Source organism: Panicum hallii, chromosome 5 (genome assembly GCF_002211085.1).
Source record: "Panicum hallii strain FIL2 chromosome 5, PHallii_v3.1, whole genome shotgun sequence".
In the NCBI taxonomy this organism is placed as follows: domain Eukaryota; kingdom Viridiplantae; phylum Streptophyta; class Magnoliopsida; order Poales; family Poaceae; genus Panicum; species Panicum hallii.
Window position 1 is genome coordinate 49,478,569 of NC_038046.1, and position 68,541 is coordinate 49,547,109.

The window sequence follows — 68,541 nt, forward strand, 5'->3', positions numbered from 1 at the left end:
CCGCATGAAGCAGATTTATGTGGATTGGGAATCCAATTATGAAACATATGATGTGAGGCTGACAAATATGATGATTCGTGGGCATATGAAGTTTGACATGACGGAAGAAGCAGAGGCACTGTGGGAGAAGGCCAAGGAAAAAGGCGCAGAGTTCGACTCCAAAACATGCGAGTTATTTCTTGATCACTACATGGGTAAGGGGGGCATGACCTTGGCACTGAACTGGGTGGAGAATATGATCAAACTCCCCAACAAAGCAGGGAAGCTCGATCAGGATAAGATCCACGAGTTCCAGAAGTATTTCGAAGAGCACAAGGATGCAGACGGTGCCGAGAGGTTCTGCAACTGCCTGAGAACGCTAGGGTGCATTGACGGGAAAGCGTACGAGTCCCTCCTGCGCACTTACTTGGCTGCTGGTAAGAAAAGCCGTTCTCTCCGTCAACAGATCAAAGATGATAAGATCGAGATCTGCTACGACATCGGGAAGTTACTGAAGAGGATGGACGACAAGGGACGATGAGATACATATTTTTCTTGACCTCTAATTTACTGTAGTTATTGAATCATAAATGACCTCTTCCGTGAGCATCATAAAGCAAATGTGATAGATCCAACAGTTTGGGTGTCCTTTGGATGTTCATGTAAAGGTGTAGCTCATGGCTGGTCTGGTGGTGTTCCAGCTTTTGCTGCCCTTGCAAGAAGCACTAGGGAGCAATGAGATTCTTCCAAGTGCAACGTGAGGTCTTGTCTAGCTAGGCTTTTTTGCGATACCTTTTTCTTACTTTTTTTTCTGAATTGAAATTGCTGTTACAGACTCGATGTACTGGAGCGAGAATCCTACTACAGAGCCGTTTCCCTTTCCATGTCTTGTGGTCAGTGTGCCATCAGGTTGATGTCCTGACAGTGATATGGGCATGCTCGCGAGAAGTGTGGTGTGGATAGGTCTCTGTGAACAGGGCAGCCATTCGTGCTGGAAATAATTGCCTGCAGGACTGTAGTCCAAGGCTGTCAAGTGTCAACAGGTGATGCGTTGCCTCGACTGTCTTGTCATACCGTGTAAAATGGTGAACTTGATTCGAAGACAATTTATTCGCAAAGGAGTAGAGACAATTTAATCACATTGCCTCATCGAACACTTTCTCCATTTCACGGTACAAAATGATGATCGGATATTGACCAACTCCAAACGCAAATGTTCAAACTTTTTGCCTGTGCATAAGCCAAAATAATTTTTTGAAGGGGATAAGCCAAAATAACACATATCATAGGGTTTAAATGTGGTGTTTAAATCCTATTGATCAAGTACTTTCAACAGTTTACCTTTTGTTTGTAGGGGTATGATAGAAGGCGCTCTTGCCAGTGCTACTTTTTCATGCCCTGGAAACATTGCAAATGTTCAAACATGAGCATGCAGATCTTTGAACTGTTTACCTGTGCATAAGGCAAAAAGTAGCACTTGCTCAACGAACCAATGTATTTTGGTGGAAAAAATGATCCCATGTAATAGGGTTTTAACCTGGTGTTTAAATCAGTGATCATAATTTACATACACAGAATATTTCCAACAATTATATATTATTTATTTCCAGGTGTATGATAGAAGAGGCCCTCACAGGTCTTACGGGCATTGCATCATCTTATAACCGAAAAGAAAATGAAAACTACTGTGGACGTTGGCACATTAAGTCATGTAAACTGTACCCGTGACAGCAGCAGTATTTATGCTACTTTGAGTAGACAAAAATGGTTACATGATTAAGTCCAGGGAAGCTCACAACACCAATTGCTCAAAGCAAAACTAGATGCATTAAGCTAACACTATATTCATATGTAAAAATCACAGATCAAAGAACCCTAAAATCACCCGGGAAAGATTACATAAAGCTGTTAGTCTTATTCTTCTCAACCAGAGTGTCTAATTTACAAAGAAAGCCAAGAGACAAACATCACGCCTGGATTTTCAGCCGTTCGGGGCTACTTTCAGGGAGGGGGCTCACTTTCCCCCTCCAGGCCCTCCCAGCGTGAGCACAACGTCGTGCAGGTCGCTGCTGCCCCGCTCTGGCTCGGACTTGACGGCCTTCGCTGGGAACCCTTGCCGCGCGTGGTGGGCGCAATCCGGCAGCACGAAGCCCGTCGCCCGTGGCACCGGCCGGGCGTGGACCGGGATGGCGTGTGCCAGCAGTGGCCGCTGCTGGGGAGGCACGGCCGAGCTCGACAGGATCTGGTGGTGCACTGCCGGTCTCGGAGCCGTCACTCCAGGTCCCTGAGATGGGAAACGTCAAAAACATGCAAAGCATGTGCGGAGTAGTTAGTTTCCAGGAAGGATTTACTTACAGGAGCAAAGAGGACGCCTCTAAAGAGTTGACCATTCACCACAGCGGTCATGAGGTACCCTGAGTCGAATGCTCCGTCAATCGTCCCATGAACCTCTGCGCCAATCTGCAGATTAAGCAAGCATGACAGTAGCCATTAAGAAACATGAACGATACGGGCAAACATTTCCCTGTTTAGAAAGTGATGTGATAAGAGTGGCATACAGGGGGTGGGCCGGGAGGCCGGGGCTGCGGTTTGTGATCTGATGAAAGGAACTGCACTTCCTGCTGATGTTGTGGTGCCATGGTGCGGAGAAACTGGTCAGTCTTCAGAGACCTCGACGAAACACCTCCAGGTCCAGGAGCCCTCAGTGTGCCATTGGCACCTCCAGGAGCCCTCAGCGTGCCATTGGCATTGAGGCGGACGAATGGTTGCAGGGCTGAAACTGACGTGTTGGGAGAGGCTGAAAGCTTGTGAGCTCCATTCTGCTCCTGATCAGACTGTGACGGTGAAGAATGTTGGGAAAGAGACAGTGAGTGCTCCTCTTGCTCTGACTCAGGTTCACTTGGGCGAGCTTCACCTGTTTTTCTTCGTTTCACATGGCCATTCTCTGAAGATGCCATTGGTGTATACAACAAATACATGTAAGCATCACAAATAACTGAGAGAATTTGTTTTGTTTTTATTTTTCCACTTACCAAGGCCACGCAGGAACGGGTTTCTTTGCTCGATTTCTGCTTCTCGAGCTTTCTGAACCATTTCTCCATTGCTTACACTCGCATCTTTCTGCTGCATTGTCTTATGCGTCAAAATTGGTGCTTATAGAACAAATTAAAATCAAAACTACTCATGGCAAATTAATACTCACAGTTTCTGATCTCAGAAATTTTCTCTTCTCCTGGCTCCAGTGGTTGCTAAGAACCTTGCACATTGAAATGTTGTAGCGGCCATTTGGATGCTCAGAGCCCAATTGCAGAATGAGAAGTTCATTCAGGGGACGTTCATCTTCACCACATCTGTATTTTCCAAGGTATATCAAATTGTTAGCAAACTGTAATGCACTATTTTTTTTTCATTCCTGAATCTACCACAAATGAATCTGGTCCTGCAAACTTACCCTCCATAGATTGCAATGTCAGTATTCATGGCTACTGCCGTATGAGAAAACCGTCCCTGTGGTTGCTGCCCACATACCTCAAGCTGGCTCCACGAACGGTTTGCGACATCAAGAACCCAGACATCACTGTAATATTGTTTATCACCAACTCCTCCAATAATATAGACCTACACAGATGTGCTTTGTTCAGGATACAGTAAAAGAGATCTCTTGCAAAATTTGTTAATGCTGTTTCAGTAACTGATGCTAACCTTAGAACCAACGCTGATAGCTGCATGACCTGCCCTGACACCAGGTGATGCTCCCTTCACTGGAAACTGCAAATCAATGAAATTAAGTTAGCAACCTGATTATGCTGAGATGAGCTGCACATTGCACTGAGAAATTCATGTCTGAGCAGAATCTTAGATAGAGTAATTCTTTTTTTGAAGGGTGATAGAGTAATTCTCAAGCTGAAAGAAGCAAAAGTTCTGCAGTTGAACATGCATTGTGAAAGTCAGCATCAAAGATAAATATACTCCTGGGTATTTTGCAAGAAATCTAATCCAGCAAGTCACCATCATATTTTTGAAAGCGAAAGATAATGGCAATCAGTCTACACCGGAAACATGTGCATCTGGCAGCGCTGTCACATTTGAGCCAAGCCACCATACATGACAAGGACTTGTCGCTTACCCTTGACCACGCCATGGTGTCGACGTCGAGCACGTCCACCTCGCCATGGTACCGGTCGCCACAGTCCCCGCCGTAGACGAAGAGCCTGCCGCCAACGGCTACGGCGCCGTGGCTGTCCCTGGGCGCCGGCGCGTAGTCGCCCTTGACCTCCGGCGTGGACCACGTCATGGTGGGCACGTCCAGCACGTGCACGTCGCTGAGGTAGTTGCCCTCCCCCTCGCCGCTCCCGCCGAACACGACGAGGCGGTCGCCCCCGACGACGGTGACGGTGTGGCTCTCCCGCGGCGACGGCGGCGCCCCCTTGCACTGCGGGCGGGTCCACTCCCCGGTGCGCAGGTCCAGCACGTGGAGGTCGTTCACCTTCTTGCCGCCGTTGGTGCCCCCGAAGACGAGCATCCGGTGGCCCACCAGGGCGGCGCCGTGGCTGTCCCGCGTGCCCGGGCGCTGCCCCGTCGTGGCCATGGAGCTCCACGCCATGGTCTCCACGTTCAGCGTGAGCACGTCGCTGAAGTGCAGGCCGCCGCAGCATCCCTGAAGGTCATGGCATCGAACAATCTCCGGTCACAACAACGAATAACCCCATTACTACTTACTACTGCAGAGAAGTGACCATGGCCATCGACCACGAGAACAATCAGATCGCGATTGCAGATTCGATTGACTGATCCGTGATTTGTACTGGTAAATTGGGTCGATCGCTGAGCAGAGGAGCAGCGCCTCGGTCGGTGCAGTAAGTACCAGCGATCGACGACGTGAGGTGGTGCTCCTGTCAGCGTTGCTCGCATTTAACATTTTCTCTGTGCGTGACCACACCGCCATCACAGCATACCAATCAAGAGGAAGCTTAAACGCGGGGGTGGGGTGGTCCAAGCGGGCGGGGGAAAGAGAAAGAAGAGCGAAAAGCCCTGTTCTTCCCTTTTCCGCTCGTACTCCTGCTGCAGTGCATTTGCCGCTAACTTCAGCAGCTCAGCTGAATGACTGAAACTTTTTTGTTTTTGTTTTTGTGAAAGACGAATGACTTACTGAATCTTGGTTCGACTAACAAAATTTTTGAGAGGCCTCAAGAATCTAATAGCCTACAGAAATTGATCGTGGGCGGTGAGAAACTGGCAGTAACTCAGTTCAACGAAAGGCGAACCTACTTTTTTTGCTTTACCACCACTGCCACTTTTCTCATTATTACGGAGGAATATTACAGCAAGGACCAAGGAGCCCCTCACTTTAGGTGAAAGCTGCGGAAACATTTTGCTTGTTCGCTCCGCTTGCTACATCGGCGGGGAGGTGCAAGAGGACAAAACGCGGCTCCAGAGGATGAACACCAGAAAAGATACAACTTTTTCTCCAAAAGAATCCCCCCCGTCACCCAAAAGAAATTAGAAAAAAAAAAGTCAGAGCTCGCACAGCAATACAGCGTGCATGTTGCTGATGAACTGAAAGATGCGAGACTCCGGCGGCCCAGGCAGGCTCCGAAAGTCCGAATTGGTTCGTGCCGAGAGCTTCGGCTTCCACGGCTCGAGAGGCCAGTTATTAGAATGCGTATTCGTGAAAGAATTGGAGGGGCAGAGAGATCGGGAGCATGGCAGCAGAAGAAGACGGCAGGGAATCGCCGGGAGGTTGACGGGCGGATACGTACCCCGAAGACGTAGACGACCCCCTCGAAGAAGCAGGCGGAGTGCCCCCACCTCTCCGGCGGGTTGAAGCCGACCACCTTGGGGTACAGCCACATTGCCTTCCGCCGCCGCTCCATCCCGCCGCCGCCGCTTCTCCCTCTGGTTCTGGTTCTGGTTCCTGTTCCTCTCTGGAGAGGAGGAGACGAGAGGAAGCGGGGTGGTGTGAGAGAGGGAGAGGACAGCGCCACCAAAGATATGGAGTGAGGAAGGAGAGGGAGAGAGAAACCAGGAGAGGGTTTTCACAGGGCGTCACACCAGGCGTCGCTGTTGGTGATGCGATTTGCCACAAAGCAGCAGCCCTCGGCTAGTGAGGCATCACACGTCAATCAGTCGGGGGAGGTGAGGTGGACATGAAACGATAGGGCCTCTCAACTCATGTCCCAGGTTCTTTCTCTCTTCTCCCACCAGCTCGGCGGCCAGCCAGTACGCACGCGCAGGCCACTGTGGGGGGTGGCGACTGCACGATCCGACCGGCCGGCGCACAGCACAGCACAGCGCCGGTGGCTGGCTGCCGCGCGATGGAGGGGGCGGCGGCGAGGCGAGGGGACACGAGTGACCACGCGATGCAAAGGCGCAGGCGCCCCCTGCTCCGCCACTGCTGCGCTATCTCTGTAGTCTCTAGTGTGGTGCGGTGTGGTGTGACCGTGTATGCGTGCACAGGCACAGGCAGCAGCATCTGCTGGGCTGAGCTGAAGCCCGAAGGATTGAAAGAAGAGCAAGGGGGTGCGCGCGCGTGGGGAAGCGTGCGCGTGGGAATGTGTGAGGGGGAGTATCTAATTGCGCACCTACTGTACATGGACGGACGGAGCATGGCGAGGGCCGAGGGGTTTTGATTTGTTTGTCCAGCTGAAAATGATGGGGAGGCCGGGGCAGCATTGGGGCGTGTGGACGTGATGTGACCGGGGGGAGCTGCGGCTGACCGTGTCGCTCGCACGTCTCGGCGAGGGTGTGGTTGTTCGGTGGGGGTGCGGATTCTCGAGGTCCGCGGCGGATGGCGTTGCGGCCTAGCGGGAGGTGCGCCACCGCGGCGCGGCATTCCGATTTGAGGTTGGATCGAACCGGCCAGCTTTGTTCTATTATGGCTTGCCCGATACTTACTAACGTCTTATTTAGTTTGCAGTTGATTTAAATTTAAGCATAATAAGTCCCTAAAGTTTCAAACAGGATGATTTATTGGAACTTAAGATTCATAAGTGCATAAGTCCTAAAATTATTGCTTTATAAGAGCTTTTGACAGGGGTTCCTTTCATTTACTGTCCTTCTCGCTCCCGCACCCACCCCTCCAACCCTACCCACCCCATGTTGCCCTTTCTCTGTTTTCCTATTCCCCATCTCCCAGCGCCGTAGCCGGCGCCACCGCCCCCACGCCTCCGCCGCCGCGCCCGCTCCTATCGAAGCTGGATCTACCATGGACGGCCGCAGACACCCTACTGGGACTATTTTAGGACATGCGGATCTTTCTCGTCGACTCCCGCCTTCCCTGCATCCACCGCGATCCCGGACAACGACGGCCTGGACCTTATGTCCCAGGTGCCGTCACATTCACCGGCGGTGGCTCCCGGCCTCTCAAGTGGAAGAGCTCTAATACAGAACCTGGACCTCAACTCCTAGGGTGAGGGCTTCCCCTTCCTCGATGACTACTCCGAGTACCTGCAACCAGGAGGACGAGGCTTACCTCCTCTTGGCAGATCCGCTGCGTTACAGGCTCCTTGCCCAAGCGAAGGCCGGTGCAGTTCCGGCCGTGGAAGAACTCAAGCTGCGCGGGCAGGTGGTCGCCGCTCGAGATCCCTCAGCATTGGGGCCGGATCTAGCCAACAACAAGCAGAATCAGGTGCCCATGCACTTGAAGCTAGAGGTCGCGGGAGATCGATGGCTAACCACCATGGGCGTGGAACCTTGGCCTTTCTGCGACGGTGATGAGGACGAGGATGAGACTGTCTACCCCTCGGTAAGATGAAGATCTCTTGTCTGTGATGCTAGATGACTGGCTTATCTTTGTTTTGCTAGTTCACTTGATGTTTAGGTTATCTTTGTTTTGATGATTGCCTGAGTTCTACTAATTTAGTTTTGGTAATTAGAGACAATTTGACAAGGCCAATTGGAACGAACAAACACATATTCTGTGAGTTTTTTTTCAAGAAATGCATGCCGGGAATTGCCCATTTGGGACTATAAAAACCATAGGTTACAAGAACCTAGCGCAGAAATACTACCAAAGGACTAAACTGAAACACGAAGTCAAAAAATTTAGAAATAGGCATTCAACATGAAAGACGATATGAACTTTTTATGATCAGGCCATGAAAGATTCTAATTAGGGAAAAGAGCAGGTGGTACATGGGTTGCATCTGCAAAATGGTGGAAAGATAACAAAGCGGTACAGTTACTTCCTCTAAGTTTGTTTTGTCCTCTGTTTTTCTTTTGATTTTGGTTTATCTGATACAATCTGTTTCTTATGGTTCAGGGGAAGCCAGAGTGCAAAAGTTTATGCATGGCATACCTGACTACATTGACTATCTAACTGAGATGTATCGAGGTACCGCAGTTGATGGACAGAGTTCATGCATACCTGGACATGAAATTGAGGATGAAGACAATGAACTACCTGATGATGACCAAGTGCCACCTGTACAGAAGGACCTAGGTTATGATGAACATTTGGTAGGTGACACCAATAACAGTCCCATGAGTACAGGGAGCAGAAAGAGGGGCAGCAGCACCACATACATAGCTACTAGTCCAAACAAGAAGGGCGAGAGCCCAATGATCTTAGTCTTCGAGGGGCTCATACACACCTTGCAAGCTGGCAAAAAAAAGGAAACCAAAACACTTGATCAAATTTATAATAAAGAGGATTGAACGAAAGGCACGACGACGGGAACAAGAGAAAGAAGAAAATAAGAAGGAACAAGAACAAGAAACTCAGGAGATAGAAGACTGTTTGAGAATGGCAGTTGAGCGTGGAGCATCAGAAGCCAACAATGAGTACTACATGGCTACCAAGTTTTTTTATGACAAGTATAACCGAATAATATTTAGCAAGTTTAAGACAAATGAAGGAAAGTTGGGTTGGTTGACCAGGTGCTACATGGACAGGAGTGTTTGATTGCATCTGTTTTGTATCTGTTTGTGAATTGGATGATTGTTTGAGTGAACTATTTGTATCTGTTTGTGAACTCTTTCACTGTTGGGTGAACTATTTGTATGGATTTGTGAACTATTTAATAGTTTATGTGAATGTGCCTGTGTCAATGAGGAGGATGAATCTGAGGTTTCTCTTATTGATACACTATGCTGATGAAGCTTCTTTTGTTGGTATAGAATGAAACTAATGTGGAGGAATCTGATGATGAGGATGAATAGATAGAACATTATGTGCTGAAGTGTTAAAGGAAGAGGAGACAAATTGCTGCAGTTGGTGCAATGCTTGGTGCGTACTACTTTGAGACCTACATGAACAAAGCCCCTTATAGGGTATCCACAGAGTCTGGTTATAATTGGATCATGAAAATATTAAGCCGTAGGATATCTTGCTACAACATGTTTAGGATGAATAGGGATGTACTTGATAATCTTCACAATATGTTTGTCGAGTCATATGGATTGAAGTCCACAGGGAGGATGTCATCAGTAGAGGCTTTAGATTTGTTTTTATGGATTGTTGGTGCTCCTCGGGGTATGAGAAAAGCTGAGGATCGTTTTATTAGGTCTACCGAGACATGTAGTAGGAAGTTTGAGAAGGTACTTCGTAGTGTTAGCAAGCTAGGAGCTGCAATCATTAGACCATTAGACCCTGCATTTAGCACTGTCCACTAGAGGTTACAATCCCCACGGTTCTCACCATACTTTGACAATTGCATTGGAGCAATAGATGGGACACATATAAAGGTTGTAGTGCCAATAAACAAGGTTGTACAGCATATGGGAAGGAAGAGGTACACCTCTCAGAATGTGATGGCAGTATGTAACTTTGATATGAGATTTACTCTTTGTCATTGCGGGATGGCTTGGCTCGGTTCATGATATGGGGGTGTTCAAGAATGCAATGACCAAGTACAGAGACAAGTTCCCACATCCTCCTCAAGGTATTGGTCTGTCTCTTCTTGCACAAGGTTGCCATCCTTTGTATGTAACTAATAAAGAAAATGTGTGTAGGGATGTTTTATCTCGTGGACTTGGGGTACCCAAACCGACTAGATTATTTGCACCTTACAAGGGAATCAAGTATCATCTTCCAGAGTTTCAACAAGGACCAATGCCAAAAGGTAAAAGGGAGCTGTTCAATTATGCACATTCTTCGTTTTGAAATATCATCGAACAGTCCTTTGGAGTTTTGAAGATGAAATGGCGGATTTTGCTTAACTTGCCGAGTTATCCAATGGCAAAGCAAAGCCAAATAATTATGGCATGCATAGCACTTCATAATTTCATTAGACAGAATGCTATGACGGATAGGACTTTGATATGTGCGACCGTGATGAAATCTATGTTCCAATGTCTGAGCCATCATCCTCTCATGCAAATCCAGCTACTACACGACACGAGCATGAAGATCAAAATATGAATGCCTTTTGGGATTGGATAGCCAATGGTTTGTTTTGTAGATAGTAGAATTAGTACATTTCCTATGTGTAATAATGAGATTTATGAATTCGATGAACATTATTTTTAATAATAAATAATTTATTTCTTGCTACAACCTGCCAGCAACGCGGCAAGGAAAAACCAGATGAGCAGCACGGCAAGGCAGAGAGAGCGGGGGCAGCGGCTGGGCAAGGCGGGAGGGGGCACAAGGGTCTTTCTATAATTTTATTAAATGACTTAAGTCCCTACAACCAAACAGGATGGGATAGCTTAAATTTAGTGGCTAGAGGAACCAAACATGGCCTAATACAATATATGTCACGAATTAGAGATACGAGTAGATGATGCTACTAAGGATATTCTATTAATTAATAAAATATATTTTAAAAAAACATACGTAGGTTAGAGAAATACTAGTACTTCTCCTTAAAAGAAGAGAAATACTAGTACTTCAGTGATAATTGAACACATGGTAGTCGAAGGTGGCCTTTAGAGGCACTAATTCCTATAAAGTTTGATTTTTTCTCTTTGCTGATCATTCACAAATTGAGTCTCTCACATCGTAGCAAATAGACATGTATTTCTCTTAGTTTATTCCGGAACTCAACAATTCTTTTTTATGCATTATAACAACCTTAAACACTCATCCAACATTTGTTTTATCCAATAAAAAAACAAGCAGAAAATGATCTAATAAAAATTTAGAGGAGAGTCGGTAAACCTAACTTCCTCGTGATATAGGAGATTCAAAATTGTCACCCTTCATTTAGACTGCTTGTAACTACTCCATCAACTTGATCTTGTTCGAACTATGTACCTGTTCCTTCCCAGGTTCCATCTCAAACCTAGACAGCGGTGCCTAGGTCTATCAAGACTTCTCCCTCGTGTTGTTAAACATGTATGCATGCATTTTAACTAGTATACTCCCATGTTCTCCTACTATTACGATTGCTATAGAAAAGGAACAACTCTGCATTAACAAAATAGTAATGAGATGTTTCGAAACATTTTTATGTTTGTATTTAGATAACATTGATTTTGTCCTTGTGACACCAATTTTCTTGGATGAGAACACTACCATGATGTATATGGCTTTATTTTCCATGAATAGCTTGAAACATTACACAGGAAAATAGATATATTTCTTTTAAAAATGTGACGAATAATAGCAACTGTTTAGCTTATAAATTAGACATACTTTACAATGTGACTAAGGTCACAACGAAGTACTATGTGATAATATGAAAATTAACTTTTTCATAACGAATCTAGGTAGCACACGCACGCGCCACCTTTATTTGGCGCTGTTCTTCAATCCGACCAACTGCATCCAAAACGACTCGCAGGCTCTCTGTCCGGAGACTACTACGACCTCGCTTCCGGTTCCGGCTAAAGCCACTCCCTCGGTACACGGCGCAACCACGAACCGATCCAGCGACTCCAATTCCTCATCTCATCTGCACAGATAAAACACCCGTCCTGACGGCGACAGCGGCGAGTAAAGGCCCCCGGGCGTCGCTGGATTTACCCCGCTCAGTGCCTTAGAATAGAGCAGAGTGTTGTTTCTCTCGCCGGGGTCAATGCTTTGTCGCCGTGAGGTGAGGGTGAGAGAACAGAACAGAGCATGGCTGGCTGGATGGAAAAGGGTTCGTGACACGTTCGCATCACGTCAGGGACAGGAGCCCCCAACCCCCCCCCCCCCCTCTCTCCCGCGTGTGCAGTCACCTGTGTGTGGGTGAGGTTGAGTGGGCTCGAGTGGAAAGGTCTAATCCTGCGACGAGAAATGCCCGGAGGTAACCCCTCACGATGGAAAAGAAAACTATCGGATGTTTTGAAGTGAAAGAAAATCCTACTCATATCCTTAGGATTCAGCGACGGTAATAAAAGATCAGCTATTCAGCTCCAACATAATTCTCGGTTACATTTTTTTATAATTTAATTTTCTCCATTACATCTTTGAAAATTGTTTCTTCAAAAAAGAAACATCTTTGAAAGTTTGCATACCCGGATACTCCATCCACTGACAAGTAAGTGCAATCTTTTAACTACTAATTTTATCGCATTTGTAGTTCATTGAAGAATTGTAGTGTGAAGAAAGAATTATACAATTTTTTGGTGGACATGCTTCAACATGTTTTTAATTAAGAGGAAAGCAACACACCTAGAACAAACTAACCCATCCTCACTTGCACTTATGGGGAGAACAAGAACTAAAAGTGAGTTAGAATTATACGATTTTGCAATAAATTTTCATACATAGTAATCATATCGAGTTTTAAAGATTCAAACTCATTTGGTCGAATAATATCTTTTTTTAATAAACAAGCTGCTGTTAAACAAGGCGGCCAATTTTTTAAAGAAAAAATGTTTCCGCTCATGTACCACAATCGTTTGTGTTCTTAAAGGAATAATATCAAAAATACGCTTTGTTAGCCATTGGCACCAGGGTAGAAGTAAACATGGTAGGATAGGACGTCCTACCTTACCTTGGCGTTGAAGACACCGCCTCGCTCCCGTCCTTTTCCTCGCTCGCTCTGAAAGGGAAACGGCGAGGGAAGGGTACCTTTCACGAAAGGGGCCAACACGCTCACTACTGGCGCCTTGTTTAGTCGTCTATAGTTGGTCATTTTGTGCAGGTACACTGTTTGTGTTTGGTCGTCCCATTAGAGGTCACGTCCCTGTTGGTAGAGAGACAGATTTGATAGAAAAGGTGATGGCAGTGACTATGTATCATTTGATGGTAGAGCCGTATAGCAGTGTGACGAAACAGGAACCTCCAGGAAATTGTTAGGACTGCGTCATCAACGCTTAAAGAAAAGGATTGAGGAGACACAGGGAAGAGATGTTTGGATAAGAAGCAAATCTACCGCATTATTATGATGCATTTAAGTAGAGACAGGATGCGCAGTACCACCATCAACATTAAACTTCAATAATTGAAAGCATAATTTTTCCTCCCCATGTATTTTCCATTGTCCCGATACTTTCTCCATTCTCTTTTGCTAATTCTATTATATCTTAGTACAATAATAAAAAAAATAAGTACGTGACTCTAATGACTCTTCAGTTTCAATATTATCATATACATACATCAATCCTTTTTTTTCTAGAGAAGTTAGCTTACATAGGAACCGAACGACGGTCCATACTATTCCTAATATGTCAATCCAAACAGGACTATTAAAATAGAATAATTTAATTTTAAAAATATAATTATAAAAAAAGAATGGAGGGAGTAACACCCGGAGCTACTGAAATTCATCTTATTTTTCGATCACTAGGATATCTAGAGGATTAATTTTAAGAAACCACTACCTTTTACGTTAAGCTCCGAAGCTATCTGTTTCCAGCTTTTGGCTTCGTTCTGATCCTAGAATACGTTCAGAATTTACTCGTGACATCATAAACACAAAATATGACGGCACAAGTAACTCGACGAGATGTGATAAACTGATAGTAATCAGGATTTACTCATGACGTCATAAACATGGGAGTACTATAGTGGTGCTCCCGTCCCATGTTTTGGCCCCTTGGGATTTGTGGCGTGGCGCAGGAAGTTCGCAGCTCTCGAAGTCCTCACATTCATCTAGGTGCGTGCGCAGCGCAGCGCGCGCGCCTGCCCTGGGGTTCCCGCTTCGCTTTGTTTATGCGCGTCGTCGGTTGCGGCTCCAGAGGCGGGTGATGCTCTCAAGGCAGCCTCGGAAACGCCCACGACACACGAATTCGTGCACATATTCAATGCCAGCGACCCGGCTCGCTGCAGGCAGGCCTTGTGTTCCGCTCTGGCCTCTGGACTGGATCGCTCTCGGTAGCCTACCCTAGCTTGCTCTCCGTCACTCCCTCCATGTGAGGGAACAAAGATTACAGGAGGCCGACAGCACAACGAAACACAATTTGCTTTTGCTTCGGTGCTTGCACGGCGGCAGAGGCTGTGGTTGGGGCTGGGTTGCTCCCAACCAAATCCCCGTGCACCTGCAAGGCTTATCTCGGTAGAAAGTGTTACGTTAGAATTATCGAGACCAGTGACTTGGTAACTGTGCCGGAACAGTGTTATCACCATAATACTTCTCTCTTATTTTATAAAACTCCTTCCTTCTCTTCTTATCATATTAGCAAAATTGATGATGTGGTATACAATTTAATATTATAAAAGTCTTCATGAAATCTCATTGAGATCGGTCTTAGATTGGATTATTATCGGTCCGAATGATTGAATCAGATCCGATTGACCGGAGGCCTTTGCTGCTGTGTCTGTGGCGGCGTTGTCGCGGGCAAAATCATCAGGCCGCCCTGCCTGTCAAGGCTCAAATGATTCACTTTCCGTGACAGGAAGAACAGGTTTACTGTTGCCGGACGATCTGCACTACTTTGTTCTGATGTGAAACTGACGATGATGCATCAAACATGGCTCCGTCGTCGGGCGGGCGTTGATTCGGTGGCCGTGGCTCCCGTCAACAAGCCGTGACAAGGGCAATAAAATACTACTGCCCTAGCATGCTTCGAGAGATCAGCAAGCTGCAAGCAGTAGTAGAAAAGAGGAAGAGTCAAGAGTGCTGTCTCGCTCAGTACGCTTTACGCTCGGTGGTGGGTGCCGTTGGTAGTGCTGTCCGTCTAGCGAGTCTGGGAGTGCACGCACGAGTCCACACGCCTTGATCGGCGCGGAGCTAGGCTCCGTAGCCTCGTTGGGCGCACGGAATGGGACGGAAGTACGTGGTGACTACGGCGAAGTGCTCCACTACTGGTACCAGATCCAGACGGGTAGCGCGGATACCGATCGGCCGGGGTCTCGGGCCTCGCCGCGTAGACTGCGGGCGGGGCACGCCAAACTCGCGCTCCCGGCGGCCGAGATGCCATGCGGACGCGGTGCCGGTGCGGCATCTTCTTGAGGCCGCCGCCCGCCCGGCCGCGGCCTCGCGCGGCGCTCCTACGCAGGCGCGGAGGCGACACGGCCCCGGACGGCGTACGCGCTCGGGCTCCTCCTGGGGCCGCGGCCAGCCGCGCGCGCGGTTGCCGATGCCGGCCGAGTGGTTGGTTTGCGGTGCCGAGCCGTTCCCCGCGCGCCACGTCGCGTCGCGTCGCGTGCAGCCTGCTGGAGCTGGTGGTGTGGCAAGGGAACGTAGGAGCCAGCCGAGGAGGGAGGAGCCGAGCGAAGGCCGCCCGTTCGGCCCACGGCCGTTGAGCGAGCGAGCGATGTCTGTGTGACGGGCGCGTGACACACACCACACACACACACACAGTGTACGCGTCGCCGTGATGGGCGACGCGCGCGGCGGTGGTCAGGCTCGGACAGTCAGGCGGGCACTCCCGTCGCCCGTCGCGTCCGTGGTCAGTAGTCCATCACGCGTCGCCGGGGACACAGGCGGAGGGCACTGCCGCTGCGAGCGACGTTACTGCCCTCCAACGCGCCGCCGTCACATCCCTGCGCCCGCTGGGCCTCGGACGGAGGAAGTATGGGTGGGTGCGCGCTGATGCATCATGGGCTGACGGGCAAAAAAAAGCAGGCACGCAGGTGCCGGTGGTGGGCTCTCCGTGTCTTCTCGGGAGAGCAGAGAGAGCTTCAAGTCCCGCTAATCTGCACGCCTTCAGCGCCTGGCCTCCAAAATGGTTGGTACATGCGCGTTGCTACGAGCTGAAAAATATAGTGTATTATAAATAGCATCAAATGAATCCAATCCCAATACTAACAGTCCAGAATGCTTGATTTAAACATACAATTTTTAAATTAAATCAAATCTAGGTAGTGTTTCATTGCACAACATAGTTTATTTACTAATCGATGAGCATTAATTATTTTGATGTTAATATGTCCATGCCAACGTTAGGGCGCGTTTGGCCAGGCTCTCGGTGGCTCCGGCTCCTCCTGACAGCACCGCTGTACTCGGCTCCTCCTGATAGCACCGGAGCCGGAGGAAATTTGTGGCTCCTCCGCCGGATGTGAGGGGGAGGGAGAAGAGAGAGAGAGAGAGGAAAGAAGCTCTGTGCTATGGTATTATGTCACATGGAGCCGGAGCCGCATGAAGCTGCGTCAAACAGACTCTTAGTTTGATGGCAGCACCAAAAGTTTTGTTAGGTACATAAACCGGTCAACATAACTGCAGATACGAAAATCTAGGTTTGGGTACGGTCCTGGTGAAGCAGCCGACACATACTCCGGACCCAGGACTGTAGAGTGAAGAAATAGAGATCACTTACTTAGCGATTAAGCGCAGTGTGCTATAGCCTATGAAAAAATGAATTCTGACAGTGTGCTACAATACAAAGTAACCAGCTCTGTCTCGGCAAGAGCGGATGCATTAGTCAAATAGCAGAATATATTTCAGAGACAACAAACTAAACAATTTCAGATACTTTCATCAAACTGCTAAAATAACTAATTCCTGACTGCACCAACAGCATAACTCGACTTGATGGATCAAAAGCAAGTATAAGCAAAACAAGAAATATCAGCGCACAATAATCTCTCTGTCAAAGCATCAACAAGTGATCGATCAAGAACACCAGCAGCTCACCTCATGAGCTTTATCAAGCAGAGAATGACAACGTAAATCTTGCAAATATTAATCATGAACCATGAGGCAATTTTCATTCACACACCTACAATGTACTCATGTGGTGTCAAAAATTTAAACGGAAACTTCTGCATAAATTACAAAGTTAGCTGTTAGATCCGAGAGCCCAATACCAATGCAAATTAGATGTGCTCTACAAAGGCACTATGGATGTACACAAATTCCAGCTGATTAGATGTGCTCCATAAAGGCGTTATGGATGTACACAAATTCCACGGCACGAAAAGTTTATACTTTCTACACTGACCTGATGCAAAGCTCGCCTGGACACAGCTGATTGTAGTTTGAGTTTGCTCCATGCATGTGCCACTGATACACACGTCTTCTGATGGAGGATGCTCAACTACAGCCACTGGCGGCGTAATGAAAATGAAGGAACAATAAGTGATATTTAGAAAAACACTGTAAATCCAATGAAGTGTGCCAAAAAAAAATATATATCCACCTGTCGTGTTTTCTTTGTTGGCTGCATCCGCTTTCTTCCTCCTATAAGCCTCGCGCCTTGTCTTGTTCCGTTCATTTATCTGCTCCTCAGTCATGGATGCATTTCGAATTTTCTCCCTCTGCATTTTCAGTTCTCTATAGCCTATATTTTGAGACTCTCTGAGTCGTAACAAGCATGAAGTAAGAACGCGCAAATGTCAGATGCATCAATCTTAGTGCAACCTGAAGATTTAGGGATAAACTTAAGGCATTACTGTTTGAAACATCGCCCAAAGAAGCCCTGCATCGCTTCCTGCTCGCATGTTGCATGTTCTGTCATGTGTGAGATAAGACATATCAGTGTCAATGAAAGCGATGGCAATGTGAACGGCACAGCCACGTACCGATGAGATGGCGATGGCGGGGGATCGCGACGGCGGGAGACGATGACGAAGCAGCGATCGCTAGAGGAAAGGAAGAGAAGGATGAGGGGAACTCATGGGGGTGCTCACCAGCGGCGGAGAAGAACACGGATGGCCGGAATCCGGCCGACGGCGGCCGGTTAGGGGACTGCTCGCGGCGGCGGTGTTACGGCGGACGACAGGCAACGGGGAGCGGCGAAACGGAGTCGTCTCGTCGAAGGGATCGTCGTGGTGGTGCTAGATTAGTCCGGCGGCCAACAGCCATGATGCATCGGAGGGTGGAACTCCGGTGGCGGCGCTCCGTTCGCTACGGGTGGAAGCGCGAGGTTTACGCGGACTCGAAAAGTTAAGGATTAGTAGTTCTTTTTCGAAATCCATTTCGAAAAGAATGACGGAAGGAGGCACGATCTCTAAGCGTGGATTTGACGAACATCTGATGGCGCAAGATGATTAGCGGTTGAACGAAAAAAACACTTAGCGCGGGGTCGCACCATGGAGACACACGACGGGTGATTCCGTCCCGCTTAAGTATTTTTTTATAGCAGAGATAAACAAAACCTCGAAAGCTTAGCTAAAACTCGTGCACGTGGAAATCCTTCCTTGCCGACGTGACGCCTGTATCTAGCGCGCCGCGCCGGCCGGGGCAGGTGGTTACCTGTCCCCCGATCGCTGCAAACCTGCGAGATCCGCGAAGCGCGTGAAGCAACACCGGCCATTGGGGGAGGCGGCGACGTCGGACGCGACGGCCATCCTGTGCGCCGTGACACGGTGGTGTGAGCCGATGAGGGCGGCTGATTCGCGGGGGTGTGATTGATCGTGATAGACAAGAAAGGAAGGGACCCTTGCCCTGCCTGTGGGTGCTGTACGGCAGCGAAGTGGTGTCACATCCTGCGCCCCCCCGGACCATCCGCGCCCTTTTGTTGTCAACTCCGCGATCATGAGACTTCCCTTCCCTTCCGTCAAGTCTCAGCCTGTATAGCGCCTACTGTGAAAACAAGTGCATGTACGACTGCCGGCGGGGATTCAACTCCCATTATTGTACTTGTACAACACATCATGGCTAGGAAACAATCAAAACTCTCTGCATTTGGAATTAGGAATTTGGACCTCAATTAGATGAGTAGTAATTTTAGGATCCATTCAGGTTTGACATTAGAGATCAGTCCTCTAGAACCGTGTCCTTTCGAGATCCTACTTGGTATAAATGGATGGTCAGATTTCTGGGAAGCGCATTCTCTTGCAACTGCTCGTTGATCGCCTTCATCGTAAGTGTAGGACTACTTCGTGAAGGATGTTCGTGGGACTGCACAATGAACATCGGCACTGCGTTAACTAAGATTGCATCAAATAATTCGGACCGACACACTATCCAATCCTAGGAATCATGCACCTGGTTCCTCCGGGACCGCCTTTGGGTACTTTTTGAACCTTCTCTGGTTTATTTTATTATCTCCGTTCATGTTAGAATATGAGATAAACTAAACATTTGCAAATGCTTTTATATAGAGATATCACTAAATAAATTGATGAGTTACTTCGCATATTTTACAATTAAAATGTAGCGTAAAATATATAATTTGTTAACAATAGCTTAGCTTACATAGACCTCACAACGATGATAATAATGGAGAAAATTATTGTAATAGAAGCATCCTTAAATCAATAACGTACTACCGTTCTAGTTTTTGTTAATTTGGCTGACATTAATATTCCAGTATATACCAATTTGTTCATGGGGCACGCACCCCAAAATATCGTCAGTTGCTGATATCTATGGTCTTGTTCATTTCGGTTACCAGATGGTTTTCTCTGGTTCCTATTAGTTCTGCTCCTGTATTTTAATTGTCAGTCGACGACATTTGCTGTCTTTTTTACTCAAATTGTGAAGTGATTTCTTATCTATTTGCCATGAAGCTAATGTCGTATCCCATTGATTATGCTTTTATCACTTATACGTAACTTTTCCCCATTTATCTTTCAAAAAAAACTTTTCCTCATTTCCCCTTTTATACATAATCTCTAGAGAAGAGCAGTGAAAAAAAATGGAAGAGCCACTCTATTCTAGATTTATTATAATTAAAAAGGAGATAAATGAGCATTGAAAAATTATGACAAAAAAAATTGGTGGGAAGCAATGGGTATGGCTCTCATTTCGCGAAGCCCATTATCCCAGCCCATACCCGAAGGCCTACATCACCTAAGCCCGAGGGGAAAAAGCCCATTCTCAAACCACGGCGGTCCATCACGACCGCAAAATCCCCCGAGTCCAAGCATGTGCTAGCAAAATCTCTCAACTCCACTGACACCACGCTATTACTACCCTCGATCTCGTCGTCGTTTCCCCGGTGGCATGCTCCGCTCCCGCTAGATCCGATCTATCTATGGATCCCCGCCGTCTCCCCGTCCTCCTCGTCCTCCTGCTCGCCTTCTTCTCCGCCGCGGCCGCCTCCGACGAGATCCACGGATGTGGCGGCTTCGTCGAGGTCGGTGTGCCTCACGCTACTCGATCTCCGCGTGCTCTTCGCTCTGGTTCGCCACGTCGAGGTTGTTCACACTGGTGCGGCTTTGGGGTTTTGGGTTTTGGTTGCAGGCGAGCTCCGGCTTGGCCAAGTCGAGGAAGGCGTCGGACTCCAAGCTCGACTACTCCGACATCACGGTACGCCGGCCGCGCCCTCGTGCGCGCCACACTCTAGTTGTTGTCCCATCCCGTAAGCTTGTAGTTGCCCTCTGCTGGCTGCCATTGCTGATCGAGCTGTGGCTGGTATTTTGATGAATGATTCGGATGGTCTCAATGCACAGTTTGCTTGATGTCTTTCACTTGAACTGGACCTCGTGCCGAGCTGATGATGTCCTGGTTGTGTGATGATGTTTTCCCGAGTCACTGCCTCTAGTGGAACGAAGTGCATTAGTTTGAATCGCCTCTTGTTTAGTTGGTTACTTGGATTCTACTCCTTATCATCCGAGTTTGCAGTTTTGGGATTCGTAGAGGTTTTACATTCTATTAGGAAAAAGTCTATATTATGATCATTAAGAATCATCATTAGAGGGTTACAAACTTAAGTGTTGTGCTTCCTGGTGTTTTGAGCGCTGAGATTGTGTACATTGTGATCTAGTTAATGGTAGCTTTGGTGATTGATGGACATTGGTTACACTTGGTTGAGTTGAATGATCAGATCCAATTAGGCATAGGGCAGATGAAAATTGGGGTAGTTTCATGTATTTGGAGGTTTCTTAATGGTGAGAGTGCTGTAACTGTTGGAAATTCATTTAGGTTTTGCTGTAAATTTTATGAGGTTCACTTGTAAGCATAATAGTTGGTTTGTGTACTGCATAGCCACTTGCATTCATTTTCTGTAAAGTTGTATTAGCTGAGTACTCCATTCTCTATTCTATCAAAATTGATAGAGTCTTACCTGGCTATGATCTACTTTTCTTCTTCACTCCTAAAGGTGTATGCTACTACTATGAGCACAGAGGGATATTCTCCTATCTCCTATAGTGACATATGCAAACTGTAGTCTGTAAAAACTAATCTTACATTTAAGACATGACTATAAATGTAGGCATACTTTTTTGTTTCTGAGTATATTCTGTTAGTCATATTTGTGCTTGGTGTGCATGCTTTTATGTCTGATTTGGACTAAGCTTCAAGCTGATTCCCTATTAACTTTCTTTATCAGGTTGAGTTGTGCACTGTTGATGGTTTGGTTAAGGAAAGCACACAGTGTGCTCCGAATGGCTACTATTTCATTCCAGTCTATGACAAGGTATCCTTATGTTTGCTGTTTGCTGTTAGTTCTGGGTTGTCTTTTATAAGTGTCCTCATTTTGTTTACATATATAAATTTATTGTGAGTAGAACAAGGGTTAAAGGGAACTACTCCCTCCAGTCACGGAATGTGCGACATTTGGGTAGTGTGCAGTCAGCATTTTTAAACTTTGGCCATCAATATCCTTTATAATCATTCAATCAAACTTTTTAAAATAATCAAGCTATATTTGCCTTTGGAAAGTAGTTTCATACCGTTATATCATTGACATATTTCGTATATTTGTACTACTGATTTTGTGACTGGAGGAAGTAGTTAAGCTCCTAATGAACATTACAAAACGTAAGTTACTCTGTGACCATGTTGATGTTAAAAAAAAGTATCTATTTTTGTGACTGAAGGAAGTAGTTAAGCTCATAATTTTGATATTCTCCCCTATTTCCACTATAAATTTTTGATATTCTTCGCTGCTGCCACTAAAAAGCTTGTTGCTTCTGTCATCACAGGGTTCGTTCATGGTCAGAGTTAAGGGGCCCAAGGGATGGTCATGGAAGCCTGAAACTGTAAAATAATGCCTTGACTGAATCTGTTGTTCATTTGCATTTTGCATTTTTACCAGTACTAAGCGCATTTGTCCTTTTCTCGGGTGACATGTTCACCTAAAACTTCAGGTTCCTGTCGTTATCGATCACAATGGGTGCAATGGAAATGCAGATATAAATTTCCAATTCACTGGGTTTGTTTATTTAGACATTTAGTTTGTTTTCTGTATGAACAAGAGCCACATTGAAAGTTCAGCTGTTAATACATGTGTACACCATGCAGGTTCATGATATCGGGTAAAGTAGTGGGCGCTGTTGGTGGTAAGAGCTGCTCGAAAAGGGGAGGACCTTCTGGTGTGAAAGTTGAACTGTTGACAGACTCTGATGAGTTGGTTGCATCTGCATTAACATCATCATCAGGAGAATATTCGTTTACAAACATAATTCCAGGTTTTTCCTTCTTGCTGTGCTTTATTTTTAATAAACAATGTAACTGTACATGCAAAATTTGGTACGAGTACTGTTCATTTCCTGTATATTTGTTAGGATGTTCTAGTTCTATCTTGCAAAATATTACATACGATATGATTCCATTTCTAGCCACTAATGTGATATTTTGTTAACAAAATCATAAATACTAAGAATGAGTTATTTACTATTTGGGAATACCTTTTTTGCCACTTTGAAGTTGCACAATTTGGAACCTGCTTTGAATTTGCCTGAGTTATTAGTTTTATCACTGGAAAGAAGGGATACAGGCCTTTGCGACTGCATACCATGATTCAAATGCCCAAAATAATCTTATGCTCAGCACCTCATACCATGCGGGCTATCTGACTTATTCATGGTTCTCTCTCCCCTCCCTACATCAGCACCTTGGACCACCACGAGGTCCACAACACGTCAGCCTCTGTCACCACAAACCATTAGTTTAGTAATGTGAGAATGCTGAGTGGGTTAGAATTTATTTTGTAGAAGTTCTTTCTTGAGTTTCATATTCTGTGGCTCTGCGCCAACAGTGACGTTGAACTAATATTGTGAAAAATAGGGTGTATTTTTTTTTGTGCATAGCCCTTTTTGTTCTTTCTCATGCTTGTGCTCCTTTTACAGGGCGTTACAGATTAAGCGCTTCTCATCCTGATTATGATATCGAGTTGAGAGGCTCACCAGAGGTAAGGATCACATATGCTTTCCCTTGTATTGACTGATGTAATAATGATCTTATTGTCTTATGCACTACATGTTACTATGTGCAGGTTGACTTGCGATTTGGAAATGTTGTGGCAGATGATGTCTTCTTTGTATCTGGATACAACATTTATGGCACTGTAGTTGCACAGGTTGGGAAGAACTGAATTGTTCTGTTTATGGATAATAGTAACTAACATTGGAACCATATGATTGCACATCCCTTTTGAATTTTGATTTGCTTTGTTTAGAAAATTCTTACATTAAACATATTCCATGCATTTTCTTTGCCAGGGAAATCCGATATTGGGAGTCCACCTGTACCTATATTCAAATGATTTAACAGAGGTCCCTTGCCCACAAGATTTCAGTGATGCACCCAGGGAAGGTGCTCTTTGCCATGCAATATCTGGTGCTGATGGGAAGTTCATGTTTAGATCACTACCTTGTGGTAAGTTGATTACTTGTTCAACCAATAAAATGTCATCTCAGTGCGATGGAATCATTATGTCAAATTTCTTTGTGAAATTTGTTGGGGATTTCTTGTTGAGATGTATACTTGTGATATCTTAAGTGCATCAATACATCAACTATTGTTTTACATCCCTCTGCTGATCTAACTGAAAGTAACTTCTAAATGAGAAAATATACCACAAACACTGATTCCTTGTACTCATGGTGAACACTTTTAATTGTTTGTTTTCATTCGCTGGGGATCATGTTCTGCTCGTTCCAGGTCCTATATAATGTTACCCCTTTACTGTTTGCTATAATATGTAGGTAGCTATGAGCTGTTGCCATACTACAAGGGGGAGAACACTGTCTTTGATATTTCACCATCTTCACTTCCTGTTTCTGTTGAGCATGGTCATATGACCATTTCCCAAAAATTCCAGGTAATGCTTGACTTTGCTTCACATCCGCGTTTAATCTGTAGAAGTTTTGGTAAAAGCCGTTTGCTTCAGGATGATAGAAAATGAATATATTTGAGAACCTCATGGGTGTGTGCATGAGTGTAACCAGGGTTCTTTACCCTTTTTCTTCTTAATATAACGATACGCAGCTCTCCTGCATGTTTGAGAAAAAATAGAAAATGAATATCTACTATTAATAAAATCTAGGATTATGTTGTTTGGATTTTTCACCAGTTGGATTAGCCTTTATGCTTTCAGAATAGTGACTAGAAATGACAATGGATATACAAATAGAAAACTGTACATGATTCAAGGAGCCAAAACTCAAAACTGTTGCAATGTTGGCTGCGCACAAGTTTTAGGGATTGTGTGATGGTTGTAGACTTTTTATCTTTCAGCTCCTTAAGAATTCAATTTGATAATTTAATTCATATGCTCTGATTTTTTATTATCTTCCTCCTGAACTGTTTATATGATCACTAACTTCTTTGCAATTCCTCATATATATTTAACTAGGTTACTGGATTTTCTGTTGGAGGGCGTGTTGTTGATGGTTATGGTGCTGGTGTGGAGGGTGCCAATGTTATAGTTGATGGCCAGTTGAGAGCTGTAACAGATAGTCTTGGGTACTACAGACTTGATCAGGTACTAAACTGGTTTTATTTGATAAAAGCTAAGCACCCTATGTTGATGTTTGAATCTCTTACTCATGTTGATGTCACCTTCTCTTTGTACATTCACGCACATGACTATTTTCTTTTTCTGTTACGAACTCACAGTAGTCATCTTAGGACTTGTTTTTTCTAGCTATTTGATCAATATGGTCGTTGTGGTGCAGCCTAGCAGGTTGCAAGATGATAGTAATGTTTACACATTCATTATGAAGAGTGAAAAAGTAACATAGTCAGCTACTGATGGGAAGAGAAAATTATGAACTCAGTTTAGCGGGTCAACATATGTCTCACATAGAACCTGCAAGTCTGTATTATAAGCTGTCTTATATGAGATGCTCAAAATGGAAGTGCCTGTATTTTTTCGTGCTTATCAACAATACTAATAAGCTAAATTCTACTGCATGTTTGCAGTAATAGGCCACTATTAGTGAGGTTATATCGAATGTAATGTTTCAGTAATTACTTTTTATTCATTCAACCACAAGTATATGCAAATTAGTTCTGCAAGTTAACGGAAATAAACTAGCAATAAGGAAAAAAAACAATTGAAGAATTAAATTATACAGTAGAAAGCAGACCAAACATATGCTTGGTTAATAACTCCTAAAATAAGTGAACTACAAGATTTCAAGCACCAACAATCACCAAACCATAAATTAACTCAATAAGGTTCATTTGGAACATTCAACCAATTGATCGTACCCTTGGTTTATTTTATCATCACTTTGTTTCTTCACACCACTTTTGGCATATGTTCTTGACAAAGCTCCAAACCTGGCATAATTTCCTATCTTTCTCTACATGGCAGTGACAATAAAGCATACATCGGCTTTGGTCAGCTTGTTTGATTTTGTAATTATTTTTTTCCTGGAAACAACTTTTTTATGCATCTTAATTAATGGATGATCTTCACCGATGATCTCTTGAATTTGGGGAGAATAATAATTTAGATTCTATGTATTCAAGTGCACACTTTGCTTGCATCATCTAATCTTGAGGATTTTGCTTGCTGACACGCAAACTTGATGTATATCCTCCTATTTAAAATTGGTGTTAGTATTTCATATACATTTTACTGTTCAGCTCGTGTTATGGTATGACCCTGAATTGACACAATGGAACCTTTGAAATGGCAAGGGTTCATAATTTTGTTTTCGCAATCACTTAATAGTTACCTAACTTCATGGAAAAGAAAACAAGATACTTGACCTGCTTTGGAGTTTGTGCGCTGGCTCAACACGACAATTAAATTGAACTCGCTATTATAAGTTTTCCATCTATAATAAATTGTCTTCTGTGCTGCCCATGTGTAGGTTACATCCAAGAAGTATACTATAACAGCTGAGAAGGATCACTATAAGTTCAATCGTTTGGAGAATTTTATGGTAATGTTGAGTTTGCTTGGGACAATATTAACTTACAGCTCAAATGCTTTGGTTTTACATTTTAACTGAATACATTCTTTCTGTTAGATTTTACCAAATTTGGCCAGCATTGATGATATCAGATCAGTTAGATATGATGTATGTGGTATTGTTCGGACAGTAACTCCGAATTCGAAAGCAATGGTACTATCTTGATCCATCCTTTTTGTTTCACTGAGATCACTTCAAAAACTGTTCTTACAATTTCGATGGGATGGTAGGTGACTATAACACATGGACCTGAAAACGTAAAGCCACAGCGGAAATTAGTGGGAGAAAATGGACGATTTTGCTTTGAGGTTTGTTGCCCCCCCCCCCCCCCCCCCCACTATTTTTCCCCTGCAAAACTCATATTATACATGTACCTAGTAATGGGTAGTCCTTTATGCATTGATAATAATGCACAAAGATAGGCCGTCAAGGATTATGTTAATAGGAATATATACATATAATATTCCAGTCAATATTTTTTTATATCCTTGTAAAATATGATCTTATCTTGGCAATTTATGATGTTAATAGCTTCTACACTGCTTCTTGTTTTGAACCTTAGATGACATCATTACTAATTAACTTTCTTTGACATCTTTGTTGTACTTTGCAGGTTCCTGCAGGTGAATACCAGTTATCTGCATTACCTGTAGATTCCGAACGTTCTTCTAGTCTTATGTTTTCACCAGGATCTATTAGTGTCAATGTAAATAGCCCATTGCTTGATCTGGCATTCTCTCAGGTAAACAAGAGCATCACTTTAACCTATCTTTTCCTTAGAAATACTTTGTTAGCTTCTGCCAAGTTTTATAGTTTGTTTTAGGTTTTAGGTTGAGATAATATCTCAGAGGATTAACTCTTTGTTGCAGTCACAAGTCAATGTTCATGGTAAAGTCTCGTGCAAAGAGGAATGCAACCAAAATGTTCTGGTCTCACTTGTTAGATTAGCTGGCGGTGTGGAACAGGAAAAGAAGACAACTACTTTGGAGCAAGATAATGTCAATTTTGTGTTCACAAAAGTATTTCCGGGGAAATATCGTATAGAGGTAAAACCTGGTGTCACAGTTACTGCCCCCCCCCCCCCCAAAAAAAAAAAAGAAAAAAACAAAACAAAAAACTTACTATTTTTTTTCCAAGTCTTTAACAATTTCTGATACATTTCTTCCAGGTGAAGCATTCTTCATCCGAGGGCTCAACTCAGGATGGTTGGTGCTGGGACCAAAATACCTTCAATGTAGACATTGGCACTGATGATGTGAGGGATATTGTATTCGTACAAAAAGGCTACTGGATTGAGCTAGTTTCAACTCATGATACTGAAGCATATATTCAGCTGCCAGATTCTTCTAAACTTGACTTGTCGATAAAGGTCCTATCGCACAACTAAAGGAATACATTATGTTTGCATATGGAACCTTCATTAACAACAATCCACTTTTCTTCTTGGACAGAAAGGATCTCAAAGAATTTGTGTAGAAACTTCAGGGCAACATGAGATTCATTTAACAAATCCTTGTATTTCCTTTGGGAGCTCGTCTGTTTTGTTTGATACAGCTAATCCCATGGTGAGCCTTTTTCCTCCTTGGCATATATCTATATTCCTACAAGGTTTAGTTTGACACCCTAACATTGAAAGTTTCCCTTTTAGCCTGTTCATATCAGCGCAAAGAAGTATCTTGTAAAAGGTGAAATCCATGTGGACGCGGGCTCCCTTCAGGAAAACATTGATTCCAAGGATATAGTCGTGGATGTCTTAAAGAGTGACGGCAGCTTTGTAGAAAAGATATCCACCAAACCTGCTCTTGGAAAGAGTAATCAGAATGGCTTTGCTGCCTTTGAGTACTCTATTTGGGCTGACCTCGGGGAGGACTTCATCTTTGTCCCTCATGATTCTAGGTATAGTGTTCTATTCCATTACTTTTGTTTTCTGCAACCGAGATGTTCATATTAATCGGAATGGTTTGAGTCTCTAGTTTTTTCGGGGCCTGAAGTTCTGCTTCAACCCTTGTATATCTCTTTATTACAGACTGCTTTATTGACATTTCTTTTTTTTGAAGATTGCTTTTCTTTTACCAGAAAATAATTTTGTAAATATTTTATTATACTGACATGATTTGCTGTATTTTCAGCACTGGAAGGAAAAAGGTTCTATTTTATCCAGCAAGACAACAGGTGAGTGACAGTTGATAAGTGAACTTTTTTTAAAAAAAATTGAAACCATGGTTGTAATTGCTTGTAATCTTTAAACTGCAGTATTCAGTGTCTGTGAATGGATGCCAAGACACTGTTCCTCAAATCACTGCAAAAACTGGTCTATACCTTGAAGGATCTGTGTCACCTGCAACTTCTGATGTCGATGTCAAGATTCTATCAGCTAGAAAGAGCAGCTATTCCCATCTGAACAAAGGGGATGTAGCAACAGAGACAAAAACAGATTCTGATGGATCATTCTTTGCAGGTCCCTTGTATGATGACATAGAATATAAAGTTGAAGCTTCAAAGGTTTGTATAATTTTGAGCATATGTTTCTATTTTTAATTAAACTTCTACTAAATTGCCGCAAGACACAAGATGCTAGTGTCTAAGGAATAGGTCATTGCTGTGGTGGTGGTGATGTACAACACCTGTAGTAGTGGCAATTACGAGAGCATCACTATCCAGTTATTGTGCTCAACTCTAAAATGACATTCATTTGTGCTAGGAGGGATTAGTATTCTGTTGCCCCTGGTGATGTATTTATGACATGCATGTATCTGTTTTAGATATCGGAAATAAACTTCTGGCTTCTGCTTAATGAGACATGGCCTAACATTATTAGGGCCAGTTTGGTAGAGCTCCAACTGATCCTGATTCTCTGTGGGAGCTGATTCTCTAAGAGAAGTGATTCTGTGGCTGAAGGTGATTCTCTTTGATTCTCTAGCATAAACTCTTAAAATCAGGATGGAGAATCACTTCACAGAATCAGGAGAAGCTACTTTTTTCAGCTCCCAGCCTCTTAGTTCATTTCAGAGAATCACTCCACAGAATCAGCAGAGAATCACTTCTCTCTGAAAAACTGTTTGGCAGAGCTCTTGCTGGATTCAGCAGAGAATCAGCTCTGGGAGCTCTGCCAAACTGGCCCTTAGAAAGCTACAACATTAAACTACAATTGCAGCATAACTAGGAATCTTTAATCAGCAATCACGGAGGGGTGTTTTATTGAATATCCTATCTGATATCATTTTTGACCTTCGTGCAGGATGGTTATCACCTCAAGCGAACTGGCCCGTACACCTTTGCTTGTCAGAAGCTTGGTCAGATATCAGTCCGGATTTATGGTGAAAATTCAGAGTTGTTACCATCAGTACTATTATCCTTGAGTGGTGAGGAAGGGTACAGAAATAACTCAATTAGTAGCTCTGGCGGAACTTTCATCTTCGACAATTTATTTCCTGGAAGTTTCTATCTCCGACCTCTTCTTAAGGTGCTTCTTTTTTTATGCTCCCTCTTAATCTTCTTTGTATCCCATATGCTAAATAATGCAAAAGATCATGAATGTTAATTTGGAGCTGTAACTTCGTTGCCATCCCATGTTTACTTAATGTAATTTTATTCACTTCTGACTAAAGTTTGCATTAGTTCTCCAAGAAATATAATAACAGGTTGAGTTTGAGCGCATGAAATCCTGTCGCCACATAAACTTTTCTTTAGTTCATATTTGGACGCATTTTTACAAATTTGGAAGCAATGCGTGGAGGAGCACAAGATGTGTCATCGAGTCATTGCAGAATCATATTTGTTTTTTTCTGGAGAGCTGCTAATGGTTTTTGATGTTTCTGCTGTAGGAATATAAATTCAATCCGTCAGCAGTTGCTATTGATCTTAATTCTGGGGAGTCTAGAGAGGCTGAATTCCGTGCAACCAGAGTGGCTTACAGGTCTGTTTCATTATTTGTTTTTGAACAATCATTCTTTCTCTGTAATATTTCTCGTGTCTATATATGCAAAGGAACACATTATCAGTTTGCAGAAAGTTTGTGGCTTTGTGCCTTATTCATGTTCACAATGAGATTCTGTATCTGCTATGTCACCGTTACTGATCCGTAGTAGTGCTTTAGTGTCATTCCAGGTAAAGTACCACCATATTTGCTGCATGTGCAACTCATGAGTGGCTGACTAGTGGGTGTCAAATGGACCCACCACTTACGTTTGTTTGGTTTCATATGCGGTTCAATGGTGCTCTGTTGATAACAGTAGGTCTTGTTACAAAACGATGGACACCGAGCTTAACCTGCTCAGTTGTTTTCTTATAGTTTTGCTGTATGGTTCCCACATCATGTGCACACAAAGTGATTAATGAGTTATGATAAGGTCCATGCTTGATTGAGAACTATTTTTATGTATATTATGCATTACAAAATCTTAATTGTGGCCAATCATAGTACTAACTAGACCAACATCTCGATGTAGTGCCATGGGTTCTGTAACACTGTTAACTGGTCAACCAAAGGAGGGTGTTTTTGTTGAAGCAAGATCTGAATCCACAGGTTATTATGAGGAAGCTACTACAGATTCTTTCGGTAGGTTTCGTCTTAGAGGACTTGTTCCTGGATCAACTTACTCTATAAGAGTGGCTGCAAAAGATAATCTCCAGTTTGCAGCAGTTGAGCGTGCTTCACCAGGTTATTTGTCAGTTGATGTAAGTGTAAACATAATTTATTGAAGTCCAACACTGTTTGCAATGTCATATTCTTAGTTACAGATAAGGCACTTCTTGTGCTCCTTTATTGTTTATATCTGACAGCATTTGCATTTCTAGGTTGGTCATGAAGATATCACTGGTATTGATTTTGTGGTATTTGAACGCCCGGAAGTAACAATCTTGAGTGGCCACGTGGAAGGTGATGGTATTGATATGTTGCAGCCACATCTGTCTGTTGAAATCAGATCAGCAGCAGAACCTTCTAGAGTAGAATCTGTTCTTCCTGTTCCTCTTTCATACTACTTTGAAGTGAGAGATTTGCCCAAAGGCAAGCATCTTGTTCAGCTTCGATCTGGCCTTCCATCACATACCCATAGGTTTGAATCAGAGTTGGTCGAAGTAGATCTGGAAAAGCAACCCCAAATTCATGTTGGCCCCCTTAAATATAAAACTGAAGAGCGCCATCAGAAGCAGGTAATTTCTCACACTTGGCATTAGCATTGCAGCATACTTCTCCTGACACTGTAACATTTGCATTCTCAAACTTGAAGAGATGAGAACTATGGGCATGAGTTACTTTGCTTAAGAGGTACCTATACTGCACATGAGGGGTAGAAAATATTGATGTCCTTGATTATACAGCACTGACCGAGTTATTTTATGTACTTTATACTGCATACGAAGAATAGAAAATGGTGTGGTCATTTTCTTTTTGTCAGCACCAAGATACTCTATGCATTCTAGATTTGCAAATGATGTTGAAACATGTAATTTACCTGAATTCTTGTTTACATATTTGGGGATTAGAATTAATCCCTCGGGACTGGTGGGGTAAATGAAATGATTTGTCATATTTCCAACAGATTTGGTCTAGTCCTTGAAACTTTGACATGCTAGTGAGTCAAATTTAATTGCATTTTTTATCTGTTTCGGGAATCATGTAATTTTTTGTATGATGCAGGAACTGACCCCAGCACCAGTGTTTCCGCTTATTGTTGGAGTTTCTGTGATTGCACTGGTGATCAGTATGCCAAGGTTTGCTGCTCTCTCACAGCAGATTTCATGGTACAAACTCTGGTAACAATGGTTAGTTACTATGTTCTTCGATGTTTTATTTTTACAGGTTAAAAGACTTGTACCAGAGTGCTGTAGGAATGACTTCCCTCGGGTCAGGTGTTGCACCGACCAAAAAGGAGCCACGGAAGAATATTATAAGAAAAAGGGTGTAAACGGCAAATTAGCTTTAATCTTAGGGGGTTGAGAAATGAGCTCTGACAAACTGAGCACGTCAGGAGTAGACGCTACTGTCGGGTTTTTTCCCTCGGGTAATTTTGCAGATGAAAAGAAATCTGACAGTTGATCATCCCTTTGTGACATTTCTGGCTTCAAGTTTTGACGCGGAAGCCAGGCGTGTAATCATTCCAAAATGTTGTATGATAGCACTATGTATAGTTTTGCGGGCGCCAGATAATGCCCTCGATTTCCTTTGTTATAGGAGAAACCAAACCACTATTCCACCGAACCTGTTTACAAGTCATCTGCAATCTTATTTACTAAGAAGAGCAAGTCGTCATGTATTAAGCTCCTGACCATGCTCCTTCCAATAGCATACCGGTGGCCTATCTTAATCTGAGCGGTCCTGTTTTGATGGAACTGCAATTTGTACACCCCCATACAAATTGGTGGTTCCATACCGGTGGTTGCAGTGCGTGACTCGAATTGAGCAGGTCTGCTGTGACACGTTGTTTGCCTGTCTTTCATAGTACAAGAGTAAAAGATCTGCTCACCAGTGGGCAGCGGCCAGCGGGCGTGGCCTCAGTGGTTCCGTTGGATCTGATGAATTGGACCAGGCGTGAGTGCGTGACCAGTTCAGAGCTCCCCTTCCTCAAATTCCAACTACCAAGGTCAGAGTCTCTGCACTCCTACGTCAGATCAGTTTCGTAAGATCAAATTAAGTATAGCAGGTCCATTTATGATCGTTGGCCTTGCTTGCTTCGCTACGCTGCATTGGCTATGTGCTCTGAGGTGGTGGACTGGTGGTGATGCCGCTGGCCGCAAACCGCACGAGGCAATTTGGTGGTTGCCGGTTGGCTGGTACGCCGGTGAGGTTGTGCGCACTGCGCAGGTGGAGGAACAACGAGTTAGGTTGGAGGATCTGACGATATCAGCTGCTGGAGATGGAGATTTAAAAGAAGGCCAATTGGGGTGGAGATGGCGTCCTGAAGCCGCGGCGGCGGTGGGGGAGGAGGAATAGGATGGAGGGGTGGTGAAAGGCCCTAAATTTTAGCCATGCTGTTCGGCTGATACACGCTGGATGTGGCTGCTGGCTGCAACTGCCGATCGGCTGCTGAGGTGCAGCCCAGCCATCCACTGGCCAGCCGAACAACGTGAGACTAGATGAGACTAGATAATTTAAGGATCAGACTCTAATCTTTTCAATTTTGAGTAAGGACCAAATTAGATGGTTGGTTATACATCTCTGGGCACACGAATGAGATGGCCCAGGTGAACTAGTGATCGGCCGATACATGTTACTCAAACAATAATCAAGCCACAGTCCCATTCCTATCAAGAATGCCAAAAACTACTGTGCATATTTAGCTCATCTAGGCCAGAAAGTGGAAAAGATACTAGATCTAGATGACAAATATGGATTAAATGTTTTGACATGTTGTCGCTGCACCGTATTTGTCTGCAAATGACAACAGCCTCCAAATGCTGCTACAGCATAACTAACTGATTAGTACTATCAATCATTCTTTTCTCTGTCCCTTTTGTTGCAACCTCACCTGTTTACTTGCTTTGACTTGAAGGCTCTCCAAAGCATTTCAAAACGAAAAAACAACATTGATCAGGTAAGGCATCTGTGCCATGTACCAAGCTGGAGTACCAACCAGCTGCCAACCAGACCCTTTCAGTCTTGGCATCGCAACCAAATTAATCTTTGCCTGGACAGTGGACTGCAATTAAAGGAATCATTAGGGTGACCGGAGACCGACTGCTACACGGAGCTAGCCGCACGTTGATAGGTACTGGTCTTGTTGGGGGTTAGCGTCAAGCTATGTCTGCCTGCCAGTGTGCTTAAACAGCTAGATCGCGACACGCCGGCTGACCTGTCGCTGTACATGGATGGCATGCATTTGTTTGGTCCATGCTGCTGCATTGTTCTTAACGAAAGACGCCCGGCTAGCTGCAACCGGAAGGGTAGCTCTTTCAATTAACTAGAAGCTGGGAGGAAATCCATCAAAGATGTGCTGGGAGGTACTGGACAGCTTGGAGAGGACAGGGCCGAGCAAATAAAGTAGCAGTTGACTGACCAATTGTTAACAGCAGCTAATGCGTTTTCGTCAGAAAAAGGGAGATCTTGACTGTGGCACGTTGGAAAAAAAAAACTAATTAACAAGGGAAGATGCAGGAAAACTAACAAGTGGGGGGCGAATATGCTTTGAAAGACAGTGGTTTGAGAGTGAGACTAGTAGAAATGAAAGGGGAGAAACCTATAGGCAATAGCCGTTGAGTATTTGGCATCTCCACATGATCTTTATATATAAAGCCCTTTTTTCCTTTCAGAGCATGGAATGCACATATTTTATTAGCGAACGTGAGTAAAACCTTACAAGACCGGTAAAGCACGTAGATGAAGACCATCATAGGCGCAGATAGAAAAAAAAGTATTTGTTCTAAGAGAAAAAAAGGCCATCGTTTGATAACCAGAATTCTCTAAGTCCCCATTTGGAATCATGGAATTGAATTCCATTCTAATAATCATAATTTAAATATAAATCTATTAAGCTAATATAATTATATACGGTACTATTATTGATCATACGAGGGAGATATTTATGTGCTATATTTCTACTATAGAGGTGTGAGCTATATAAGTTACGGAATAGAAACATAGTTTGGTGGTGTGTAGAATCAATTTTCATCTTCCATTCTATGAATTTAGGATAGACTTATATCTAAACTTTGGAAAGTGGTGGGATGTTAAATTCTAAGCCAAATAGTCTAGTTTATTAAGTAGATTTCAATTCCTCCAAAATAAGAGGATCCAAACACCTCTTCCTTCCCTCTACCCTTCCTCTCTGCTCTCAGCTCTAAACCTAGATCGTCTTTCTCGGCTCCGTCTTGGTCGTCGCCGGTCGTCGGAGGCTGTATCCGCGCGTCTCTTCGCTGGATCTAGGCTCCCCACGCTCGGATCTTCTCGCGACGGCGCCGCTTCCCTGGTTGGGAGGGGGGGGGGGGGCTTCGCAGCCGGGGGCCGCCCTCACCGGCGTGTCTCGTCTTCGGGTACGCCCTTCGCACCCGAACGCCGCCTACCCCACTTCACGTCTCCTAGGCACTCCCGCTCGGTCGCCTGCCACCGGGGCACCCGTCCTAGGCGCGGGGTCGCTGTGTCTGGCCCGTCGCCGATAGGGCACCGGCGCCGTCCCTGGTGGTTGCGGCTTCCCGTCCTGCGCTGGGCTTGCAGCCTCCGGCCACCTCTCTAGCGCTACTGGGAGCCCGCCGCCGCCGTCATGGTCATTGTTGTTATTGCTAGTTGCGGGATGGGTTCTCCTGTCGTTGCTTTGCTACTATCCTGCTCTGCTTCAGCTTGTTAGATCTGTTGATATGTGCTTGTTGCTCGCCGACGGCATTGTCCAGCATGGAGAGGGGTCTTTGGGTCCATGGCGAAAACCTTGCACGACTTCGGTTGGTGCTAACAATGGCAATACCCTCGGGTGCCGTTGTCCTCGCTGGAGGTATTGTTCGACCCTAATTCCATTCTTCGGGTGAAAAGCTCGTCTGTTTGTCAGGCTGGCGGCAATGGCTCTTTGCGTCATGTTCTTCCGGGAGGCGTCGTCTTGAAGTTCTATCCATGCTACTGATGCCCTTGGTGCCATTCTTAGTATTTCAGCATTTCTTCTTTCTTCTGGCAGGGTAGTTGCTGCTCGCTTTGGGCTAGTTTAGGCTAGCTGTTATGTGGTGGCGGTGGTGTTTAACTTTTCTTGGGTGTATTTAGAGCTGAGATGGTCGCTTTCTCCCTATGTTGGTTGCTTGAGTTGCCACTGTCTGCATGGTATAGTTGTAAATCTGCACTTCGAGAATTCTCTCGATGTTGCGTCGTAAAATTTTCTTCCTCGTAATAAAATACGTGCTCTCGTAAAAAAAATCCAAACGGTTCCTAAACGGAAATCTTTGTCATTTCGTCAACGACCTGTTAGAAACTTACGATTCTTGCTCGTTCAAAAACTTTATGAATTATCTTGGTCTAGTTTCAACCATACATCCCATACGGAGAATACTTTTCAAGAAATTAGATTAGTGATCAAGAAGTCAAACATGTTTCGTTCGTCTTGGATGTGAGCGTGCGGCCATGTTCTCGGTGGACTATTACCACCAGCGGATCCGACGACGCCGTGTACAGTACAGCTATAAGTTCGGGCTGACACAGCAGGAGCCACCCTCGGAGCTTGAACCGTGAGAGTTCTGTCTCTGGCCGCCGGGGCCCACGCGGAGACAGCAGACACCCCTTCTCTCCTCGGCCATGACGATCAATGCCGCGACCTCGGGATCTCCACCCGGCCAAAAGGCCCACACTGACCCAGCTAAATACCCTCCTCCCTCGCGCAGGACGATGACATGTGGGCCACTTTCCTAGCGTGGGCCCGGCGTCAGTGAGGCAGGCTCCCACTGACTCCGTGCGGCGGCCCACGGTCCATTGGCCATGCGCCCATGCCTAGTTTACGATCCAAGAATGGGAGCCACGGATTCAGTTGCGGATTCATTCCATTCACTCAACAACCAGTGGCCATCTCAAAACAAGAAAAAAGAAACAACAACCAGTGGCGCCGCGCCTGATCTTGCCGAACGCCCCCCGCGGCACGAGTGCACGTGCCGCCCGCCCGCCCGCCCAGTAGGCTGGTTGAACAGTAGCGGGGCGGATACCCACAGGCCACGTCGTTCCTGGCTCTCGCTGCTTGTGGGCCCAGCTTGACACACGGTGGGCCGTCAGTCGCCCAGACCACCTTGTCGACGCGCGGCCAAACCCGGCCTTGCCCTTGCTGGTCTGCGGTGCGACCTACGTAAACCCGGCGCATAGACCCACAAACACATGACCGACCAACTAAACCATGGATGCGGATTTACTGCGGCGTCACGCGCTCAAGCGCACGTAGCAAAGCAAAGAAGTAAAACCACGCGGTGGCCATTTCCGGATGCCTGGCGCATGCGGCATGCGCCTTACGGTTCAGCCATTCATTCTTTTAGTACGTGCTAGAGGAGGAGGCTAAGGGGCTATTTGAATTCACGATCTCGTCACATCAGATATTTGATACTAACTAGGAGTATTAAACATAGACTAATTATAAAATCAATTATATAAATGAAGGCTAATTCGGGAGACGAATCCATTAAGCCTATTTAGATTATAATTTAGCAATATTATACTACAGTAAACATACGCTAATGATAGATTAATTAGGCTTAATAGATTCGTCTTTTGAATTAGTCTCCATTTATGCAATTAGTTTTATAGTTAGCTCATTTTAGTCTCTCTAATTGGCATCCAAATATTCAATGTGACCCGGAGTAAAGTTTAGTCACCGGATCAAACAGCCTCTAAGTTTAGCAATGAGATTATATGGAGGAATATGTCGTGCCCATTCGCGTCTCTTGTAAAATTATAAATATTTGCAAAGCTTCTTGGTTGCTGAAAAATTGTGTCAATGGCGTATATTCCATTCTCACAAGTCATAAACAATCTGATAATATTTTACAAATTTTATTAGATATGGCGACGAGTATGATATACCCCTTCACAATTTTTTTTTCTCTAATCTCACTTTAATTAAAAATATACAAAAAGATAGAAAAATTAGAGCCATTTCATATATAGGTTGATGGGCCGCATGTGAAAACACATTCCTACAACCAATTGATTTATAGAAACGGTTCCTTAAGGAACCGCATGTGCTAATGCATTTTCACTGCAGTCCATAACCTGAGGCGACCACTGCCATATCCACAGGTGGTTTGTAATTTGAACAGCCTCTGAAAAGATATGGAAGAAGTTTGGAGAAATCATTTAGTGATGTGATGTCTAAAAGCCTATGAACACGCAAACTGTTTTCATAACATATGACCACTTATACATAATGTTCTCAACTCTCAACAGGTCCATGCATGTCTTACTATATTGTTGTTGGATATTGTCGTGTCATGCTACACGTATTATGGAACTTCATTTGCCAAGATCACAGCAAAATTGTTCTTATTGCAAATCGGCACAAAAAGGAAATATTTGCCATGCCTTTTGTTATTATTTGAGTTGCTCATGTATAGACGACAACTATCATCAATACAATTATTATCGTTGAGCCTATATAAAGTGGGTGGCTCAATGGAACTGAAATTCAACTTCAATATACAAATCTAGCCAAATATGAAAGACACCTGACTATGTCTCAAAGCCATACAAGAGCATTTATTATTCCCTATCCCATTGCCAAACTCCTTTTATATCACTAAAATACATGCTAACTGCAACTTGTTGAAGACAACAAATTTCTTAATATGTACGCTCATTTTCAAACATGCACAAGTCAAAAATACAATATGTACATATGACTAAATCTAGACATATATAGTAATGTACCATTATCGTCCCGTCCTACTTCCACGTTCACGGATTCCGGACCTCCGGCTGCTAAACCTGGAAGCCCATTTCTATGGATCATGAACCTAGTCCATATAGTCCTCACGGTGTCATGGGCCATATAACACCTCATGAGTAGATGCATGGAAGGTGGATTGCTCGCGTCATCTAGTCCATACCGTCCCTTATCCTCCACCGCCACTATAACACTCTTAGCTTGTGCTTTTTCATCCTAGCTTTGCTTTGCCCATCCCTGTGACGTACCGAATTGATCTACCAACAATCTCGCATCACCCTCCAGCTGCTTCGCAGAAAAAGAGTTTTAGAACTCCACTTCATACATCTTTAGCTTATAGATATGCAATCTGTTTGTATCATATACCATTGCTGACCTGCGAAGATCTTTTCAGAGCTTATTTGAAAAAGAGATTTCGAGGATCTTGGTAGATCCTTGGGATAACATGTTTAACCACACTACTATCCCTAAACATCTTTAAGCGTCATGAAGTACCTAACTTAATCTCTGAAACCTCATCCAATATCAAAACATATGTTGCTCATATTTGCATAAATGACATATGTGATGATATCATTGTTAAGCTTCGTATAGGACGAGCATCGATGTCATATTGTTTTGGTGAAGCCTATGACAAATTTACAGCTTAATTTTTATTATAAATTATGTGCCTTTGTGATGGAGTATGAAAGATGCTGGCATGTCAATAGATAATCGTGGAAATTACATACTTCCGTTTTTATCATCGGATGCTAATTCTTAATATCGACATCTTTAAGAAATGAACACACGCTAAAACACGTAGATGCATCGCAAAGCCACACGTATCTTTTTCTATTGTCAAACTCCTTTTGTTTAGCTAAAAAACTTCCACGACGTGCTCATATTCAAATATGTACCAGTCCAAAACAAAGTTCGTATGACCAAAACTAGACATGTACGGCTGCCGCTGACTCACTCATCCTACTCCCTTGCATTCCAGCCATTCCGGCTGCAAACCCCAGCCAGCAGTCAATTACTACGGCTCATGGACCCGGTCCAGACAGTCCTCACGGCGGCGGTGCTCGTGGTAGATGGGGAGTGCGTCGCTCGCCTCGCCTACTCCTCACCGGCCCCCCCATCCTCCACCCGCCACTATAAATCCTCTCTGCTTCCGTCCCAGCTCCGCTCCGCCCGCCCCAGCGACGCACCACTGATCTCCCGGCGAAATCCCGCCTCCCCCTCCGGCCGCGCCTGGCTTCGCCCCCTGCTTCGGAAGGTTTGCAGCTCCCACCCCCGCAACATGCACACTCCTCCGCTGCTTCTGCTTCTACTGCTGCTGCGGCTCGCACTGTGCGGCATTAGGCCGAACGCTCGGCGACACGGATCGCCGGGCCGCGGATCTGAGGATCCGCGTGCGCCGCTGGCCGCGGGATCGCGTGGGGATCTCGCGGCCCGCGTGGGATTTAGTCGTTTCCGGTGGGAATGGGCTGCCTTCATGCGGCGTGTGATCTGAATTCGACCGGGCAGCGATCCCGTAGCGCGAGCTCGGGCTGGTTGCTGCGGCGGTAGTAGTATCAGGAGTCGTGGGGCTTTGTCGGGTACTGGTGATTTGGACTTCGGGGGTGCTGATTTTGTATGGATCTGAGGAGATCTCGCGGTTTGGTAGTGCTGGATTTGGTGGCTTTGAGTACGGGAATTAGCGAGGGTTTAAATTTGTCGTGTTTCCGAAGTTAACTCTGATATTCAGTTCTGGCTGGTTACGTCGTTAGTGGTCGATTTTGCTCGTTGTAACTTGTTTTTGCAAGTGATGACTGGAAGAAACTTATGATCTTGTGGGAATGGTGGCGTTATCGGTACTGGGGGTTTGAATTTGATGACTCGTGGACTTGGATGTTGAAAGAAAAAGAAAGATTCGGACATCGGGAATAGTAGCGTTACCAATACTTGGATTTGAATTTGATAACTGGTGGACTCGGATCTTAGAGAAACAATGAGATTTGGACAACTCATATGTTGCATGTTGTAGCGTTTTTTTTTGCTCCATTTTGGCATTGATGAATGATGGAAGTAGTTGAGGGCAATGATGCCAAAAAAATGTGCTGGTTTGTCGTACTTGACATTGTATTTTCTGCTACGATTTCAGCTCCTTTATATTATACTTTCGGATTTTGAGCAGCATTCTACGGATCGTCTAGTGTCCTGTTTTATGAGGTGTACAGTGGATTTGGGAAGGCAAGCTTACACTTAGATCTGAGTGTTCTGTCTTGTTAAGTGCTTTTGTATTTTTAATATGGTCATATTGTAATTGCGTAATGTGTTTATATCTTACTTAGCACTGTGAATTCTTTTTTTTTGTGTGCCTGCTATAAATTTTGCTTGCAATTTATTGTTTGTGATCGCTGAAAATGATTCCTTAGCTTGATGGTTATTGAGAAGTAGAATTAGCTCTAGTCCTCCAATTAAATATTGGATGTTTAGAAAGCAATTATTGAAAATAATTCAAACAAATCAATGTCCGGTCGGTATAATGCTTCCTGTTTTCGTATTTTCTTGCATCTTGTAGCCATTCATTGCAATGGGACGAATAATGTGTGAAGCTTTACTAGAAGTTTCGTTTTGGTAGCTCAGTGCTGCGGTTACTGAAAAAATTGGAGTCAGTCATCATGGCACTTAGGGTCATTTATTGTACTTGTACTTTCTGGAGTAGCGTGTTTTGACCATTATAGTGGTTGTCTAAGCATAATAAATATTGCCTGGAAGTTTTGTTTCCCAATTTGTTTAGTCGTGCCATCCATTCAACGTTCAAGTCTCTGTGCAAGCATTAGTACAAGGAATGCAGAGAGGCTTATTTATCATGATTAAAACTATTCTTTGTTATCATATTCTGATTCGTTTTTTTACAGGTGAAGTAAATCATGGCGACAGGCCAACTTTTCTCGAAAACTACCCAAGCATTATTCTACAATTACAAGCAACTTCCCATCCAACGGATGCTTGATTTTGACTTCCTCTGTGGTACGCATCCGGCCTTCATTCTTGTTTGAATTGAATTCCTAATTTACTTCTTCCTTACTGACTCTCTGTTTCTTTATAGGGAGAGAAACACCTTCTGTTGCTGGAATAATCAATCCTGGTTCTGATGGTTTTCAGAAACTTTTCTTCGGACAAGAGGAAATTGCTATTCCAGTTCATCCTACGTAAGTTCTCTAGATCCTTGTATGGGCCATTTCATTTAGCAAGAAAATAGTTATATTTTTGGTGGAGATGAGTAAGCTATCTAATTGTTAGCCCAACCTGGTATTTACTTATGTGTATTTTGTAGAATTGAAGCTGCCTGCAATGCACACCCAACAGCTGATGTATTTATCAACTTTGCTTCCTTCCGGAGGTTAGCTATTTTTTTGTGAAAGAGTGCACGGTCTTGAGTAACTACATGCTAACTATATTTGCTTATTTTGCAGTGCTGCTGCTTCTTCAATGTCAGCTTTGAAGCAGCCGACAATAAGAGTTGTAGCTATCATTGCCGAGGGTGTTCCTGAATCAGATGCAAAGCAGCTAATTAGTTATGCACGTGCTAATAACAAGGTAAGGACTAAGGTTTACATGAACAAACTGTTTTTTGGGACCCGAGGGATCATCTAGACTATCGTCATAAATCAGTACATTTCCATTTCATATCAATAAAGGATCACATCTATCTAGAAAAGTTTATAAAAAAATAATGGCTTCTGGTTCATCCAGATATGCTATTGGCAAATGCACACTCCATGTCCTATGTCACATCTGCATATTTGTCCCTTATATTTGTTAAGCAGTTTTAGTATTATCTGTAGGTCATCATTGGACCTGCAACAGTTGGAGGAATTCAAGCTGGTGCTTTCAAGATTGGTGATACTGCTGGAACCATTGACAACATAATTCAGTGCAAGCTTTATAGGCCTGGATCTGTCGGTTTTGTGTCTAAATCGGTAGGGCCTTTATCCCTTCTTTCATTATTTGGTTTGCTTGTGTACATACAACAACATGAGCAGCAACAAAACTCTTGCTTTCCCCAAGTAATATGGGGTAAGCTAGAGATGAAACCAAACAAGAGCTACAGACACCAAAAAAAAGAAAGTAAAAAAACAGAAATATCAAAGTAGTTCAAGTAATTACTGTCGTAGTAAAAGAAACTAAAGTTCTAGATTGTCGACATGGATACTTAAATATCTATCTGATACTAAGGGGAGCAAATGTCCTGTTTCTTAGAATATGAAAGTATTGTAGAATGTATATGATGCGCTGAGCAGCTTTCTAGAATTTTGAATGTAGAACTGAGGCTTGGCTTTATGTTTATCTAGAAAATGCAAATGTAAATGCATATGCAATTATTTTTTGTTGCCTGAACCACTGAATTTCTGTCTATTATTTCTGATTCACTGGCTAGTATATGTTCATTTGCATTTGTATATTCTGAGTGTCATTTTAAATGATTATACGCCATCACAAACGCCAATGGGGCTATGCCAAACTAACATTTCTTTACATCAACAGGGTGGCATGTCAAATGAGATGTACAACACCATTGCCAGAGTGACAGATGGTATTTATGAAGGTAACACAATTGTGGTTAAATGCAATTATTTAATATTTCTACGCTCACAAAAAATGCATGTGTTCTAACAATTTTTTTTAATGTAATCAGGAATTGCAATTGGAGGGGATGTTTTCCCTGGATCAACTCTGTCAGATCACATTCTGCGTTTTAATAACATACCACAGGTTTGACATTTGAACTGATTTAGATCTTTATATGGAAATTAGTGCGTTTTTTTTTTCTTTTAGTGCTATGCATATTCATCATTGATCTTTATGGTGAACTTTCCTGTGGTTGACTAATTTACATCTCCTGTCTGTGATGGCATCCATAAACTGTCATTATTGTTGCTGTTTAACTTGGTCACATCGTTTTTGCTTTCTTTTTCTCTTGGACTACTGTACCGTAGTCTTGCACACCTTTACATCCCAGTAAAATCTCAGGACTTGTAGGTTGTTCAGCATAAAAGAAAGCTTTCAACTTAATAGTGGACATTTATCGTTTGTAACTCATGCCTGGAGCATTAGTATACCAATAACTTCATGTACTTCATATTTGTTGGCTTTAGGTTAAAATGATGGTTGTTCTTGGGGAGCTTGGTGGAAAAGATGAGTATTCACTTGTTGAAGCCTTGAAACAAGGAAAGGTTCAGAAACCAGTTGTTGCATGGGTTAGTGGGACATGCGCACGTCTATTTAAATCGGAAGTGCAGTTTGGCCATGCTGTAAGTTTGAAATAACTATTTGAATTCATTTTTGCCCTTATTTCTGTCAGAAGAACAGTATATTTACTATGTAGAGATCTTTTTTTTTTCTGGGACATAACAGGGTGCAAAGAGTGGTGGTGAGTTGGAATCAGCCCAAGCTAAGAATCAGGCACTAAGGGAAGCTGGGGCAATTGTGCCTACTTCATATGAAGCTCTCGAAAGTGCTATTAAGGAGACATTTGACAAACTGGTACGTTGATGAGGTCTTCTGCATTGTGATTGTCTTCCAAGCATTAGTATTGGATAATCAGGAATATGGGAATCAAGCTTCTGAGGCTAAATATATTTGGCAGGCTGAGGAAGGAAAGATTTCTCCTGTGGCTGAAATTACACCTCCTCCCATTCCTGAGGACCTTAAAACTGCAATCAAGAGTGGGAAGGTCCGGGCTCCTACCCACATCATCTCCACAATCTCTGATGACAGAGGTTAGATTGGTGGTGCCATGTTGTTCTATTTATGCTCTATGTTCAACATTTGTCTCTTTCCCCTCTTTGAACTGAGGTAATTTTGGGTGCGTGCTTGCGATGCAGGCGAGGAACCGTGCTATGCTGGTGTCCCTATGTCTACAATTATTGAACAGGGTTATGGTGTTGGTGATGTTATCTCTCTCTTGTGGTTCAAGCGCAGCCTTCCTCGCTATTGCACTCAGTTTATTGAGGTAAGTTATGGGCATATATGTCGTACCGATGGTGTTATCCTATCTTCAGAGGGTTAAAGTTGTACTAGTGGCTGATAATTCCGACCAACATTATTTTTCTATATCTGGAGTTCATTTGATCTAAAAGGGGTTTTCATGTGTCTCCAGATATGCATCATGCTTTGCGCTGACCATGGTCCCTGTGTGTCCGGTGCTCATAACTCTATAGTTACTGCTAGGGCCGGGAAGGACCTTGTTTCCAGCTTAGTGTCTGGTGAGCTTTTGTTTGATTTCTGCATGCAGAACTTTTACCATTTGGGGCGCTGTTGCATGAACCACCAATATTTATGGTTGAAACATTAAATTGGAATGTTGTCGTTGCAGGATTGTTGACAATTGGTCCCCGTTTCGGTGGAGCAATTGATGATGCTGCCCGATACTTCAAAGATGCATGCGATAGGGTGAGCTAACTTAGATTTTCCTTTCATTTATAGCATCTCCATGTTTCTTATATCGATTAATCACTCTAATGGGTCTGTATCAATTGGTTGCAGTGTCTCACGCCTTATGAGTTTGTTGAAGGCATGAAAAAGAAGGGTATCCGTGTCCCTGGGATTGGTCACAGGTATAGCATGTGTAGCCTTTTCATGATGTTATCATAAAAATCTTTTCACTGGAAAAATACGAGCAGTTATCCATTTGATCTTGCACTAAGTTCACTTGTCTGTGTCGATTAGGATCAAGAGCAGGGACAACAGGGACAAGCGTGTGCAGCTTCTACAAAAATATGCTCACACACATTTCCCTTCAGTCAAGTACATGGAATATGCTGTTCAGGTTGAGACCTACACCTTGTCAAAAGCCAACAATTTGGTCCTGAATGTCGATGGTGCGATCGGGTCGCTTTTCTTGGATCTTCTATCTGGAAGTGGAATGTTCACCAAACAGGAGATCGACGAGATTGTCGAGATTGGTTATCTTAATGGGCTCTTTGTCCTTGCACGTTCAATTGGTCTGATTGGGTGAGTCCTATTCTGTCATTGATTATTGACATTTCTCTGCGGTTTTGCTATGCTAATGACTGTATGTTGCAGTTATATTTTTCTATTTTGAGTTTTCAGTTTTGTAACTACTCACTTTGCTGAACATGTGGTACTTGGCCCACAGGCACACTTTTGACCAGAAGAGGCTCAAGCAGCCACTCTACCGTCACCCATGGGAGGATGTCCTCTACACCAAGTGAGATAGAATCATTCTTTGTGCACGGAATTATTACTATCACCTAGGGCTTCCAGCTGTCTGTACACTTCATAAAAGTCGAGCACAGTTGCATAAAAGTTGAAGGTTGTGATTGATGGTGAAACTAGGAGAGGAAGAGGAACATCACTAGTCAGCAGTAGCTTGTGTGTTTTATCTGTTGCAAATTCAAGTCTCTGGTCCTGATTTTTGTCCAGCAAAACGAACCGTCGTTGGGCCACATGATATTGGAGAGGATACTTTCATTGTTGTTTCACGACAAGGCCTCAGAAAAGAAGTTTTCCCTCGAAATGAAGTATGGTGCTAGCCCTCTTGAGTTGTTTTGTCGATAAATTCATTTGTTTTGTCGAAATGAAGTATCGGCAATTTGCATTCGTTGCTTGGAGCTGCAACCGGTTTGAGTCCCTCTCTGCGTCCGACATCTGCTTTGCGTTGGTAACATTCGCCATGCACCCTTTGCAATGGTTACATTCGTCATTTTTCCTTTCCCCCGCCCTGTGATTTCCTCCTACTTGCGCGCAAAAAGACCATGCGGTTAAGTAACGCCAGTAACCATTTTCACTGGCACAACCCAACCAGTAAATTTGTATAGTGACATCGTTATTGCTGGCTGACGACTATCGCGGCTGCGCGTCGAGCCAGCCGTCGCCGGAGATGTAGGAGAGGTCGACGAACTTTGCGAGCTCGCCGTCGCTCAACGCCTTGGTCCACGGCACCCTCCCCGTCCGGTTGGACCCCTGCCCCGTGCACCCCGCCTCCACCATCGTCAGCGTGTCCCTGTTGTGCAGATCAAACGACAAAACCAAATCAGATGCCGATGCCAATCAGGAAGGACACACCGCTCGATCGATCGATCACGACGACGTGCGACGACTCACTCCCTGCCCTTGTAGTTCCAGGCGTCCCATCCCTGGCCGACGACGACGCCGGACATGTCCGTCCGGTAGAAGATGACCCTGGCGTAGCGCCGCCACGCGCGGCCCAGGTACGCCGGCGTGTCGCCCCGCACGGTGCAGCCCTTGAACACGAAGCCGCTCGTGTCCGCCTCGCTCTGCCGGCCCTGCGCCGTGATGAACCCGGGCGACACCGGCGTTGGGGCCGTCCGGATGTCGCAGCCCTGGAAGATGGACTGGCCGTTGCCGAAGATGAAGTCCATGGCGCCCTCGATGTAGCAGCCCTCGTAGTAGTGCCGCCCGTCCATGTCACTCAGCGTGTCCTGGACGCCCACGAACCCGCACCGGTAGAACGACGACCGGTCGCCGGAAACCAGCGCCGCCACCGCCGGCGACATCCCGCCGTCCCCGTCGCCGTACGTGTTCTGCAATCCCATCGCGTGAGCGGCTCCGGCGCGCGCGCGCGGCGGGAAGGTTTAGTTAGTTGGAGACGACGACGACGACGGACCTTGAAGGTGATGTCGCGGGCCATGAAGTCGGCGGAGTACGCCGCGAACGTCGGGGAGGCGGCGGTGCTCGAGTCCCGGCCGGCGTGGTCCGCCCACTCGATCGACGTCTGCTGCCTCCCCTCGCCTTCCAGCAGGATGAAGCTCTTGTTCTGAGGTATGATCACCTTCTCACTTCGTGCATGCGCCATGATAAAAAACAGACACAAAATTATTAGCTTCATTACTACTTGATTGAGGATTTGTTAGACGAGCAAAGGAACTGAATGAAACTTGGATATGAAAATGGAGCGAACCTGGATTGACGAGCATACATAAATCTCAAACTAAAAAGCACTCGTCAAATTCAGGATTCGGACCCAATCATCGGGTAATCAAACGTAGAACAAAACCTCTACAATTACAAGAATACTCTGAACGAAAACTACTACATTATTGAAACTGCAACAACACAAGGGATGCGTGAATCACTTACTTGTAGACGCCAGCGGCGACGTGAACTCGGATCCACTGGCCGTTGCCGAACGGGACAGAGTCGACGGCGTGCTGGACGGACTCGAAGTCGGCGCTCCCGTTCCGGTTGACGAAGATGCTCCGCACCACGGTGCCCGCGGCGTCGCAGCGGCCCCGAGGCACGGCGGCCATGGAAGCCAGCACGGCGAGCGCAACGGCCAGCGCCATTCTGGCAGATGGACGTAGCCGCCGGAGCTTCATGCTACTGCCCTGATGATGATGATGAGAAGACTAACCGGCCAGCAGCAGATGGGAGAGCAGGGAATGAAGCAGAAGCGAGTAAATCCGGGGGAGAGTTTGGAAACGTATCGATTCTCGCCATGGCTGGACGACTACTGCGATTTGGCAACTAGTACTCGTTTCGGTTCCCAGGTTTCTGTAATCTGTGCGCGAATGCGTATCTCACGGGATTTTTGCTTTGTCTAGGCAGACACCGCTACGGCTCCTTCGCGTCCTTGCCTGCCTTCCACAAACTTCGTTCATGGAGGTTCAGAAATGTGTATGAGTAGTTGAGGTTTGAGTACACGGCTAGCCAGCTCTCCTTCGGTGTCAGGAGTTTTCGATTAAAAACTAAATAATCTTCTTCGGAAAAGAAGATATGAAACTACAAACACTCCAATGCAGTGGGAAATATGAAAAATGAAAATGAGTGATGTCTTTGGTTCTCAGTTCGTGAGCCACTGACTCAAACTCAAGTCGTGCGAAACCTTGACACAATTTGAGAATTTCATCTCCATGGCTCCATGCTTATTACTGGCCTGCAAGGGTCAATCCAGGTTACCAAACAGCTATAAAACGTTCGGCTGTCAGTTTTCATCTTTTCAAGTTTCGCGAGATTCATAACCTTACTAGCACCTACTACTATTGCCAGTGACTACAAAACCAACTCATTGCAGTACTGAAGCATTGGACTTCTTAATCGTCCAATTCACCGTGCTAACTTCATCTTGCAAGACATATTACTACTCCGTCCGTTTGGAGTAGTATACTAGCTAGATGGACTTAATAATTTTTTCGTCTAGTTTCCCCTTCGAAGATGGAATATCTGCAGTCTTCCGCAGCTAATTACTGCCTCGCTCGGTACATTCATTTCGGTATTTGAAAACCGTTCTGGAGAAGTAATGAGGCCGCCAGGGAGCTGTAATGAACGTCTGATCGCGTAGCCTCTCACCATGCATGCTTCTAATTTACATTTCGGTCCACTATTTTTGCAGCAGCAGTAGTAGAAATTTTGAAATACTTATTTTTATGCAGCAGCAGCAGCAGCAGCAGCAATTTACTACGTTATGTGCCCCCTCAGTACATAAACGTTGCCTTTTTGTATGACTTATTTGACCCTCAATATCTCAAACTTTCTTTCAGCGTTTTTTCTCACGAATAATACACCATACTAATTATACTCCACTAACAAGAGTGTTCCCCGACTCAGTTGATTTAGTTAAACTTGGTCAAAGCTTGTTCGACGCCACGGTGACCCGTGAGGAGTCCAGGGCCGCTGGGGGTTAGCGGAGTTCCAGCTATCCGTTTAGTACAGCTTCAGCTTCTACTACGGTTCCTGTAGCGAAGCTGAAGCTATTTTTAAAATAGTTTGGCAAAATATGGGCTGCGGGAGAAGCTGGATAAAACTACGATTTCCGGCTTCTCCTCCTTAGTGTAAGTTGGAAACAGCTTCACCAGGTGCTTTATAAGAAAATACCCCTTTGACACAATTTCATATAAAGTTCTTTTCGAAGCTCTTCAAGAAGCTGCGCCAAAGAGACTCCTATTCTGCCACCAGTAGGGCCTATTTCGTTCAGATCTGGTCGAGACACAAGAGGGTCTTGGAGGAGTCATGGAACATCTAATGAAAGTTTGGAGCAAACATTAAGTGAACATCAATTGTTGTCATATTTATTTTTTAGAAATAAATACCGTCAAAAAAATTTATATGCTTCAGATCTTAATAAGTGAAATGGACGGCCAACAGAAAATACTCGGCAAGATCAGCTTATCGGGCATAATTCTTCGGCTCCGCCGCAACGAAACTGCAGCCGCTGATTTGGAAGCCGTGGGCACCGCAGAAATGCAAGTTCTTCGCATGGCTCATCAACAAAAATAGAGTATGGACGTAGGATCGCTTGGCAACCAGGGGCTGGCCGAGGAACAGCGTTTGCCCTCTTTGTCGGCATGAATCGGAATCTGTGCACCAACTGCTAGTCACGTGCCATTTCACAAGGCGAGTGTGGAGTCTAATCACTGGTACCACGAGCTGCTCCCAAGCCATTGGAGCATCACGCATTCAGTTAGAGAGTGGTGGCACATGATGGGGAACCTTCGGGGCGTGCCACCAAGAGCGCTCAAATCCCTCCTCCTGCTGGACAACTGGGAGATCCGGAAAGAGAGAAATGCAAGAACTTTCAACCGGTAGGAGACATCGCCGACAACGCTCCTGAGAAAAATCAAGGAGGAGGCGCGGGCGTGGGGAATTGTGGGAGCCAGACACCAGGCGGATCTTGTCGGAGTCTACTGGTAGGCCGCCGGCCGCGTTTGTACAGTTTTTTGACCGCTGTCTTTTCGCTTTACTATTTTTTTAGAGAGCCTTCCGTGGCCTCTCGCTTGTAACTCCTTCTTTATTAATAGAAATACGCATAGTCTGTGCTTGTTCATTAAAAAAATTAATCAGTGAACATTCAGTGAACATCAATTTGGGATATTGCTTTTGATTTGAATTTTATAAAGGCTATGTTATCGCATAATTTTGCTATACCTTGACAGCTGTGCAATTTATCAGCAATTCATGTTTTATTTTTATTGAGTTTGCGTGATAACATATGGATTATATTGTTTCCAGTTTTCAACCATCAACTGTGAATGCTGGTTATCAAAGGTTTGCAAAGTACCCCCCACCCCCACACCCCGAAAAAATAAAATAAAAGAAGAAATGACCATGGGACGTCCATTTAGTTTAACCTGAATGGATATGATGACTTATTTAACTCCGTGAAATATATATTTGTATTTTTTAGAGAAATAGATAAATAGGAAAAATATTCTTCTATTAGATTTAACTTCGTATTAAATCCAACTTTCCTACCTGAAGTAACATGACAATGGGTGTGAGATCTAACGTAGTCCTTTCCCCTAATGTGATTCTTTTTAACGTGGAAAAAAAACTAACCTGAGGCGCGAGACAAACTTTAAATAAACTTCCCTGTAACCATAATGGTGTCTTATTTTTTTTTAAAAAAATGCTGTGACTTTTAATTAACTTGGTATGTGTTTTTTGATATTACTTTTGGTCTGAATGTTATCAAGGCTATGCTATATCGCATAATTTTGCTGCTCCGTGATTCATGTGCAATCTGGTAGCAATCCATGTTTATTTTTATGGAGTCCACATTACAACATACATATCGATTCCAATTTTTAACCCTTAACTATCAAACTGTTTACTCCCCTTGGTCATTTGAATCCGAGCTGAGGTGGATGGTAGCTTTAGAAAGTTTGCAAAGTCAGCCCTCTCTTTCGGTCTTTTCATATTGGATCTTGGTCCTCAAACACCCCTTTAACAGGCAAACACGCAGGAAGATTGGATTTCAGCCAACACATTAAGGCCCCTCTAGTTTGCTCACCGTCCGTTTGTTCAGTCCAGTGCCCCTCTCCCCTATTATACGATGCACGGACCTGGCCTTCTAAACATAATTCATCATCTAATAAGATGTACGAGAACCGTCAAACAGAGAAGTTACTGTTTCTGTCTCCTTCGATAATAAGTCCATATCTCACAAACAACAGGTCCACGGTGCATTAATTTTGGTTGTGATGTAGATCCACAGGCCCATATCTACTGACAAAGTTTTAGGTCATCCCGACACCATTTCACCACCCAAGCTAATTATCTTTCATCTATCAGAATTGCTTTGTGTTGAAGTGCAGTCATCCGAACTAACAAAACTTACTCAACCAATCATCAAACCAACTGACCAGATTGAAGTGATCTAATTGTATAACTTGTTCATCAAGTTTGGTGCTGATACAAGCACGTTTGAGCCTCCAATCGCTGACTTAAGCGCGACCAGTTTAGAGCCACAAAATCTAGACAAAGTTGTTTCTTATTCTTCTTTCTCTATTTAGATCCTCCAACATTGGGCTTGTCCTATTTAGATCCTCCAAAAACAGCGTTGTTTTATTGTGTTGGGCAGCCCAACCAGTACTCATGGGTTCATGGCCTGGCAAGTGCTAAGGGTTTGCTATCTGTATTCATACGAGTGCATACCACAAATTTGTTGACACGCATTTGCTAGCACTCTCTCTAGTAAAACAGAAAGCTTCCGTAGTCTTCTAGTATTTAGTAGACCTTTTCCTCAATAAATCCAATCTGAAGCAAAAGTCTATGTTTTCTCAAACAGTAATTATCTTTCGCCTGAAAATACTGGCATTTTATTTTGTAGTTCCTAATAACTCCACCTTTGAGGCTTGCTCTCGCCATCAACCCGATATCCAGTAGATACTACTCCAGTCTACTGAACTGTTGAATCCAGTATGACCACACCACAATTTCCCGTGTAGGTACTAATTACTGCTTACGCTTTGACGCTCCTAGTTACGAAATGGCGTAAACTGGCACTACACATTAATGGATGACTTCAAGAAAAAAACATTAATCGATGACTTCTCCAAGAAAAAAACATTAATCGATGAGACGCATCATCAACTTTTGATGTCCAATTCATCGCAAAATGGAGGAGGTTGGCTCAGTATTGAAGGCGCGGGGGTGACAATACGGTGAATATCGGTTGGTATTGGGTTTGATTTCTAATTCCGAATTCAAGGATATCCAAATATCCGATATTCGAAGCTACTAATTTCAATTCCGAATTCTGAGCCTGAATATCTACGTGCAAACGTAGTGCAAGTGTATATGTTTTTGCCACAACACCAAACAATAATTCTCTCTTTTGCCTGAAAATAATTGCATTTTGTTCTGTAGTTCTTATCTTTTAGAGGTAGAAACCATAATATGATATTCTGTGTTATCCTAAATACCTCCACCTTTGAGGCTTGCTCTCGCCATGTTAACCTGGCCGGCTTTCACCCTTATTTTGTGACTTCCTGCAAAGTATCCACCCGATATCCAGTGGCTACGTACTACTCGTCTCAAGTCTCAACGGAACTGTCGAATCCAGTATGACCACACTACGTACAATTTCCCGTGTAATCCAGTTACTAATTAGTAATTACTGCTTACCTCGGTAACTTAATAGGAGAATGACTCTTCGGCATTACGCTTTGACGCTCCGAGTTACGACATGGCGTGAACTGGCACTAAACATTAATCGATGACTTCTCCAAGAAAAAAACATTACTCGATGAACATTAATCATCAACTTTTGATGCATATGCTCATTCAGCACTAGTATAAATACGAGACCTCGCTCCATACACTCTCAACTAACGGATCATAAGCTTTGCTCTCGACACCGTCTCCTTCCTTCCTCACACAAACTCCGTCGCTAGCAGCCACGATGTCGGCGATGCGCTTCACCATGCCAGGCACCCAAGCTTCCTCCAACCCCACCACCCGCCTCACCGTCCGCTTCGGCTCCGCCACGATCGACACCACGGTCACCCGCGACGCCGCTGCCGCCGATGAGTGGGTCCGCGCCGTACGCGCCGCCCACCCGCGCGGCGGCGGCCCTCTCATCGTCGGCCTGGACTGCGAGTGGAAGCCCAACTACCGCAGCTGGACGACCTCCAGGGTGGCCGTCCTCCAGCTCTGCGCCGGCGCCCGCTGCCTCGTCCTCCAGCTCTTCTACGTCGACCGCGTCCCGGCGTCCGTCCGGAGCCTCCTCGCCGACCGCGACGTGCGGCTCGTCGGCATCGGCGTCGGCGAGGACGCCGCGAGGCTAGCCGCCGACTACGGCCTCGCTTGCGCCGCGCCGGTCGACCTGGAGGCCCGCTGCAACGACCACCTGGGACGCTGCGCTGGCGGGAGGAGACTGGGGCTCAAGGGCTTTGCCAGGGAGGTGCTGGGGCTGGTCATGGAGAAGCCCCGCGGTGTGACCATGAGCAACTGGGAGAAGCATGACCTCGACGAGGCCCAGATCCGGTACGCGTGCATCGACGCGTACGTGTCTTACAAGCTGGGCGAGAGGGTCCTCATCACCAGCTGATCCAATGGATCAACTGGATTGGATTGTCGTGTTATCTGCTTCGCTCGTGTTCTTTGTTTACCCTATCTATCTATCTATCTATCTATCCATCTATCTATCTATCTATATGTATTGGGTTACTACTTGGATTAAATGGAGTTTCTTTCCGCAAGGTCGTGCAGAGGTTCTGTGTTTACCACATGATGTGCTGTGAGGCCATGATATTATATTTTATGGAAAAACATATTTTAGGAAAGCTTGCCAGTAACATCGAAATATATGCAGGAACCCCCTAATGTTGGAGTTAGAACATGTCAGCTTGGAAGGCATTTATCCTATCTAGTCAAAATGCTGTGTTCCTGGATGGTGCTAAACCAAAAGTGGTTCGAACGATTCTCCAAAGCAATGTAGCATAACGACATTGGAAAATCATTGGTTCCATGAAGATCAAATGCCCACCATCCGTGAGCTTTCATCATCAACATGTCACAGTCTGTTACCTGATTTCCCAGAGACTCGAGTCTGTAATCTGTTTATATCCCCTAATGGAGTTCCCGTGTGGAGCCGAGCTCAAAGCAGGGAATCTAACCATTGACGACGAGCTTCTCATCAGTTAGCAAGAGAAGATCACGACCGGATTAACGAATTCAGCAGGTAGCACGTTGACGGGCCCCCCGGGGAGGCCCAGCGCTGCATCAGCGGCCCAACAAGACCCTCTCGCCCAGCCTGTAGGACACGTAGGCGTCGACGACGGCGTACCCGATCTGGCCCCGCTCCAGGTCACGCTTCTCCCAGTCGCTCATGGCGACGGCGTCGGGCTTCTCCATGTTGAGGTCCAGCACCTCCTTGGCGTACTCCTTGAGGCCCAGCCTGCCGCCCCCGCCCACGAGGCCCAGGTAGTCGTCGCAGGGGCCCGCCAACTCCACGGGCGCCGCGCACACGAGCCCGTGGTCGGCGGCCAGCCTCGCGGCGGCGCCCACGACGCCGACGCCCACGAACCGCACCCGCGGGTCGCGGAGGAACGCCCTCAGCACCTCCGGGACGCGGCCGAGGTAGAGCAGCTGGAGGACGAGGCAGCCGGCGGCGCCGCCCGCGCAGAGCTGGAGGACGGCCGCCCGGGGGGCCATCCACGCGGGGCCCCGGGCGGGCTGCTGCTGCTTGTTCCACTTGCAGTCGAGGCCGACGACGAGGGGCGCGCCGCGCGGGTGGGAGGCGCGGAGGCCCCGGACCCAGGCGTCCGCGACCGCGGCGTCGCGGGTGACGGTGGCCGCGATCTCGACGGACCCGAAGCAGAAGGTGGAGACGGAGATCGCCGCCCTCGGCATTTTTTTTTTTGGTAGCTGATGATCGGGGGGCGCATGCATGAGCTAATCACATCTACTACTTGATCTGATTGGCACTTCCTTTTGGAGAAGGGTCCCCGGCAATGGATTAGACGCAAGTAATCCCGAAAAGGAGTCCCCATTGGATAAACCCGATTGGCCTATTTTCAACTCGATCGTTATACGGGAGTCGTGTGGCGGTTTTACTGCTAGCTCCCGTTGAAAATGTATGGATCAAAGACCGAGCTGGCTAAATGCACATACAGGAGGGGGCAGAATGGTGATATTTGTGATAAAAAAAATTAATCAACCTCGAGCTGGCCCATCATTATTAGGCTGGCTGTCAGTTGGCCACCTGTCTTGGTTAATATTTGCCATTTTAACTTACTTATCATCAAATAACAAAAAGTACAGCTAAGTTTATGCACCACAGAGGACAAAACAATAAACTTCACTTTATGGTAACATGAAAAGTTGTGAAATCCTTTCCTGCACGAATCACTTCACGAAATTCTAAAGTTGTGAAAACCTTTCCTACAAAATCCATTCCTACTACGTGTCTACAGCTTATACCTAAATAATTTTCTACTTACATGGCATACACTAAGAGTCCTTGGTTGGGGGTATTTGCAGATTTGAAACTGCGTATTGTTATCCTTCCAGTTCCAGATAATGGTATCTACTCTCCTGCCCGTCGTGAGAAACACAAGTATCTTTCCATTTGAACCACCAACGACAACGGGTACGTAAAATTTTAAGCTATTTAACTAGTGTAGTTAATCGGAGCGATTAATGTTGAAATATGCAAATATTTAACTAGTGTAGTTAATGGTTACGATTAGCTAGTGTACATTTTAGGTGTAGCGGTAGTGAACAGTAGCGAAATTACTGATCGAGAAATTACTAAACTAAATTAACGTAAAATAGTATCAGCGTTACTGATATTTTTCAGTAATTAGCTAAGTGTTGCACACCTAGAGTGTACAATAGCATATGAGAACATCTTTATTTGTAATTACGCATTTATTTAGATATGAATATTGTAATAATGTGGCGCTCTAGGAACTAGTAACCTACACAATACAATATAGATGTACAGATATCCTAAAACGCATGGTCATCCGTGTACCTATAAAGGAACATGTTATATACTTATTATTTTCTCAACTTTAATTTTTCTTTATCATTTTTATTGGATACACTATCACTTTGCATAAAAAATGTAAATATTTAAAATTTGACGTGAAACCAATTTCTTGAAAAAGAAGCGTTTTAGAAACACCCAGCTAGCCTAGAAATATTTTTTTATCTTCAAACACCTTCAATCAATATTTCAAAATAAATCCAGACCATTGAATTTCTGATGAATCTGGATATTTTGCATATTTATTATTTTTAAAAAAATAACCCTGACCAACCCGTTTGCATCACCGCCAGCCCAACCCACCCGCATCTGTTGTCCAGCTCCAGTTCTCCTCCGCGCTCGACCGCTATCGGCGACTCCGCGCCCCGCTCGAACCCCCGCGTCCCACACGCGCGTGCTACCTCCGCCTTGCTCCTCGTGCTCGACCAACTCTGGCGACACCACTCCGACGCTCGGTCTCCGCGCCTTGGCTCGACGCTAGCACTCTCCCATCGCGGTGGTCCAGATCTGCTTAGGAGTGAAGGCGCTGCTGCGCGCCGTCCTCCTCAAGAGCGTCGAGGATGAGCATGAGCATGTAAGGTGCCACTCGATGAAGGTGTGACCCGCTTCCCCTAGACCACTTACTTTTCCTCTCTGCCCCGTCTTCCCAAAATAACTGCAGCTTCTACAAAGACAATCTGACATCCTGCAAGCACTCGCCTAGCTCCACGATGGCGTCTGAGCATAGGTATTTCTGCGGTGGCAATTGGTTGGGGGCATGGCATTGAAGACGCCCTAATTCTCATCACTCATGAATAGTAATGGATCTAGACTTTAAAAATTAGGTGTATATAATCTCTAAAATATTTTTTTACTTAATCATATTCTAAATAAAAGTTAAATAAAAATTATTATAGCTTGTTTGAAATATATATTATTTTGCAAGCTAAAAGTTATTACTTAAACCTACATTCTGTTTCTCTTTAGTCAATAGCTTCTGAAGATTAAATAATAAAGATTTCACATATCTTGTGTACGGTCATCTAGTATTTTATTTATAGCTTATGTTAGTTGTTACAGAGCTACCACATAAAATATCTATCAATGTGATATTTTGCTCCACTATATGATTTGAAGTGTTGCAGGGCATATTTTCTAATACTTAGGTAGAATAAAAAATTTTTTGCTGGAACAGTTTGTTATAATTCTAGCAAATATGCCCGTGCATTGCTATGGCTGATACTGTAAAGTATTTATCAACCTTATAGGTTTAAATATCATCACGATATAATTAAATTTCATATGACGACATCTTGTTCAAAATCCTTTCAAATAAAATTTTGACCAATAACACTTCTTAACACTTCTATACATACCACCCGTCCCCCTTCCTTAAAAAATCTCCCTATCATCCTTCACGATGCTGGCTGTCGTGATGTTAACTACAGCAACGACGAGGGTGCCTACATATTAGCATGCATGCTCATCCCGACACCGTAATCTGCTGACCTGCTAATTTATACCTGCTGACCTGCTAAGCATTCAGGGTTCACCCCTATCTCTAATTATATTATCAGAAAAGCTCAAGACTCATGAGCATTTATATTTAACTTGTAAAAAATTTAATTAAACTAAGCTATACTTAGAATCAAGCTAAACTTGAACCTAACCTGGAGCTCGCGAGCTCCAACGTTATTCGATGAAGCTCGAGTATTTCAGTTTTGCGTGGCATGGCACGTACATGCACCCTGCTACCTCTTTTAATTAAATTTCCAAATCGTCGAAAGTTGAAATAATATAGCTAGAGGCTAAAGCATTGCCTAGCAAGCTAATGTATTGCACAAGCTAAAATAGGTACAAAATAATACTCACTCTATTCTATTTTGATAGTTCTATTTCATCTTCATCTTGTATAATAATCACCAAGAAGAATATTGCTTATCATTTTATTAATCATGACTCCTCGTTTTCGATGTTATCATATACATACACTAATCTTTTTTCAAGAGAAATTACTCTACACGAGAATCGAACGGCTATCTATACTATTCCTAAGATGTCAATTCAAATGATTATCAAAAGAGAATAATTCAATTTTGAAAATAGAACTATTAAAAAGAAAATAGAGGGAATAAAGCTAAATGTCCAGATATGCTTTTCTTTCTATTTATTTATCGAATAAAATGCGTCCGTTAGGCCAATATCAGTGCATAGTTTTATCGTATTATTACGAAGACTGTAAACTTGGTAACCGAACCGGATAGGTGTTATGGGATAAAATTTCTCTCACATTCCATTCCATGAAACTCTAATTTCTCTGTAATTATCCTGCTATGTTAGCAAATTTATTGATGTGGCATAACATTTAACGCTGGTAAAATTTGTACCGAGACTAGTTTTATATATATCTTCTTATTTATTATTAAAACTGCTGCTGTAAATCATCTATTATTAATACTGCTCGTTCTGTTGGTGAGTCAAACATATCGAGCTCAGACCGACCTCGGCTCCGGCAGCTTTAGTTTTTTCCTTTTTCAGCTGTAGGCTCATTGACAGCCCTCCCTCGCTCAGGGCTCAGCCGCTCAGGTTCATCTCCTCCCTCTGTTTCTTAAACCTTTTCCTTCTCTCGGACTCTCTCCTCCCTCGCTCTTCCTTCCCTGGCGGCGACGACTGGGCGAGCGGCGGCGCCATTTGTCCTGTCTTCGCCCAGCCCGTTGCCGGCGATGAGCGCATCCTCCAGGTATGCCCGCCCCTTCTCTTTCCTTCTGCTGTGCGTGACGGAGCACCCCAAACCCTAACAAAACTATTTCTATTCGGATCTGAATCCAGTTACATTATATTACCTACTAACTTCGATTTCGTTTGCAAGAATTATCGGGTGCACATGTGTACACCCATGTCCTATGCTGGGTCCGCCCCTGCTCGTGAATGGAGACCGAGACGCGAGATTGAGGTCCCTTCATCTGTCCATAGCTTCATCAGCTCCGGACTTGTGTGTCTGAGAGGGGAACTGAGTAATTGAATCAGGATTCAACAACTGTTAGAGGTTATTGGTGCTCCTAGGGGTCACCAATGACACTCTTTACTTCAATTAGTAATTTACTTTTTAAAAATGTGTCACAAGTATGAAAACTAATATTATAATTGAACTAAAGCAGATTGGTGTTAGTGACCCTTAGGGACACCAATCCACACCTGTAACGACTTAGTGGGTTCAAGTTGGCTTCACATTTAACCATCTCTCTCTGACTGTTGCACTGATATGTTTCCCATCAGTTTTACTTGCGCTTTTATAGGCAATGAACATTTCTGATATGATTACTGAAAATTTGGATCCTAATATGGCATGGTTTTCCAGCGTAACACTTTGATTAGTAATATCTATTGAAATATATTACTTCAAATGTTGTTAATCTAGCAATACTAATCTTATGTTGTTAATCTATCAACTATGTGCACTTTTAGATATTTATATGGTCAAAGCCAAAACTGTTTGATCATCAACAGTGTTGGTTGGACTTCTATTTGGCACCAGTGGTAGTAGTTTTCAGGATTCGATTGCTTCGTGATCTTGTTGGATTAGAAGATTGCATTTTCTTTTTGTTTATTTTAGTAGATCAAGTTAACTTTTCTACTTGTCCTTTTTGTGCTGATAACTCTTGGTGTTTATAATCTGTGTGAATCTAAGATAAAGAGGATTATTGAAGCTTGTGGACAAGCAGGGCTACCTGTATGATTTATTCTGGAGGTTGGTTCTGTCTTAATTTATTGTGGAAGCATGTAGACAATTGGCTTTTTCGGATTAAGACATTGGCAATGACATGAGGAGAATCTATCCTACTTGATTTTGTAATTTGTGCAATTTTGGATTTGTTACCCCTTTTGATCCTTGCATACATTTTTATAGCTGGCTGGCATTTGATATGGATTGCCTTATATCTAACATTTTGCTGCAGGTAGTTGATTCCTAGTTGGGAAGGAGGGCTGTTTCCTTATATCTTGATCATTTAGAAATTTTCCTGCCATCCTAATGGAGGTAAATGAAGTACGCGACCAAGATACTTTGGTTGACTTGGAGAAAGGCAACTGCTTGCCACCCAGAGAGGACCATAATGGGATGGAGATTAATACAATAGCTGGACATGCAAAGACAAAGCTGCATAGCTCATGGGATGACCTTGTAGCACTGAAGGAGGATAAGAGTCACCACATATCTTGCTGCTCTTCACACTGTCAAGATTCCATTGTTAAAGGTGGAGAGTCTATGACGTCTGAAGGGGAGATTAAGGTTGGGTTTTTGGATAAAGCAGCTGGCGATAAGGAAAAGAAAAAATGGTCTAAGAAGCCACCCCGACCTCCAAGACCACCGACTCCTTCACCATTAGACCCTGCTGATCAGAAGCTCATTAGTGAACTATCTGAGCTTGCAGTGTTAAAAAGGGCTAGGATTGAGCGTATGAAGGCGTTGAAGAAGATGAAGAATTCCAAACCAGCATCTTCCATTGGGAACCTGGTAGCTTTGGTTATTACTGTTATCTTCTGCTTGTTCATACTTTGGCAAGGTATACCGACTGGTAACCTATGAGAAATGTTTACATTTGTTATTTTGTATTCACAAATGAATTCTTGTTCACCAGCGCTGGCAGCGCTTAGCAATAAATCATCTTTGTTGCTCCTGAGACCTCCTTTATGAACTAGAAATTTCTTAGTTAATCGCCATTACATTATGATAGCTGTTCGCTGTAGTTATACTTACACTTTGCAATCAATACCAAAAATAATGGTGCTTGACTAATTCCTTCAGTGTACTATTGTGCCTTTGTTGTCAAATAGCTTCAGTCATTAATTGACTTTGGCCAGAGACAACAGCCTTTTGTTACTTACTGGCAATTGCTAAGTGAGAACTGCAGGATATGTGTAAAAGCATTTATTGAGTTGAGTGGTAAAATAGTACTGCCTACTCTTAGGGCATGTAGTTTATTCAGTGTTGATGTCTTTCATTTACTATCTCCATTCCTTTCTTTACAAGCAATTAGGGCAGTGACATTGTGTCCAGTAATTCTCTTTGACTTGCTATATGATGGAACTTACCAAATATGTAATGATATCAAAGTACATTTGATGAGAAACCTACTTGTACAATTTCATGTAACAAGTCTAAATACTTGCTATGGTATTTAGCGTTACTGTTTAGGTGTGTAATGCAGAGTGGACAGTTGCATGTCCTATAGTGCCAGCTCACCACAATGATAGTTATTTGGATTCATCTTCCACAACAAGAATATCTATTTTTAATAAAATATTTTTTAGTTTCCTGAGATAAAAATTAGTTATTCGGTATCTTATCTAGTTTCTTATAAGGACATTATCTGGACTGATCTTATTTATATTTTGTTGGGGGGGGGGGGGGGCTCTAGTTAAGCAAGAAGATAAGGTCCTTACTGCCATGCCAAGGGCTTGATCTTGGGCTGCCATTCTCCCAATCTAGCTCACAATGGTACTAATGTGCTGTCAAAATTGTAAAAAAAAATTGTCTGCATGCAAGCTAGGCACCTCCTTTTCATTATCATTTGATTTTTTACTTGTGAACACTTAAAATGCACAAACTGGCTATCTACCCCAAAATTAGTGTCTATTGCTTCCGCACTAAATGTTTCTTCTCTCCTGTGCTACCCCTCTTTCAATCTTAGGGTCAATAAACAGAGAGATTGGGCCTTAGAAAACACTAAATGATGTAGGGATTCTTTAGGAAGATGTAGCCATTTCACCTTTTTTATTAAAAAAGTACTGTGATGGTGATGCACCCTGATGTCTTGCTCGCAATTTTGATTTATAATTGAACCTGATGATTAGTTGCGTTTCTTGTTCCTTGTATGTGCGTCGATATCTATTCTAGGATCTGGTTCCGCTTCCTCTGTCAATCACAAGAGCTCATTTCTTCTCTTTTTTGAGTTCTTTCAGAATTCTTCATTATCATTTTGTCATACACATGTGATTCAAAGTTTGTATTGCACAAAGCGCTGTCCTATTGAAAATACACCTAGTTCATACTTAATCAAATGTCCTACCAAGTACATAATAATGGGTGCAATGTGTTACTCAGATACTATGCTTGGATGTCAGTTCTACTTCTTTGCTTGTTTTCACCGCACCTTCACATGTACCCAGTTGTAGTAACTGCATCCATGTTTACCCAGTTGTGCTGTGTGTGTTTTACTGATGTCAGTGGTCTGACTTCATGATTTGCTGTGTGATCATTTCAATGAACAGGATTGCTGATGAAATAAATAACACACTGTAAGTCGATAGACTTCTTCAACCCTGAGTGATGATGTAAGGAGCAACAGTGCCTAAAAACTCATTGCCTTTAATTATACAGGGGTTTTCCCAAGGCATGGGGCCAGCATAAGCTTCCATAGGCCATCTATAACATCAGTCAGACCACATGGTGGTCTTATCTCCATCCAGTTCTACAAGAAGAATGTCACAGCTGTCAGCACCCGCAGTTCCTCTGCTGTTCTAAGGTGCGGCACCCCTTTCTTTGTGACATTGCATGATATGTTGCTCCTCAGTAATTTTAAAACTAGTTGCTGCTTCTCAATTATGTCCTGATATGCCCATGAAATGGAAAGTATACCCCATATATTTATTACCTTCTAAGGTACTACGGAGTTGATTTGAAGTTACTGTATCATACAGGTTGTTGTATTTGTTTTTCTTCTCCAGTTTATCTTAGAGTCGACGTACATACGGAGTTTCTCTTCTGAGAGGTAAGTCTGAAGTATGTCATCACATACCTGTCGGTTTATTTATTTATCGCACCAGTGAATATTAGACTTGATGTGCATATTAGACTTGATGTGCGTAGCATGACCTTTCCGTGCTTGCTCTGCAGAAATACTGGAATGGCTACAAGGCTGGAAACCCATGGCGAAGTCAGGAGTGTGTTAATGAGTATGATGGCTGGGCTTAGCTGTTGCCGTAGCCACGTTGTGTGCCCCCTTTGATTTGCATATGCTCCACCGAATCACCTTTTTGGCCCTCTTGCTCCCCTGGCCCTGCAAACTGTTGAAACTACCGTTTGCAGAGCACCCATCTTGTAAATTATTACGAGTTGATTGGTGATATGATGGTTTAAGCTTTATTTTTGTAAGGTGGTTTACAAAAGTGAAGGCATTTAGGAAGAGAGATATTGCTTCTTTAGTGAAATGGTTTACTTGGATGAATTTAAAGAAACTAGATCATTAGGCGCGTCGTCTTCGACGTTGTGTGAACCTAGCTGTCTGTCGCTCCGTCAGTGTCATACAATTGTCTATTGTAAGACCATCAATCAGAACTGGAGTCTGAACTTTGAATCGGTAATATATTATCGGCTGGCTATTGCTATTATGCCACACCAATTTTGTGAATAAACAATTAAAGTGGTTCTGAAATGGCCGACCGGTCACACCTGCCTGGATGGTACTACACGTACAGCAATTTCATTTCGTATGGGTGCAAGTGAAATATCGAAAGAGCCATCACTCAGAATTGAAGGCCTGAACTTTGACCAAGAACAGTGCACATATAGATACTGCTATCACGAAACACCAACTGAAGTGGATACACATGTTGCGTAACAGATTCACATTTCAAACTGTTTTAATATAGTGTTGATTTTATAGCAACTGACATCATGTCTTAATAGAAATCGAAGATTACAATCCACTTTGAAAAGCACTTGCTTTCCAAAATATGCCAACAATAATGGAAGGGAGGAACACATGTCAGCATCATCGCTCATCAGTACTCCAGGGCCTCGGTATTCACCACCATCAATCTGCAGGAAGGAGAGAACCAGATCAGCCAATGGCGCACCCGAAAACAGGAGGGTATCTGCCGGTGCCCAACGTGCAGGCACTCGCGCAGACTTGGAACGGCTCCGGCGATCTGGTGCCTGACAGGTACGTCAGGACAGAGGAGGAGGCCACCGCCGAGGAGGACGTCGCCGGATGCGCGCTTCCAGTCGTCGACCTCGGCAGGCTCCTCGATCCCCGGTCGTCGGAAGAGGAGCTTGCGAACCTCGGCTCTGCCTGTCAGCACTGGGGTTACTTCCAGGTACGTGAAGACGTCTTGATTGATCAACAACTAACAGGAATCTTTCTGCGAGCGAGGATAGGATTATTGTTGATTTCCTTTGAAATTATTGCTACCCGAACGGGGAATTCTCGTTGGTCAGCACACCCACAACCGGCATGTTTTGTAGCTCATCAACAATGGCGTGCCGGAAGAGGTGATCCGGGACGTGAGGAGAGACATAGCCGAGTTCTTCAAGCTCCCGCTCGAAGCCAAGAAGGCGTGCGCGCAAGCTCCGGACGACATCCAGGGCTACGGCCAGGGCTTCGTCTTCTCCGAGACGCAAAAGCTGGACTGGGCGGACATGATCTACCTCAAGCTTCGCCCCATGGAGTCGCGGAACATGAGGTTCTGGCCCGCCCACCCTCCGTCCTTCAGGTCATGAAGATGTGCGCCGGCCACCAGATCAGACGGCCGCTGTTCTTTCCTCCATCTCCGGATCAGCTGTAGTTATCCTGACTCCGATTCCTTACGCATGTACAGGAACTCCGTGGATAGGTTCTCGACGGAGGTGGTGAAGGTGACGTCGTCCTTGCTGCGGTTGATGGCCGTGGACATGGGCGTGAAGCCGGAGCGCCTCCTGGAGAAGTTTGGGGGCCAGCCGCAGACAATGAAGGTGACCTACTACCCGCCGTGCAGGCAGGCCGGCGATGTGCTCGGCCTGTCGCCGCACACCGACGCCTGCGCCGTGACGCTGCTGCTCCACGTCAACGACGTGCAGGGCTTGCAGATCAGGAGGGACGACGGCAGGTGGCTCGCCGTCGAACCTCTCGAGGGTGCATTCATCGTCAACGTCGGTGACACACTCCAGGCAATTACTGTTACATGAGGTCCAAATAATCTCCGTACTATCATAAGGTACACTCCCTCTCCAGAAGCCATTATTCAGGAAAAATTATAAAGAGAAATGCTACTTTTTCTATAGCAGATTTGTCATGTTTCAGTAAAATGGTCCAATAATAAAATAAAATATTCTAGGCAGAGAATAAAATGTTTCATAAAATCGGAACTAACATTTGTAGTTTTCTGGTAATAAATTGTTCCATATGTAAAAATAAAATGTTCAAAAATACAAGGTGCAATTTTGGCACATGTATTCTACAATGGAAGGATGAATCTGTTGTTGACCGATTTTATGGGTGATAATCTATCAACAGATAGATAGATAGATTCCATCCTCCAATTGTCACTTCAAACTGCAAAATAGGCGAAAGTCTTTTGAAATTTCCTTGTACATTTTTACTTGATGTTATATCCATTTATTTTGTGGTCTTCAATACTGTACATAGACTATCATAATGATAGAAAAAAGGAATGGAGAAGTAGGATTAAGTCACACTAAATCAGTGGATTAAAAAATATAAATATTATTTCAATCCACTCTACAGATTACACCAAATGAGAAGTATGGCAGGGTCTAATTTGCAGTACACTCTCTCGTCCTCTCCTATGCTGGCAGTGTGTCAATTAAGAACTCTGTATATAGGTGGGACATTTGCATCTTCAACAGAGTTCTAGTGGGCAATTGAAATTTCATTCTTTGTATTGAAATTGATTTTACGAGTACCGGGATATAATTTAGAATACTACTCCCTCCGTCTATAATGTGCATTTTGATTTAAAAAGGGAGTATTTCCGTACTCGCTCCCTTTTTAAATGCCTGTCATGTTTGACCACCTTTTGAATAGTTCTTTGAATAGTTGTAAGCTCACGTAAGTTAGAGCCTAAGACATATATATATTTCTACTTTATTCATAAAAAATATCTTACACATAAACAGGTTGAGTTGAGTACATTTAGATATTGTCCAAGGCTAACTTGACCATTTCCGACTAAAAATAAACTAGCAGGCACTCGAAAACAAAGTTTAGAACTAGTACTACTAGGTATGTGTGTCCCTTGGATGAAGTTCATAGGTATTTGGAAGGAGATGGTAATAACAGGAATAGTAGTATTGCACTAGTGGCATCATCATCATTAATATCAACAATAGCAGCAATGTCAATAGCTATAACAATAATTACAAAACAATTATTGATAAACATTTTAATGGAGGATATAGTAATTTGGTTTTGATCCATCTTGACAAATCTCAACCTATCTATAGTCAAATCCTGAAAACATTTTTAATGACAATGATTATGACAACAACAACAGTAATAATAATATATTTATAGGAAAGCATCTTTAAATTTCATGGTATTCATTGATGAAAAAAGAATGCGGCTGAGTTCGAGAATATGTGAAGGCAACCTACAAATGACTTTCCCTATATATCGTACAAAAGAAACATTTGGCTAAATATTATTATATGAACATAACAGTAAGGGAGACCATATTAAAGATTACCATATTTTAGAATGCGCAACTGTATATTTTTTTTCAAAAGTCGCATTGTGCACATGTTTAGTGCATAAAAGCTGCTCCAAAGGATTCGAATTCAAAATAATTTTATGATGGTTTCTAATATATAGCGTTATCCTAATAAAAATATGCCATAGTTGAAGAAAAGAGGGGTTACTTTTACTAGCTATCTTTTCAAATACCAGTCACTTTTGACCACTTTATTATCTTTTGATATTTGTAACCTCAGATAAGCTAAGAAATAGATTTCATTTCATCCTTACAAATTTCAAACACGCTGGACAAGTACACTGAGATTATTTTCCAAAGCTAACTTTGTCATTTTGATAAAAAAAAACTAGCAGGTCCTCGAAAAGAAAATTTTAAAACTACTACTACCTAGGTATGCGTTTCTTGGTCGAAGTCGATAGGTATTTGGAAGCAGATGAAAAAGTGCTACTAACAGTAGCAACATCAGTAGTTTCATCATTAGAAACCATAATAGCATACTTATAGGAAGGTATTTTGAAGCTAATATAGTAATCTGCTTTTCAGTCAGTCTTGAGAATTTTAAACATATAAGTAATCACACATTCCATAATTTCATTACCTTAGTGATGAAAAGAATTAATGTAGTTGAATTCTAGAACATGTGAAGGTAAACCTACAAATCTACTTACATATAGAAAATATCCTACAAAAAGACATGTGAAATAATTGCTACACATTTATATAAAAGTAAAAAGGGTGTACCTATCTAAAGGCGATGGGAATTTTCATAAACATAAACTATATTTTTTCATTGAGTCAATACCTCAATACGTCGCACTCAAAATATAAAATTTTAGGATAACCTAGATATAGAGTACATGCGTCAATAAGATAAAGGTCATATGTGACCTAGCTCTTGTTCAAGTTTTTTAGGCTATAAAGCAAACTCTTTTAAAAATATAATTATAGAGATGTCGTGAGCATCAGATATATTTGCTTTAGAGTCACCATCATTCGAATAGATGCATGCCTCTAACAAAGAAGATCAACTATAATAAAACTAGTATGGTCTTGATTTGCCTAGGGCCCATGTCATCATATAATTTTGAGGTGTAATCATTAGATTAATATTTGCTTGTATTGTAAGATATATTAACTAAGATAACCTGTTAAATTGTAGAGTATAACAACAAAGAAATGTAGAATGTGAAAACTATTTTAATGTAGACCAAACCAAAATAGCAGATATTAGAAACTTACATTCGAAGCAATATTTTAGGAAAAAAATTATTATCTCTTTGTTGCTTTACATGCAACACGAAGGCTTTGAAAAATATTATTAACAGAATTCAATTATATAATGCTTACTTACAAGAATTATTAGTAGTTCACTAGCTCTATGCAATTATTGATAACAATGGGCATTGAAAGCAATTAATTTCGATAGGTCGTTGAATGGAAGGAGCCGGTCAAATAATAATCAATCGATTAGATACCCGTAACTATATAGCATTACTTCAATTTCCCAAAAGGTGGCTTGATTACTTTCCACTCCAATGGATCTGGTTTTGAGAATAGCTTTGGGTCAAGAGAAGTTCTGATTGAAGTTCAATATGAATCTTTTGATACTTATCATGAGATTTATGACCACTATTTGGTAGTGGAAAATAGAAAAAAATAAATCTGTTCTATATACATGTGGAGGAATGGATTGATTTCAAACTTAGTGTCACAAATATTTGTACTGTAATACGCTAAATTTAGGAAAAACGTAAATG

General features: G+C 43.7%; 9 protein-coding genes across 14 annotated transcripts in view; 6 read left to right on the forward strand and 3 right to left on the reverse strand.

The window, feature by feature from the left end:
- Positions 1–863, forward strand: part of LOC112894969 (pentatricopeptide repeat-containing protein At4g01990, mitochondrial-like) — a 4,199-nt gene extending 3,336 nt beyond the window's left edge. The window contains exon 2 of the mRNA XM_025962825.1: positions 1–863. This exon is cut by the window's left edge and continues 722 nt beyond it. Within this exon, the coding sequence (XP_025818610.1) occupies positions 1–520 (520 nt within the window). The 3' untranslated portion in view covers positions 521–863.
- Positions 864–1,686: 823 nt separating this feature from the next.
- On the reverse strand, positions 1,687–6,161 carry LOC112894303 (kelch domain-containing protein 2-like). Of its 2 annotated transcripts, none has more exons than XM_025961966.1 (10): positions 6,002–6,161; positions 5,739–5,903; positions 4,106–4,636; positions 3,682–3,747; positions 3,431–3,597; positions 3,182–3,329; positions 3,012–3,099; positions 2,538–2,923; positions 2,335–2,439; positions 1,687–2,263 (listed from the first exon to the last, which is right to left on the reverse strand). In XM_025961966.1, exons 2-10 carry the CDS (start codon positions 5,850–5,852, stop codon positions 1,994–1,996), a joined length of 1,875 nt encoding a protein of 624 aa, XP_025817751.1. In that variant the 5' UTR covers positions 5,853–5,903; positions 6,002–6,161; the 3' UTR covers positions 1,687–1,993. The 2 variants fall into 2 exon arrangements, with proteins under 2 accessions (XP_025817751.1, XP_025817750.1); XM_025961965.1 differs by having other exon boundaries at positions 3,012–3,102; positions 6,002–6,159.
- A 13,906-nt stretch (positions 6,162–20,067) lies between these two features.
- Positions 20,068–32,539, forward strand: LOC112893302 (nodal modulator 1). Its single transcript, XM_025960548.1, has 27 exons — positions 20,068–20,256; positions 20,364–20,429; positions 21,454–21,540; positions 22,049–22,105; positions 22,214–22,278; positions 22,368–22,534; positions 23,195–23,256; positions 23,341–23,424; positions 23,567–23,723; positions 24,053–24,168; positions 24,703–24,831; positions 26,174–26,245; positions 26,333–26,428; positions 26,506–26,583; positions 26,889–27,017; positions 27,145–27,321; positions 27,444–27,644; positions 27,727–27,840; positions 27,924–28,171; positions 28,405–28,447; positions 28,529–28,777; positions 29,514–29,738; positions 30,100–30,191; positions 30,724–30,952; positions 31,073–31,429; positions 31,917–31,990; positions 32,079–32,539. Exons 1-27 carry the CDS (start codon positions 20,155–20,157, stop codon positions 32,182–32,184), a joined length of 3,582 nt encoding a protein of 1,193 aa, XP_025816333.1. The 5' UTR covers positions 20,068–20,154; the 3' UTR covers positions 32,185–32,539.
- Positions 32,540–39,710: 7,171 nt separating this feature from the next.
- LOC112894465 (ATP-citrate synthase beta chain protein 1) lies at positions 39,711–46,159 on the forward strand. Its single transcript, XM_025962191.1, has 17 exons — positions 39,711–39,865; positions 41,493–41,604; positions 41,684–41,786; positions 41,912–41,977; positions 42,051–42,174; positions 42,423–42,557; positions 43,123–43,183; positions 43,274–43,350; positions 43,734–43,889; positions 43,993–44,121; positions 44,225–44,357; positions 44,463–44,590; positions 44,738–44,843; positions 44,954–45,030; positions 45,124–45,194; positions 45,307–45,591; positions 45,737–46,159. The coding sequence occupies exons 2-17, from the start codon at positions 41,505–41,507 to the stop codon at positions 45,810–45,812; spliced, it is 1,827 nt and encodes a 608-aa protein (XP_025817976.1). The 5' UTR covers positions 39,711–39,865; positions 41,493–41,504; the 3' UTR covers positions 45,813–46,159.
- Positions 46,160–46,187: 28 nt separating this feature from the next.
- Positions 46,188–47,906, reverse strand: LOC112892706 (probable pectinesterase 29). Its single transcript, XM_025959833.1, has 4 exons — positions 47,701–47,906; positions 47,228–47,399; positions 46,705–47,144; positions 46,188–46,603 (listed from the first exon to the last, which is right to left on the reverse strand). The coding sequence occupies exons 1-4, from the start codon at positions 47,904–47,906 to the stop codon at positions 46,444–46,446; spliced, it is 978 nt and encodes a 325-aa protein (XP_025815618.1). The 3' UTR covers positions 46,188–46,443.
- A 5,336-nt stretch (positions 47,907–53,242) lies between these two features.
- On the forward strand, positions 53,243–53,890 carry LOC112892707 (Werner Syndrome-like exonuclease). The gene has a single exon (XM_025959834.1). The coding sequence runs from the start codon at positions 53,243–53,245 to the stop codon at positions 53,888–53,890; it is 648 nt and encodes a 215-aa protein (XP_025815619.1).
- A 674-nt stretch (positions 53,891–54,564) lies between these two features.
- On the reverse strand, positions 54,565–55,194 carry LOC112892708. Its single transcript, XM_025959835.1, has one exon. It carries the CDS (start codon positions 55,192–55,194, stop codon positions 54,565–54,567), a length of 630 nt encoding a protein of 209 aa, XP_025815620.1.
- A 3,667-nt stretch (positions 55,195–58,861) lies between these two features.
- LOC112893591 lies at positions 58,862–63,714 on the forward strand. 5 transcript variants are annotated; one of them, XM_025961000.1, is made up of 7 exons: positions 58,862–59,054; positions 59,184–59,267; positions 60,003–60,062; positions 60,271–60,876; positions 62,694–62,838; positions 63,014–63,084; positions 63,210–63,714. In XM_025961000.1, exons 4-6 carry the CDS (start codon positions 60,345–60,347, stop codon positions 63,048–63,050), a joined length of 714 nt encoding a protein of 237 aa, XP_025816785.1. In that variant the 5' UTR covers positions 58,862–59,054; positions 59,184–59,267; positions 60,003–60,062; positions 60,271–60,344; the 3' UTR covers positions 63,051–63,084; positions 63,210–63,714. The 5 variants fall into 5 exon arrangements, with proteins under 5 accessions (XP_025816785.1, XP_025816787.1, XP_025816788.1 ...); XM_025961002.1 differs by lacking the exon at positions 59,184–59,267; XM_025960999.1 differs by having other exon boundaries at positions 58,863–59,054; positions 59,184–60,062.
- Positions 63,715–64,153: 439 nt separating this feature from the next.
- The window catches only part of LOC112894405 (S-norcoclaurine synthase 1-like), a 6,364-nt gene continuing 1,976 nt past the window's right edge, over positions 64,154–68,541 (forward strand). Inside the window, exons 1-3 of the mRNA XM_025962105.1 lie at positions 64,154–64,411; positions 64,560–64,807; positions 64,913–65,240. Coding sequence (XP_025817890.1) covers positions 64,163–64,411; positions 64,560–64,807; positions 64,913–65,240 — 825 coding nt within the window. The 5' untranslated portion in view covers positions 64,154–64,162. The remainder of the gene's footprint in view (positions 64,412–64,559; positions 64,808–64,912; positions 65,241–68,541) is intronic.

What these genes read in the sequence shown, in the direction of transcription:
- LOC112893591 (XM_025961000.1), top strand. Translation starts at nt 60,345, where the DNA reads ATGGAGGTAAATGAAGTACGCGACCAAGATACTTTGGTTGACTTGGAG. An exon ending in CTTGTTCATACTTTGGCAAG is followed by an intron (nt 60,877 to 62,693) that starts GTATACCGACTG and finishes TTAATTATACAG; the next exon opens with GGGTTTTCCCAAGGCATGGG. An exon ending in AGTTCCTCTGCTGTTCTAAG is followed by an intron (nt 62,839 to 63,013) that starts GTGCGGCACCCC and finishes TGTATCATACAG; the next exon opens with GTTGTTGTATTTGTTTTTCT.
- LOC112894465 (XM_025962191.1), top strand. Translation starts at nt 41,505, where the DNA reads ATGGCGACAGGCCAACTTTTCTCGAAAACTACCCAAGCATTATTCTAC. An exon ending in AACTTTGCTTCCTTCCGGAG is followed by an intron (nt 41,978 to 42,050) that starts GTTAGCTATTTT and finishes CTTATTTTGCAG; the next exon opens with TGCTGCTGCTTCTTCAATGT. An exon ending in TCGGTTTTGTGTCTAAATCG is followed by an intron (nt 42,558 to 43,122) that starts GTAGGGCCTTTA and finishes TTACATCAACAG; the next exon opens with GGTGGCATGTCAAATGAGAT.
- LOC112892708 (XM_025959835.1), bottom strand. Translation starts at nt 55,194, where the DNA reads ATGCCGAGGGCGGCGATCTCCGTCTCCACCTTCTGCTTCGGGTCCGTC.
- LOC112892707 (XM_025959834.1), top strand. Translation starts at nt 53,243, where the DNA reads ATGTCGGCGATGCGCTTCACCATGCCAGGCACCCAAGCTTCCTCCAAC.
- LOC112893302 (XM_025960548.1), top strand. Translation starts at nt 20,155, where the DNA reads ATGGATCCCCGCCGTCTCCCCGTCCTCCTCGTCCTCCTGCTCGCCTTC. An exon ending in CTCCGAATTCGAAAGCAATG is followed by an intron (nt 26,429 to 26,505) that starts GTACTATCTTGA and finishes ATGGGATGGTAG; the next exon opens with GTGACTATAACACATGGACC. An exon ending in CGGGGAAATATCGTATAGAG is followed by an intron (nt 27,322 to 27,443) that starts GTAAAACCTGGT and finishes CATTTCTTCCAG; the next exon opens with GTGAAGCATTCTTCATCCGA.
- LOC112894303 (XM_025961965.1), bottom strand. Translation starts at nt 5,852, where the DNA reads ATGGAGCGGCGGCGGAAGGCAATGTGGCTGTACCCCAAGGTGGTCGGC. An exon ending in GGGTCGTCTACGTCTTCGGG is followed by an intron (nt 4,637 to 5,738) that starts GTACGTATCCGC and finishes CATGACCTTCAG; the next exon opens with GGATGCTGCGGCGGCCTGCA. An exon ending in GAGGCGTCCTCTTTGCTCCT is followed by an intron (nt 2,264 to 2,334) that starts GTAAGTAAATCC and finishes TTCCCATCTCAG; the next exon opens with GGACCTGGAGTGACGGCTCC.
- LOC112892706 (XM_025959833.1), bottom strand. Translation starts at nt 47,906, where the DNA reads ATGGCGCTGGCCGTTGCGCTCGCCGTGCTGGCTTCCATGGCCGCCGTG. An exon ending in GTCGCCGCTGGCGTCTACAA is followed by an intron (nt 47,400 to 47,700) that starts GTAAGTGATTCA and finishes GCATGCACGAAG; the next exon opens with TGAGAAGGTGATCATACCTC. An exon ending in TGGAACTACAAGGGCAGGGA is followed by an intron (nt 46,604 to 46,704) that starts GTGAGTCGTCGC and finishes TCTGCACAACAG; the next exon opens with GGACACGCTGACGATGGTGG.